The 72089-nt window shown below is 43.8% G+C and overlaps 2 protein-coding genes across 2 annotated transcripts; both read right to left on the reverse strand.

Moving 5' to 3' along the window:
* Nucleotides 1–7528: 7528 nt before the first annotated feature.
* LOC311133661 (monocarboxylate transporter 2-like) lies at nucleotides 7529–36576 on the reverse strand. The gene is made up of 5 exons (XM_084167194.1): nucleotides 36468–36576; nucleotides 23036–23256; nucleotides 15985–16128; nucleotides 11916–12758; nucleotides 7529–8790 (listed from the first exon to the last, which is right to left on the reverse strand). The coding sequence occupies exons 2-5, from the start codon at nucleotides 23250–23252 to the stop codon at nucleotides 8495–8497; spliced, it is 1500 nt and encodes a 499-aa protein (XP_084023320.1). The 5' UTR covers nucleotides 23253–23256; nucleotides 36468–36576; the 3' UTR covers nucleotides 7529–8494.
* A 2833-nt stretch (nucleotides 36577–39409) lies between these two features.
* Nucleotides 39410–43526, reverse strand: LOC311134378 (kelch repeat and BTB domain-containing protein 8). The gene is made up of 5 exons (XM_084168034.1): nucleotides 43489–43526; nucleotides 42150–42357; nucleotides 41520–41826; nucleotides 40434–41247; nucleotides 39410–40248 (listed from the first exon to the last, which is right to left on the reverse strand). The coding sequence occupies exons 1-5, from the start codon at nucleotides 43502–43504 to the stop codon at nucleotides 39785–39787; spliced, it is 1809 nt and encodes a 602-aa protein (XP_084024160.1). The 5' UTR covers nucleotides 43505–43526; the 3' UTR covers nucleotides 39410–39784.
* Between the last annotated feature and the right edge of the window lie 28563 nt (nucleotides 43527–72089).

Genomic DNA, 72089 nt, shown 5'->3' on the forward strand with positions numbered 1-72089 from the left:
TGACGAACTGACTTGTTGGAAAGTGGGCATCCTATGACGGTGCCACTTTTAAAGTCACTGAGCTCTTCAGTAAGGTCATTCTACTGCCAATGTTTGTCAATGGCGATTGCATGGCTATGTGCTCGATTTTATACACCTGTCAGCAACGAATGTGGCTGAAATAGCCGAATCCACTCATTTGAAGGGGTGTCCACATACTTTTGTATATATAGTGCAGTTCTCTCCTTCTCTCCAACTCCCTTTCTCTGTTCCTCTATCGTTCTCTCAACCCCCCACCCCACACCTCTCTCTCTCTCTCTCTCTCTCTCTCTCTCTCTCTCTCTCTCTCTCTCTCTCTCTCTCTCTCTCTCTCTCTCTCTCTCTCTCTCTCTCTCTCTCGCTCTCTCTCGCACTCTCTTCTCTCTCGCCAGCAGCGGGCATGTTGGTTGCTGATGCGTTCCTATGACATATTGAGGTAATAAAAAGCCCTCCTCGGGGACGGCCCTACTGGACTAATTAAACACCTCCTCTGCGACCTTATTGCGGGAGGCAGTTGCCATGGAATCGTAATACATCTTCTGAGCCCTGTGTCAAACTAAATCTCCCATCTCCAATTTATAGGGGGAGAAGAGTTGCAAGGTCATTACCTCAGAAGGCCCAATTACACAAAATAATCTCCTCAGTATAAATTAACTGGATTGACCGCCAGCACAGAGATACTAGTTTGGTAGGAGGGGTACGGGTACACTGTTTGTGTTTGTCGAGCACGAATGGAGAAAGGTTGTCTTATCACTATGAGTAGTGGGCTACAGCCTCCTGAGATATTTGTTTTACATCACGTAAGTGTTTGGGATGAAGAAAGGCTTTTACAAATAAGAAAATAAAAATAAAAATAAAAATATATATATTTTGTTATTGTATGTGTTCTGAATTCACCAAACTATTCCTGAGATATTTACTTACTAGAAGCAATTTGAATATCAAACTCACAAAAATTTACACAAGTACATACACTTAATAAACACCATGAACTGTGCTAATTGGGACAGAAAGTTATCCTGGTCACACCCCCACACATATGATATCATTGAAAAGCCCAGAATGTCCTCTCAAAGGTACAACATTACTTAATATAGTGGCATGTATAGCCTCAGAGATATGGGAAAAAACGAATGTCCATTAGAGTGGACAGAAATGAATTGCTGCTCTCAGGAGGATAGTTCCCCAAACAATAGAATGAATAAACATGGTTGACTGAACTAGATTTTTCCAGCCTCAGGCAAGGGAAATAAATGTACAGACCGTTCATGAATAAGCAATCCGGGGGCCGGTTTATAGTTATTCTCCCTCTGATTAGTTACCAGCGACAACATAAATAACATAATAAATATCCTGAGCCATACGTCTCACTTTGCTCAAAAACATAATTACTCCTATTATAGAAGAACAAGATGTTTCTATAAACGTCTGTGAATGAGTGGGTGTGTGTAGGCTAACACAAGGCAAGCTGAGAGATTCGAGAATCAACTAGAGGAAAGTAAAGAGTGTGAAACTGAGGCAGCAGGTGCTGTGCCATGTGTGGTCAGCCGTGAGACTTCAGCGTGTGCTGTGTGTGTGTGGGTTGAAGGTGTCCTTTGATTTGGCCTGTTGTGCACTGGGGGTCAATGCGACAAACGACTCAACACCTGTCATCACGGGACCCACACTCATCAGTCATCCACTCCATATGCTGCCCATTTAAGCCAGACATGTGGGCACCTACTGACCCACTCCACATCTGTTTACAAAGCCTTAATCACATTGGGTCCTATTCCGAATGTATGCCTTTTCTATAATAATATAATGCCATTTAGCAGACACTTTTATCCAAAGCAACTTACAGTCATGTGCGCATACATTTTTACGTATGGGTGGTCCCGGGGATCGAACCCACTACCCTGGCGTTACAAGCGCCATGCTCTACCAATTGAGCTACAGAGGACCACATCTATGCACGCCTTCTCAGTAGTTGGTATTCAGACTTAGCTTATGCAGGTGCATAACAGGCTTTGCAGGCGTGGTTCCCTTGCGCATGCTGAATACATTTAATTCAACCGCTGAAAACCCTCCTACTTGCTGGCCAACATATTTTCATTCAATAAAGTTTTCAGTACATTTAGCTTAAGCCATCCCTTTAAATACAATGTACCTTTAATTATAATTTTGTCAACAGACTCACTAGAATACATTGAGAGAACGGGTTCAGAATATAGGGATCAATGAAAGAAAGCCATCTAAATATATGCATGTTCGTCTCTGTTTCAGCACCAACTGGTAGTTAAAGAAATATTCTGATTTTGTAGATTTAGGCAAATTTTAGGGTTAGGAAAGTATGTATGCATCATAAAAAAACAGGTTTGGAGAGCCTTTACGCACTAAATATGTTAATGAATCAAAAATACAGTGGTTTGATTCATTCTGAAAGTTGTCATATTCAAGTTCAATCCATAAAATGTTGGAAGGTGGAAGAAAGTGTACAATAAGGGTTGCACAATAGTACTATACATTTACCCTAATCCTCACTAGTCATGGAACTGTATGACAACGGTCCAGTCGTCGTGGACCGTGCGACAGGCTCCAGGTTTAACATGCTACGTGTGGTCTTTGTTCCATAATGATTCAAATACGGTACATGTCCCAAATGAATGCAGAACGTTAGCCAAATATGCTAGCGACCCTTAGGAGCAACTACACAGACGTGACAGCGGAAAGAAAGGTAAACGGAATGTAATGGTATGATGCAAAATGTGAGCTACAAATTGAAGAAAACAAACACTAAAATTACAGCTATAAATGTATGTGGGTATTACTGACGGTGGCTCCCGATAGTGGCTAATATTTAACATGATACAAATTGTAAAATAAAATGGAGGAATGCCCAAGTACATACAATATATAATTAAAACATTCTAAAGCGCATACATCAACACGGTAGGTTCAACCCTACAGAAGCCTATAGCTTGGGTCTCCAAATTGCATCCACGCAAATTATGAGGGCACACAATTTTCTGAATAATGCACAGCTATGTATAACCTACTTCACTGTGGAAAAGGGTCCGCAATACATGTTGATATGATTTTCAGTTTGCTTCCATTTGACTGGTTCCACATTTGTCTCCAGGGATCATAAGGAAAAATCTTCTAAAACGATTGCTATGTGTATTTTCAATCCCCTTCTCCAAACACTTATCAATTGTTAAATTACAGTGCATGGAGAACGTTGTTATTTCTATCGCCCAAAAAAATAAGTAGATGCTTTTTCCACTTGGAACCGTTCGTTCAACCCTTTTCATGGTTTCTTCGTGCGTAAAGGTAGTGGAATTATTAGGGAATTAAGTCAAGGTCAGAATAAGGTATCTGTAGACACACCTCCACCACACCTTCATTTCGTAGATCTCCACCCTGAACGAATAGCATGCTATTCTCATGCTTAAGTTCAAGGTCAGAAAACGCTTAGAGAGTTCCTAAAAAGGGAATTATGTTCCATTTACGAGTGCTTAACTCGAGTCGGAATCGGCCCCATTCAGCAGAGAGATTGAGAGGAAGAAAAGAGAAAGACAGAAAGAAAGGGAAAAAGAGAGAGGGAAAGCAAGATTGAGTGTGTGAGTGCTTGTGTGCGTGCATACGTGAGTCTGGGGTTCTGAGAAAGAGATGCAGAGGGCATTCTCTTCAAAAAGCCAGGATTCAAAGATCAGGGAGTTTCAAAATGAAACAGCACTGAGGGCAGTTTGGTTTGAACTGTGTTTGTGAAAAGGACTGGGTAAGAAAGAAATTCCTGAAAAGCATTAAGTGAGTTTCTGTGTGAGAGAGGAGAGGAAAGTAGGATGAGAAATAGAGGAGGAAGGCATCGGCAGCATAGAGAGAAAACTCTGCACAAGGACTATGGAGGGATAGGACAGGGGAGGTGCAGAAGGAGCAAAGGTGTGTGCTAACATTGAGGGAGGAAGAGAAAGTAAGAAAGAGAGAGAAGAAGACAGAAAGGCAAAGAGATATTGGGACACGTAGTGGTAGAACATTGGCCTCAGGCTGTGGTACGTGCTGTGACTCCCATCTCCTCTGTTTAGGAAGCTGAGTGTGTGTGCGTGTGTATGGCAGGGGCCAGCAGTGGCCTACATACCCTGCTCACACTGGATGGCTACAGATGAACTGTGTCAGTGGCATTGTGCCCCGCCATGCCAGCTCCTTCACACACGTAATAAACACACTCCATCACCTGCTCAAGCTCAGCTGCACAGAGCAATCGCCAGCAGCCGCCCAAAGAGAGCAAATTAATTATAGATGTACGTTAAATTACTTTCATTACCTCCCCTGGTCCATGGATGGGACAGAGAGAGTGACTAATGAAATAGTGTTTCAATACCTCCTCTAGCCGTAAACGCTCTCCCCCCTCTCTCTTTCTCTCTATTGCTCCCACCCTCTCATCCTCCTTCTATTTTTCTACCCCAGCTCCTCCCTGCTCTGCACCTCCCCTCCTTTACTCCCCCTTTCTCTCCCTCTCTCTCTCACTCATTCCCTCCCTCTGTCTATCTCAACATGGCTGACTGCTGAACAGCGGGAAACTGGTGATTATTTTTATTCCATGGAGGGCTGTGCAGAAAAGGCAATGTCAAACGTTGGTGTGAATAGATAATGCATTAAGGAATGTCTGCAGGAGGGAGATAGATAACATGGAGAGAGGGGTGGATTGTGCAAAGAAGACCAAAGTGACCCAGGATCCATCACTGCAGGATCCCTAACAGGGCCAGGCGTGAAATAGGTTCTGTCCCATGTAGGAACTGGCGGGACAGAGGAGGGGAGAGACAGATTATGGACACACTCCACAATAAGGGAAAAGGTCAACCCTGCTGTATACCATTTCTCATACAAATAATACAAAACTCACACATACAGTATGTAAGTAAAACAATAGACCCAACTGTTAAACAACTGGAGATAGCCAAGAGAAGAAACCCTTGCTATAATGTTTAAACTTGTCAATGTTTGTCAACAGGTGATATTGATTTCCTGTTTATTCATCTGGCTCAGTTGATAGTGGCCACTTTCTTCAATCGTAGGAGATTCTGCTGTCCTACATTCAAAGCAGCCTCCAAAAAGGACTAGCACTATTTATTCTAACTATAGTAGCTATTTCTGGTGTCACAAAGAAGTTTCTGCACTCTGTTTTGTAATGCAATCTAAACTGGCATTTCTTGCATGGTAAAAATGTAAAACCGTACACATGGGGACATATTCTGACATTTAAGAAAGTAGTTTATCAAATCTAAGCCGTCTTTGATGAAACTTGCTTTCATATGGTTAATAATGCCAGCGCGCAGGGTACACTCCAAGGGGAATCACACATTACCAAACATCCCTTCTACAACACATAATGAAGAATCCCTGGGCTGCCTAGTATGGAAATAGCACAGGTCTGGCATTAAACTCCAGGGCAAAGGGATATTCTCTCTAAACCAATAACAAGAACATGTCATCGCCACAACAGACAGACAGAAAGACAGACAGGTTTTCCCAGAGTTGTGTCAGTGTGCTATGCTTGATCCTACAGCAGCTCTGCTTGCACATCTATGCCTATCTAATCTGTGAAGCTCGGAGAAACACAACCCATTCAATTTCTACTGCTGATAGATGGTGGTGTTCTTTGAGCCCTGAGAGAATAATAAATCCCTCCATTTCACCACGGTCCTGTCTGTGTTGCTTGTACAAGCCAACTCTAAACACATCAGATGGGCATTATTTTGTACAGAGCATAGACCAGCATTACCAGGTCTCATAAGTCAAGAAAAAAACCTATTAAACTAATATCCATCTAAATACATTTTAGGTTTTTCATCTTAAGTCTAGTTGACACCATCTTAACAAAGACAGAGACTTACATTTTCCTGTTGTATGTTAGTTCTTAACTAGAATTGACACATCAATGTGAAATGTCAATCAGTGTTGTGTGTCTTATATCATCCTCAGTTCATCATGTAAGAGAAGCATGTACATTTCTGCCCATGAAAAAACTTGTCAATGTCTTGTCAAGTACCACTAAAATACGGTACTGAGTGTACAATACATTAGGAACACCTGCTCTTTCCATGACATAGACTGACCAGGTGAATCCAGTTGAAAACTATGATCCCTTATTGATGTCACCTGTTAAATCCACTTCAATCAGTGTAGATGAAGGGGAGGAGACATGCTAAAAAATGATTTTTAAGCCTTGAGACAATTGAGACATGGATTGTGTATGTGTGCCATTCAGAGGGTGAATGGTGCAAGACAAAATATTTAATTGCCTTTGAACGGGGTATGGTAGTACATGCCAGGCGCAACGGTTTGAGTGTGTGAAGAACTGCGACACTGCTGAGTTTTTCACGCTTAACAGTTTCCCGTGTGTATCAAGACTGGTCCACCACCCAAAGGACATTCAGCCAACTTGACACAACTGTGGGAAGCATTGGAGTCAACATGGGCCAGCATCCATGTGGAACGCTTTCGACACCTTGTAGTCCATGCCCCGACGAATTGAGGCTGATCTGTGGACAAAAGGGGGTGCAACTTAATATTAGGAAGGTGTTCCTAATGTTTTGTACACTCAGTGTTCATTGCTCCCTCTCAAGGACCACATGTTCACAACACGTTTATCATGCATTCACACCTTCATCGTGAAGATAAAACCTAATAAAGGGGACAACAAACATTACTTTATGCTTTCCTTGCCATGTCAACATGCCCTAAAAGTCTTCCACCAACCCTGTATGGAGAGGTTGGTCACTCAACCACCCCTGTGGATCCACCAGAGACTAAAGAGTTGTTCTGAGAGACAGCATGAAGGACAATGACCATGGGGCATTATGGAAACACACAGGGGGTAGATGAGGGTTGGGGTAGGGGGTCAACAGGGTGGAGGGAAAAGGGGGTGAAAAAGTTATATAATAATAAAAAGAATCTCAGACTCAGCGACTATCCCATTGTCTCTGGGGCATCCCCCACCTTGCCATGTCCCAGGACCTTGGGCTGGTGAGTGTGCATGCGAGGGTTCTAATTTATTGGCTTAGTGATTTGCTGAGTGTGTCAGAGACTGCATGCGGCTCAGAGCGCTAGTCTGGAACATCCGGGCCTTGCTTCATTAGCTAGTCATGCCCTTAGCGCTGACATTTTCAAACTTGTTACACAGCTTTCTAATTGGTGTGAAAAATTGGCCACAGCTACAAACATTAATGGCTGCATGGTAAATCTGGCTTTGACACCAAGTTCTGGGCCACTGACTGTCATTTTCCTATCCTGCTGTTAATATGCTGCTAAATTGTTTTACACAGACATGGTTTTGTCTTAGCTGAATTGTAGTGGTAAAACTATAAGAAACAACAATATTATGCATTACAATATTTCTTTAAGCTAAATGTGAAGAGTTAACTTAGACACAGGTGAATGACAGTGTATTCTGAATTGTATAATTCACATCTGGTGAACTGTATTTCATATGCTGTTTTGTTATTGAAATAATTCTAATCAAATACTGAATAAGAATGATGTAATTTATTGCGGAGTACTCTACACAATCATATTAACTTCAAATACAGTCCTTCAAATACAGCTTTTAAAAAAGTGAGTTCCAGTTAGTATCTTATAACAATAAATGCATCTTTAAAAGAAAACGTAAAAAAACAGTGCATGCAAAGCTACAGCCTATCTAGACATTAATTACATTGTTGTCATCATAAACTTCATTACAGCTGAATCCGTGTTCATACATTCATTCTATGATCTGTTTTTGAAAATGTAAAAGCAGACACTTCTTTTGGTCATATAAGTGTAAACGGATCCTGAACAAGACAATAAAATGACATCATAATGTCTGTAACAGTGCATGCAACAACACGTGCCATTCTTTATCCACTCATTGTAACATCAATGCAGGCGGAAGAGTAGAATGTTCATGACTACCTCAAGGCTGAAATATTGCATCCTCAGTATGGACGTGAAAAACATTTCAACTGCAAAGGTTTGTTCACAGTTTTATTATTGATATAAAATATGTATTTAACTGTCATAATTCACAGAATAACACTCAATGTAACTTTAAATATAATTATTAGGTGGTTTTTGTTTATAATGTATTACTAGAGCCTGAAGTTGTCCCTGTTCACAGGAAACTGGATACTAGCTGGGACTGCTCAGGGGAGTGGCACACCTGGCTGCTCAAATAAATAAATAAAGTTCCAGAAAGGATTACACTGCTATTTGATCTCATACAGTCAGAAGTACTTTTCTCCAAACAGCCTTTGTCAGCATGGGGAAAACAGCTACAGGAGTAACCTCCTCCAAGGTTAGTAGTAGTGTTAACACATTAACAGGCACCAACATCAACAATATAATAAAATAGGATATGTGTGTGGGTGGGTGGAGGGGATATGAGATAGGCCTATACATTGATATACTGAAATCAATATAGTGTGCTTGTAAACACTGGTGTGATGGATAGTGTGTTTTAGTCTCGTTCGTCTCCCTGGGCATCTTGTTCCTTAGACTCAGGCTCTTCTCCTGCCTCTCCTTGTTCCTCTGAGGAAGGCTCTGCCCTCTCTGTCAGCCACAGACCCTGCTCCTGGTCCTGGCTCTGGCTCTCACAGCCCACCCTCACCTCTCCCTTCTCCTGCCTCCTCTCCCGCTCCAGCATCCTGTAGTTGTAGAAGTTCATAACAAAGAGGAAGAGTCCTGCGAACACCATCACCGCTCCACACATGAGGTACAGGTACTTGTAGTCACCAAAGGTGTCCACCAAGGCTCCTGCAGGGGAGCAGAGATTTTTTTGAAGGTTAAACAAAGTCTCTGTTCCTCTTATCAGATCAAAAGTTCAGTTATAGAAAGTATAGTTAGACAAGATGGCCACACAAATCCCCCCTGCTTATAGTATCTTCCTATCAAGAGGTTGTTATGGGTTTAGGGAAGCCTTTCCCCATCTCACTCCACAAGGTGAATCAGGAGGTGTAACATGGGTATGGTTTAATGTGCTTTTCAAACTCTGTTCTGTAGAGTAGAAGATAGGACGATCCTACTGGAGACACGTAGGAAATAACATGGAGCCATTACACCTGGCCTCGCTCGACACGGCTCTCTGGGAAGGCAATTTGGGCTGCTGCACTAGAACGAATCAGGAGTGTGGCCATGCCCATTCTGAAAACGATCAAAATCTAGCCCGCTTCAGAGGAAAAAAGTGACAAATGTAGTTTATATCAGATTGGAGCCATAAGCTTTTTGAGCCTCTTGCCTCCATCCTCCCCTGGATCGTTCTGCAGTCCTACCCATCTCACTCAGCCTCCACAGTGTGTATCTAATTATCTGTCTGTCCACCTCTCCGTCTGTGTATACTGTATAACAATCTGCAGGGTCATGCATGTCAGATCTGCTAAATTGATTAATGAAGGGGAAGATCATCTGTGACAACAGTGTACTATCCCAGGCTATTGTATGGGGAGTTTATGGTCATTGACTAATTCATTCACAATGAATAACTTGAGAAAGTATAACTTTTACAGCTGAGCACCACAACATGATTTAACCACATACTTTTTATGTATCTTATTTAACTTCCACGTGTTTGTGCAATGAGACATTGCCTTTGATTGCGCTCTGCATTTCAAACTTTTATAGGAGTGTTTACCTGTAATGGACTCATTTCCAGCAAACTTCAGTTACTAATGGTCAATTACTGAGTCTGTCATTATTGAGTCATCTGGGAGACACAATCAACAACACTAAACACCCACTATACATAAACACAAAGTTAGGTTGTTAAATGGAGGGGCAGTTTTCAGGTTAGGTAAACCAATTAAAAGACTGGTCTTAATGAGTACATTTTCAATGAAGCTGATATGACGGGGGCATTAATTTGTCTCTCTCGTGTGTGTGTGTGGGGGGTTACTTTGCTCATGGTCCAGTAAAGGGGGGGGGGGGGGGGGGGGGGGCGGTCACTTTGCCCATGGTCCAGTATAAAGCAGCAACAGGGACATGGTCTGATTGATGGCGTTCTGTCCTGTGGCGTATGCAGATAACCGTCACCCTAATTAAGGCAGCCCTTGATTGGCTGAATGGTAATTAAGTCCATCTGGCGTAGTCACCTCTTTTCTAAATGCATTCATAGCTTCATTATGTTCAAGTTACGGGAGTCTGATGAGTGAAGTGAAGTCTGAACTGAGATTCCATTAAACACAGAAAGCAAAAGGCTAATTACACCAATTACCTCACTTCCTCCTAATTAGGCTGACCCCCAGGTTAGGGCAGAGGCACGGCGCAGCATGACGAGGCTGGCCGTAACGAGGAGACTTGTAAGGGGAAACGTAAAGACTCTGCCCTCTGGAGAAGAATGCTCAACGTGCAGGGAGATGCTTATTTACCTCCATTAAATGAGCACCTCAGAATGGGGTCGGACAAAACAACCAGGAGGCTATACATTTACACCTCATTAAAACTCTGCAGAGGAGAGAGAAGCATAGGAATGACAACAAACGTGATCCTGCTTTTACCCGACAGACAAGACCATAGGATCTCTATGGACTAGGCAGACAACCAGTTTGTCTGGGGAACAGAAGTGTGTTCTGCCATTTCAGAGACTGTGAAATGAGAGGCTCTATGAGGAGAACATTTGTATTATGTCAGAGGAAGCCCACAGGTGGTTCAAAGACCATAAGCAAGTTCACGTCCATGGAAATGTGCTTTTTAACAGTTTGGGCTGAGCAGAGAATGTTAGCATTGTTAGTTCTCCTCTGTGCTAAATAAGATCAAAGTTGACAGTAGGAGATGAAGTTTTGAAACGTTGTGCTATCCCTGGCAATCTCAGGGAAATATGGGGGGAGAACAATACCTTTTTGATTACACACAAAAAAGCATGAAAGGAAATGGTTCTGAGTAAAACACACTGCCTGTGGTAAAAGAAAATAGGCCCCGTCTCAGAATAACCTTACACAATGATTCCTGATGTTCATTTAATCAGTAGTAAGCTATTATGTGGAAAGGCCTCCTCTTAAACCTTAGAACCAGATCTATGACATTGTTTTAATAGTAAAGTGTACTAGATTGTGCTTGCTAATTAGGATTTGGGGTTAAGGTCAATCACTTACAGTATATCTTTAATTCTCCATGAACTTATCGTCAGCTATTCAAATGTAAACTGTAACTCTCCAAGCTTTTGTTTGCAGCCAGTGGCAGTAGAGGTCTATTGGCCGTATACTCTAGGCCGAGGGGACCTGGTAAAGAGAGAAGGGGAAAATAGACAGCGATAGAGTCGCAGAGAGACCTTCATTACCCTTACGGCTTCTTAGCTCCGAAAAATGTTCCATAATTTGTGTGGAGGATGAATCCTCTAGCGGGCGTGCCCTGAAAGCCGGAGCGGCCCGGCTTATTTACAGCAGTAAATAACCGTGACCAATTACTGCTTTTCTCTGGGCGGGCCGTGCGCTCTGGGCCGCCCTGCTCACCGATGATAATCCAATTCTACTGGAATGTCTTACAATAATGACACCCTGGAAAGAAGTTGGGCTCCACTCCACCACCATACAGCATGCAGCGCACGACCATGACAAGGAGCAGAGTGAGGAAGAGAGCAACAACTGACTAGCTGCTTTTTCTGCTTCAAATAAATTCTGTTTTATTTACCAAACGTCTTCTAAAGTAGGACTTTTCCTTCTCTCGAGTGCATGTGTAACGCTGGGATAGTACTGTCAGCCATGTACTGAATGACAATGGAGAGGTGGTTTTAGGGGAACTGGAGGGAGAGTGTTTACCATAGTTAAATAGTGCTTGTCCTTTTGTCAATAGGTTCTGTTGGCTAAAGCTGTTAGTTGTCTATGAGCTGTATGTGTATTGACTTTGGAGAAGGAGAGGGACTGTGGGCTGTGTCCAGTGTGTAGGCTTACCTCCTATAGGTGGTCCCAGGAGCACAGGGCCGCACTCTATGATGGTGGCCAATCCCACTGCACTAGAGAACCGCTGAGGCCCCACCAGGTCCATGAGCGTCTCAAACAGCAGGGCACACACCATGCCAAACGCTATGCCAAAGAACACTGAGTAGGCCACCAGCCCCCAGTACCCACTGGCCAAGGGGCACAGCAGGTGGCACATACCATTATAAATTATGGCAAAGCTGAAGAAGTACTGGATCCTGGGCCTGATCCACTTAGTGTTAGCTATCAGCCCAGTCCCCGGCCTGGCAAACATGTCCACGAAGCCCATGACGGAGAGGAGGAAGGCGGAGGAGTACTCATCAAAGCCATGGCTCCGGGCGTACGGGGCCAGGAACACTACAGGGGCGAAGAAACCAAAGAACATCACTGTGTTCCCTATGATGTAGATCAGAAAGCCCCTGTGCTTGAAGAGCGAGAGGTCCAGAAACTTGTTGAAGTTTTCCATACAGCCTTTCTCCAGTTGTGTGTTGTGTCCATTCAACTGGGCCTCAGACCGGTCCGTGGGAGGTTTCTTTGGGGATCCTTTTGTCTGCGTGAGTTGGCCTCCAGTTGGCTTTGGATAAATGGGCCTCATGAGAGAGCCGGCAACACAGCAGTTGAGCAGTAGAGCTCCCAGGATGAAGAAACTGCCCCTCCAGCCAAAGTGGTTAAACAGGAACTGGTTGATAGGTGCTAAGGTACAGAGGAAGACTGGACTTCCTGCCATGGCCAGCCCATTGGCTAACGGCCTCTTGACCTGGAAGTACTTCCCAATGATGGTGAGGGACGGCTGGAGGTTAAAGGAGAGTCCAAACCCTGCAGAAGATACAAGAGAGGAGAGTAGTCATGTTCACATGTCATATTTTCAGAGGCTACAACTTAAAACGCCTGGTGCTGCAGGATTAAATTAAGACCATTCTACTTTGTGCACATTAAGGTTCCATCTCATTTCACATTGCCAACTAAAATCTCATTAAGGGAAGCTGGAACATTTTCAGAAATTACAGACTCCAGTTAAATCATTCACTACCACCACCTTTCCCAAAAATCCAATTTAGTAACATTTCAGCCCGTAAATGAGCATCTTATTCTCTAAATGAGTCTCCACTTTAAGATGAAGAGCTCCAGTTAGCGACCCTGACTGACCCATTCCATCATTCTAACGACTGCTAAATGTCTGCTGCTCACAATCCCCCACTGAACAATGCCCACTGAGCTACACAACTTCCAAAGCCTTATTTGAGGAAGTTCACAGATATAAATAGTTCTCAGAATGCATTCTTTCTTGATTGAAAAGTACATAATGCTAACACAAGACTTAATGCAAGGTAGATATCCCAGCTCCACAGGAGATTTTGATTAGTTTTCATCTTCATTGTTTTAAGAGTTTTGGTCAACAATTATCTCGGTTTCAACTTGATTGAATTGGGACGCTCTTTAAAGTACACCGATTAGAAATGAATACTCCTTGTATTTGTTATTTGGCTCTTTGAGAGGGTACAGAGGAAGTTCTCTTCAACTTAACTGGTTGCTGCATACAGAAATAATATCTAATTTACATAAGTATTCACACCCCTGAGTCAAAACATGTTAGAATCACCATCGGCAGCGATTACAGCTGTGAGTCTTTCTGGGTAAGTCTCTAAGAGCTTTGCACACCTGGATTGTACAATATTTACACATTATAATTTGTTTAATTCTTCAAGCTCTGTCAAGTTGGTTGTTTATCATTGCTAGACAGCCATTTTCAAGTCTTGCCATAGATTTTTAAGCAGATTTAAGTCAAAACTAACTAGGCCACTCAGGAACATTCAATGTCATCTTGGTAAGCAACTCCAGTGTATATTTGGCCTTGTGTTTTCAGTTATTTTCCTGCGGAAAGGTGAATGTCTCCCAGTGTCTGCTGGAAAGCAGACTGAACCAGGTTTTCCTCTAGGATCTTGCCTGTGCTAAGCTCTATTTCCTTTAGTTTTAATCCTAAAAAACTCCCTCGTCCTTGCTGATGACAAGCATACCCATAACATGATGCAGCCACCACCATGCTTGAAAATATGAAGAGTGGTACTCAGTTATGTGTTGGATTTGCCCCAAACAAAACACTTTGTATTCAGGACAAATAGTTAATTTCTTTGCCACAATTTTTGCAGTTTTACTTTAGTGCCTTATTGTAAACAGGATGCATGTTTTGGAATATTTGTATTCTGTACAGGCTTCCTTCTTTTCACTCTGTCATTGCCTCCTGAGTGGCGCAGTGGTCTAAGGCCACTAGAGATCCTGGTTCGAATCCAGGCTCTGTCGTAGCCGGCCGCGACAGGGAGACCCATGGGGCGGCGCACAAGTTGTCCAGGGTAGGAGAGGGAATGGCTGGCAGGGATGTAGCTCAGTTGGTAGAGCATGGTGTTTGCAACGCCAGGGTTGTGGGTTCGATTCCCACGGGGGGCCAGTATGAAAAAATTAAAATAATAATGTATGCACTCACTAACTGTAAGTCGCTCTGGATAAGAGCGTCTGCTAAATGACTAAAATGTACATTTAGGTTAGTATTGTTGAGTAACTACAATGTTGTTGATCCATCCTCAGTTTTCTCTTATCACAGCGATTAAAATCTCTGTAACTGTTTTAAAGTCACCATTGCCCCATGGTGAAATCCCTGAGCGGTTTCATTCCTCTTCGGCAACTGATTTAGGAAGGACACCTTTATCTTTGTAGTGACTGGGTGTATTGATACACCATCCAAAGTGTACTGAATAACTTCACCATGCTCAAAGGGATATTCAATGTCTGCATATATTTTTTTTTTTACCCATCTACCAATAGGTGCCCTTCTTTGCGAGGCATTGGAAAACCTCCCTGGTCTTTGTGGTTGAATCTGTGTTTGAAATTCACTGCTTGACAGAGGGACCTTACAGATAATTGTATGTGTGGGGTACAGGGATGAGGTAGTCATTCAAAAATCATGTTAAACACTTATTGCACACAGAGTTAGTCCATGCAACTTATTTTGTGACTTGTTAGCACATTTTTACTCCTGAACTTATTTAGGCTTGCCATTTCTTTTTTTTGTAATTTGTAAACATTTCTAAAAACATTATTCCACTTTGACATTATGGGGTATGCCAGTGACACAAAATCTCAATTTAATCCATTTAAAATTCAGGCTGTAACAACAACATTTGGAAAAAGTCAAGGGGTGTAAATACTTTCTGAAGGCACTGTATGTGTATGTGAGAGAGGGATGTGTGTCTTAGCCTAGTATGTCTCAGTGGGCCAGGGCAATGAGGATGAGGAGAAGTTAGGACACAACACAAAGCCCTATAACCACCTCCTCCCTCTATTAATCCTCCAGGCCTACAGCTCTGTGGCTGGTTAATGAGTCTCACTGGGTGGCGGTTGGCAGCCACTACCATGAGGGGACCAGAACGGGAGCCTATGGGAGACAACAGGGGGCCCTGGTAAACCATGCTCTGCGGGAACCGGAATGGCACTGTTCTAATTACACATGCGCTGTCCCCCCAGTGCACCGGCCACAACCCAGAGGCTGAGACTTCCCAGCCTGGACCCAGACAGACAGCATGCCAGCCCAGCCAGGGAGACCAGGGCCACCCAGGGAGGATGTGTACCCCCATAGGAGCACCGCCAGGGCTGGTTGAGGGCTGGGAGAGGGCTGGTCTAGCGGCAGGGTAAACAAGTCTAAGCCCCTGTCGAGACTATTTCATTTACACTTTACTTCACATACACAACACATCCCACCAGTCCGGCTATTGTCCCAGATGTCTTTCCTGAACCCTTATATCTAATGTTGTGTTTTAGGTTTAATGAATCAACTACATTATCTTCAATAGGACCAACAATTATAATTATTTAGTGTTACACATTTAAAGCACACAGTAAGCTTATGGATTAGGCCTACAGAAATGATGATTATAGTTGACTTAGTTAAAAAACAAGTGATTTTTGTTTCTGTTGAGTATGATTTGGCCCACACACAAACATCAAATCACAAAACAAGCCATGTCAATCAAATGTATGAAATGAGGGGTACCTCCAATGACTCCTACGCATATGTACAAATGCGTAATGGTATTGCCGAAAGAAGCAGTTACCATAGCAACGCCACACATCACTCCACCAGCTAGGACCACAGGCCGGCTTCCATAGCGATTGACCAGAATACTGCTGATAGGTCCTGCGAAGGAAAAGAGTGAGAGAGTAGAGAGAAGAAGGGGAGAGAAAGTGTCAGTCTTATGTTCATACAGCATTGAGATAATGGTTAGGCAGTTGACATCTGACCAGTAGATCCCTACCAAAACCTAACCCTTCATCCCCATTCATTACCCCTAACGCACTGTCGGTCAAATATCCATACATAGTAACTTATGTCTAAAAGGGTGTGAAGGGGTAGCTGATGTTCTAAATAGTTATCTTATCTACATAAGCAAAGCAGGCCAGTGACTCACAAGCATTTCTCCTGATAATGTTCCCGCAAAAACAGTGATTGATCAATCAGTAATTAAATATCCTTCTATATTCAGTCTCTATTCTTCATTCATAACCCTGCCACAGAGAACACATAGAACAGTCCTTTAGCATCACACAACGCAACACCCACTTCTGTTCCCTGCTAAAACCAAAGGATTTAAATAGTTGCTCAATCATTCCCCGCAATTCATTAAAGAGAAAAAAAAAGAGGGAGCGTCAATCAAGAAAATATGTAGGCTGCCACGATTATTGGAATCTCAACATGCTGCCTTACTAGTCAGTGCTGGAATGAGACTCTGCAAGGAGGGTGATAATTGAAAATTCATAGTAAAAAATAAGCGGATTAGTTTGGCAGACAGCAGCTATTTCAATCGCAAGTTTATGACTGATGATTAATCTGAATAAAATAACTAATGCCGTTATTTTTACCACTCTAAAAAAAACACATTTTAAATAATTGTTGTTTACTTACATAGCTCGTGATTTATGCAAATGTATTCCAAATATATATATATATTTTTTTTTTTAATCACGTCTAGTATACAGTGCATTCGGAAAGTATTCAGACCCTTTGACTTTTTCCACATTTTGTTACGTTACAGCCTTGTTCTAAAATGGATTAAATTGTATTTTTTCCCTCATCAAGCTACACACAATACCCCATAATGACAAAGCAAAAACAGGTTTTTAGAAATTTTAGCAAATGTATAAAACAAAAAAAATACGTAAATATCACATTTAAATAAGTATTCAGACCCTTTACTCAGTACTTTGTTGAAGCACCTTTGGCAGCGATTACAGCCTTGACTCTTCTTGGGTATGACACTACAAGCTTGGCACATCTGTATTTGGGGAGTTTCTCCCATTCTTCTCTGCAGATCCTCTCAAGCTCTGTCAGGTTGGATGGGGAGCATCGCTGCATAGCTATTTCAGGTCTCTCCTGAGATGTTCGATCGGGTTCAAGTCCGGGCTCTGGCTGAGCCACTAAAGGACATTCAGAGACTTGTCCAGAAGCTACTCCTGCGTTGTCTTGGCTGTGTGCTTAGGGTCGTTGTCTTGTTGGAAGGTGAACCTTCGCCCCAGTCTGAGGTCCTGAGCGCTCTGGAGCAGGTAATCATCAAGGAACTCTCTGTACTTTGCTCTGTTCATCTTTCCCTTGATCCTGACTAATCTCCCAGTCCCTGCTGCTGAAAAACATCCCCACAGCATGATGCTGCCACCACCATGCTTCACCATAGGGATGGTGCCAGGTTTCCTCCAGACGTGATGCTTGGCATTCAGGCCAAAGAGTTCAATCATGGTTTCATCAGACCAGATAATCTTGTTTCTCATGGCCTGAGTCCTTTAGGTGCCTTTTGGCAAACTCCAAGCGGGCTGTCATGTGCCTTTTACTGAGAAGTGGCTTCCGTCTGGCCACTCTACCATAAAGACCTGATTGGTGGAATGCTGCAGAGATGGTTGTCCTTCTGAACGGTTCTCACATCTCCACAGAGGAACTCTGGAGCTCTGTCAGAGTGACCATCGGGTTCTTGGTCACCTCCCTGACCAAGGACCTTCTCCCCCGATTGCTCAATTTGGCCGGTCGGACAGCTCTAGGAAGTCTTGGTGGTTCCAAACTTATTCCATTTAAGAATGATGGAGGCCACTGTTCTTGGGGACCTTCAATGCCGCAGAAATATTTTGGTACCCTTCCCCAGATCTGTGCCAGGACACAATCCTGTCTCGGAGCTCTACGGACAATTCCTTCAACCTCATGGCTTGGTTTTTGCTCTGATATGCACTGTCAACTGTGGGACCTTATATAGACAGGTGTGTCCCTTTCCAAATCATGTCCAATCAATTGAATTTACCACAGGTGGACTCATCTCAAGGATGATCAATGGAAACAGGATGCACCTGAGCTCAATTTCAAGTTTCATAGCAAATGGTTTGAATACTTACAGTACCAGTCAAAAGTTTGGACACGCTTACTCAGTCCATGGTTTTTCTTAATTGTTTACTATTTTCTACATTGTAGAATAATAGTGAATATATCAAAACTATGAAAAAACACATATGGAATCATGTAGTAACCAACAACTTGTTAATCAAATCAAAATATATTTTATATTTGAGATTCTTCAAAGTAGCCACCCTTTGCCTTGATGACAGCTTTGCACATTCTTGGCATTCTCTCAACCAGCTTCATGATGTAGTCACCTGGAATGCATTTCAATTAACAGGTGTGCCTTGTTAAAAGTTAATTTGTGGAATTTATTTCCTTCTTAATGCGTTTGAGCCAATCAGTTGTGTTGTGACAAGGTAGGGGGGTATACAGAAGATAGCCCTATTTGGTAAAAGACCAAGTCCATATTATGGCAAGAACAGCTCAAATAAGCAAAAAGAAACGACAGCCCATCATTACTTTAAAACATGAAGGTCAGTCAATACGGAACATTTCAAGAACTTTGAAAGTTTCTTAAAGTGCAGTCACAAAAACCATCAAGCGCTATGATGAAACTGGCTCTCATGAGGACGCCACAGGAATGGAACACCCAGAGTTACCTCTGCTGCAGAGGATAAGTTCATTAGAGTTACCAGCCTCAGAAATTGCAGCCCAAATAAATGCTTCACAGAGTTCAAGTCACAGACACATCTCAACATCAACTGTTCAGAGGAGACTGTGTGAATCAGATCTTCATGGTCAAATTGCTGCAAAGAAACCACTACTAAAGGACACCAATAAGAAGAAGAGACTTGCTTGGGCCAAGAAACACGAGCAATGGACATTAGACCGGTGGAAATTTGTCCTTTGGTCTGGAGTACGAATTGGAGATTTTTGGTTCCAACCGCCGTGTCTTTGTGAGACAAGGTGTGGGTGAAGGAATGATCTCTGCATGTGTATTTCCCACTGTAAAGCATGGAGGAGGAGGTGTTATGGTGTGGGGGTGCTCTGCTGGTGACACTGTCTGTGATTTATTGAGATTTCAAGGCACACTTAACTAGCATGGCTACTACAGCATTCTGCAGCGATACACCATCCCATCTGGTTTGGGCTTAGTGGGACTATCATTTGTTTTTCAACAGGACAATGACCCAACACACCTCCAGGCTGTGTAAGGGCTATTTTACCAAGAAGGAGAGTGATGGAGTGTTGCATCAGATGACCTGGCCTCCACAAACCCCCGACCTCAACCAAATTGAGATGGTTTGGGATGAGTCGTACCGCAGAGTGAAGGAAAAGCAGCCAACAAGTGCTCAGCATATATGGGAACTCCTTCAAGACAGTTGGAAAAGCATTCCAGGTGAAGCTGGTTGAGAGAATGCCAAGAGTGTGCAAAGCTTTCATCAAGGCAAAGGGTGGCTATTTGAATAATCTCATATATATTTTGATTTGTTTAACACTTTTTTGGTTACTACATGATTACAAATGTGTTTTTTCATAGTTTTGATGTCTTCACTATTATTCTACCCTTGAATTAGTAGGTGTTCTAAAACTTTTGACCGGTAGTGTAGATAAAAAAAGATACACTTGTTCATGTACCCATCTACAAGATATCGCAACAATTTCTGGATTATTCAATAAAAAATGTAATCTGAGCAGTGCCCTTGCTTGAACAGTTTAGCAAACTTCAGTCAAGATAGGGACTATGGGTACAGTGAGGGAAAAAAGTATTTGATCCCCTGCTGATTTTGTACGTTTGCCCACTGACAAAGACATGATCAGTCTATAATTTTAATGGTAGGTTTATTTGAACAGTGAGAGACAGAATAACAACAACAAAATCCAGAAGAACGCATGTCAAAATTTTTATAAATGTATTTGCATTTTAATGAGGGAAATAAGTATTTGACCCCTCTGCAAAACATGACTTAGTACTTGGTGGCAAAAACCCTTGTTGGCAATCACAGAGGTCAGACGTTTCTTGTAGTTGGCCACCAGGTTTGCACACATCTCAGGAGGGATTTTATCCCACTCCTCTTTGCAGATCTTCTCCAAGTCATTATGGTTTCGAGGCTGACGTTTGGCAACTCGAACCTTCAGCTCCCTCCACAGATTTTCTATGGGATTAAGGTCTGGAGACTGGCTAGCCCACTCCAGGACCTTAATGTGCTTCTTCTTGACCCACTCCTTTGTTGCCTTGGCCATGTGTTTTGGGTCATTGTCATGCTGGAATACCCATCCACAACCCATTTTCAATGCCCTGGCTGAGGGAAGGAGGTTCTCACCCAAGATTTGACGGTACATGGCCCCGTCCATCGTCCCTTTGATGCGGTGAAGTTGTCCTGTCCCCTTAGCAGAAAAACACCCCCAAAGCATAATGTTTCCACCTCCATGTTTGACGGTGGGGATGGTGTTCGTGGGGTCATAGGCAGCATTCCTCCTCCTCCAAACACGGCAAGTTGAGTTGATGCCAAAGAGCTCGATTTTGGTCTCATCTGACCACAACACTTTCACCCAGTTCTCCTCTGAATCATTCAGATGTTCATTCAGACGGGCCTGTATATGTGCTTTCTTGAGCAGGGGGACCTTGTGGGTGCTGCATGATTTCAGTCCTTCACGGCGTAGTGTGTTACAATTGTTTTCTTGGTGACTATGGTCCCAGCTGCCTTGAGATCATTGACAAGATCCTCCCGTGTAGTTCTGGGCTGATTCCTCACCGTTCTCATGATCATTGCAACTCCACGAGATGAGATCTTGCATGGAGCCCCAGGCCGAGGGAGATTGACAGTTCTTTTGTGTTTCTTCCATTTGCAAATAATCGCACCAACTGTTGTCAGATGCTTGGCGATGGTCTTGTAGCCCATTCCAGCCTTGTGTAGGTCTACAATCTTCTCCCTGACATCCTTGGAGAGCTCTTTGGTCTTGGCCATGGTGGAGAGTTTGGAATCTGATTGATTGATTGCTTCTGTGGACAGGTGTCTTTTATACAGGTAGCAAGCTGAGATTAGGAGCACTCCCTTTAAGAGTGTGCTCCTAATCTCAGCTCGTTACCTGTATAAAAGACACCTGGGAGCCAGAAATCTTTCTGATTGAGAGGGGGTCAAATACTTATTTCCCTCATTAAAATGCAAATCAATTTATAACATATTTGACATGCGTTTTTCTGGATTTTTTTGTTGTTATTCTGTCTCTCACTGTTCAAATAAACCTACCATTAAAATTATAGACTGATAATTTCTTTGTCAGTGGGCAAACGTACACAAAATCAGCAGGGGATCAAATACTTTTTTCCCTCACTGTATGTATTGCATAGATCACATCCTCCCAGTTCCTGTGTTACTTTGGGGTGGCATCCCAGACATCACCATTTTCCCTCCCATTATAACTTTATCACTCTGGCTCCCTAAGTCATAGGTCCCCTGAAATGATGTCACGTCTGTCCCATTGGGACTTGGTGCGAGGCCCAAATGTGCTGAACCCATGACTGATATATTCCCCCTGTCTTTTTTCAACTGGGTGACATTGCAAAAGCTGAGCCAAGGACAATATGATAAAGCCATGTGCCTCTGCCACTGAGAACGGGAATATTTCACAGGATTCTCTGTGCTGGTGACTGCAGGCGAGTCAGGCGCCCTTTCATCTTTTAACCTTGCAGCCACTGATGGATACCACAAACTTCAATTGGATCATTCTATTATAATATCTCAGTGTCATCTAATGAGTCATGTAAGACGCCTTATAACATATCATTAATAAATTCAGGCCCAGGTGTTGAGGAACAACAGTGATTTCTAAGACGGTTGTTCTTTCCTATTGTGACATGGACCACTCATGTTGGTCATTCATCACACCAGGTCCCATCAAGGCTTGCGGCACAGACTGACAATTATCAATACAAATGCTCATGCAAACAGAGCAAGGGTAAACAAAACAAAAAACAATGTTTGCAACTGACAGACAGTCTAGATATTTGTGCCCTGGATCAACACTCCATGTTGGCCAACTGAACACGCCCCAGGGTGAATCCCCTACTGCCTCAGGGCCCCATTGATAAGTGAAAGAGTGGCTTTGTTTAAATACCCAAATTCGTGTCAGGTGTAAAATCACATGAATAACCTATTTCAAACCCTTCCATATAAAGCCTAACACTAGGCAGCAAGATGCAGCCACTGGTCAATGAGTTTCTTTAATTCTATTTATTTACAGGTTTCCAAAATGAGAGGTTGCTTTGTCAAAGCTCATTAGAGTAAAGCAAGAGACAGCAAGCTTCTTATTCTATGCTTATTCTATCAGCATGATGAAGTCGGTTGCAATTGCTTGGCTTTCATCTCAAATAGCCTACTACTGTATTTTCTTCAACTAGTAGACTTACTAAATAAACTACAAACATAGATGTTATTATCCCTGAATAATACATATGATTTTAGGGAAGAGATGACTGCACAAAGACTTCACTTCTTAGGCTGTCATAGTCATTTGAACACAGTAGTACTCATTCTTCTTGATTAGTTACAGCTACTACACTCAGTCCTCACATGGAAGATACAGGCCTACATTTTGGGGATGAAAAAAACAAGCAACTGCAACGCTCCATACAAGACATACATCCCTTAATACAATCTGTGCATTGTGGTCCTCATGTGACTCAATGCTGGCTCAGAGCTGCTTGACTACATGCATGCCTACTCACCACCGGCATACATGGCTGCCAGCATAATGGAGGAGATCCATGCTATCTGGCTGTAGGAGGCACCGAAGATCAGCTGGATGTCTTTGAAGAAGACTGTGAGGGCTTTGGGGAAGGCATACGAGAAGCCAATGGAGATGAAGGCCCCAAACACCACGGCCCAGCCCCAGCCCCCGTCCGGAGGGACGTACCCCAGAGTAGATGCTGGTGCAGGGGACATGTTTCTGTCGATAGAGGAGAAGATGATGATGAAGTTTACACTCCGGATCAAAGTGTTTCATGACAACAAAAAACATGATCTTGAATGTACCTTTTTTCAGTAAACCGACAAAATCACCACAGGAAAAACAGTCAAATCATCACTTTGTTTTCCCAAACCATAATTGTTTGACCCAGGTATTGTCTCTGTTTGGTATTTACACACATGTAAAGTGAAAAGTTACTGCTGTCACAGAGAGGAGCATGTAGGCCTAACCTCTTTAGTGATTTGATTAGTTTCAAGTCATTCGGGATATCAACTTAATGCTGTTGAGTGTATGGGCAGTTTTCCCTTTTGTTATGTCATTAAATGAGACCTTTGAGAGCTATTTATAACCTGTCAGAAATGTACAGTTGATCAACTAGCCCATATTAGCTAGGTAGGTAAGTTAGGCTAACCTTTTGAACTCTTGTAGACTAGTTATCATGGCCTGATTACGTGCCTAGGGGCCTCAACCCCCAGGGAACCTATATTGATTTTGTTGAGACACTCAGCTATCATATAAACACATAAGACATGTCAAGAACTGCAGGAAATTAGCTTTAAAATGGCAAAATGTTCTCTATGCCCCATGGCAAAATGGGTAGAATTTTAGTAAATTAGCTTTTCATTTTTTTATTCTCTGAAAACATCAGGGGTGTGAACAGTTTAGGGTTGCATGAGTTGCGAGGTGGGGTTTTGTTAGTACGCCAGAAATGACAAATCCATCCGGAATTTTGCAACGTAGGGCATTTGTGTGACCGGACCTTCTCAAATAGTATTTGAGTACCCCTGGGCTATACAATAAAACCTTTGATGCATAGGCTTATGCTACACATATTTTTATTCCTTGTTCCTCACCCTCCAATCCAACAGGTCCCAGACGTGTTCAATGGGATTGAAATCCGGGCTCTTCGCTGGCCATGGCAGAACACTGACATTCCTGTCTTGCAGGAAATCACGCACAGAACGAGCAGTATGGCTGGTGGCATTGTCATGCTGGAGGGTCATGTCAGGATGTGCCTGCAGGAAGGGTACCACGAGGGAGGAGGATGTCTTCCCTGTAACGCACAGCGTTGAGATTGCCTGCAATGACAACAAGCTCAGTCCGATGATGCTGTGACACACCGCCCCAGACCATGACGGACCCTCCACCTCCAAATCGATCCAGCTCCAGAGTACAGGCCTCGGGTGTAACGCTCATTCCTTCGACGATAAACACGAATCCGACCATCACCCCTGGTGAGACAAAACCGTAACTCGTCAGTGAAGAGCACTTTTTGCCAGTCCTGTCTGGTCCAGCGACGGTGGGTTTGTGCCCATAGGCAACGTTGTTTCCGGTGATGTCTGGTGAGGACCTGCCTTACAACAGGCCTACAAGCCCTCAGTCCAGCCTCTCTCAGCCTAATGCGGACAGTCTGAGCACTGATGGAGGGATTGTACATTCCTGGTGTAACTCGGGCAGTTGTTGTTGCCATCCTGTACCTGTCCCGCAGGTGTGATGTTCGGATGTACCGATCCTGTGCAGGTGTTGTTACACGTGGTCTGCCACTGCGAGGACGATCAGCTGTCCGTCCTGTCTCTCTGTAGCGCTGTCTTCAAATCAAATCAAATCAAATTTTATTGGTCACATGCGCCGAATACAACAGGTGCAGACATTACAGTGAAATGCTTACTTACAGCCCTTAACCAACAGTGCATTTATTTTAAACAAAAAAAGTAAGAATAAAACAACAACAAAAAAAGTGTTGAGAAAAAAAGAGCAGAAGTAAAATAAAGTGACAGTAGGGAGGCTATATATACAGTAAAATAAAGTGACAGTAGGGAGGCTATATATACAGGGGGGTACCGTTGCAGAGTCAATGTGCGGGGGCACCGGCTAGTTGAGGTAGTTGAGGTAATATGTACATGTGGGTAGAGTTAAAGTGACTATGCATAAATACTTAACAGAGTAGCAGCAGCGTAAAAAGGATGGGGTGGGGGGGCAGTGCAAATAGTCCGGGTAGCCATGATTAGCTGTTCAGGAGTCTTATGGCTTGGGGGTAGAAGCTGTTGAGAAGTCTTTTGGACCTAGACTTGGCACTCCGGTACCGCTTGCCGTGCGGTAGCAGAGAGAACAGTCTATGACTAGGGTGGCTGGAGTCTTTGACAATTTTGAGGGCCTTCCTCTGACACCGCCTGGTATAGAGGTCCTGAATGGCAGGGAGCTTTGCCCCAGTGATGTACTGGGCCGTACGCACTACCCTCTGTAGTGCCTTGCGGTCAGAGGCCAAGCAGTTGCCATACCAGGCGGTGATGCAACCAGTCAGGATGCTCTCGATGGTGCAGCTGTAGAATTTTTTGAGGATCTGAGGACCCATGCCAAATATTTTTAGGTGTCTCACAGCACGGACATTGCAATTTATTGCCCTGGCCACATCTGCAGTCCTCATGCCTCCTTGCAGCATGCCTAAGGCACGTTCACACAGATGAGCAAGGACCCTGGGCATCTTTCTTTTGGTGTTTTTCAGAGTCAGTAGAAAGGCCTCTTCAGTCTCCTAAGTTTTCATAACATTGACCTTAATTGCCTACCGTCTGTAAGCTGTTAGTGTCTTAACGATCGTTCCACAGGTGCATGTTCATTAATTGTTTATGGTTCATTGAACAAGCATGGGAAACAGTGTTTAAACCCTTTACAATGAAGATCTGTGAAGTTATTTGGATTTTTACGAATTATCTTTGAAAGACAGGGTCCAGAAAAAGGGACGTTTCTTTTTTTGCTGAGTTTATATAATAATAATAACAATAATAAAACACACACACAGTGTACAAAACATTAGGAACACCTGCTTTTTCCATGACAGACTGACCAGATGAATACAGGTAAAATCTATGATCCCTTATTGATGTCACTTGTTAAATCCACTTCAATCAGTGTAGATGAAGGGGAGGAGACAGGTTAAAGAAGGATTTTGAAGCCTTGAGACAATTGAGACATGGATTGTGTATGTGTGCCATTCAGAGGGTGAATGGGCAATACAAAATATTTAAGTGCCTTTGAACGGGGTATGGTAGTAGGTGCCAGGCGCACTGGTTTGAGTGTGTCAAGAACTGCAACGCTGCTGGGTTTTTCATGCTCAACAGTTTCCCATGTGTATCAAAAATGTTCCACCACCCAAAGGACATCCAGCCAACTTGACACAACTGTGGGAAGCATTGGAGTCAACATTGGCCAGTATTCCTGTGGAACGCTTTCGACACCTTGTAGAGTCCATGACCCGATGAATTGAGGCTGTTTTGAGGGCAAAAAGGGGGGAAGGGGGGTTGCAACTCAATATTAGGAAGGTGTTCCTCATTATTTGTACACTCATATACATACACAAACTATATATACAAATGTGGACACCCCTTCAAATTAGTGGATTCGGCTATTTCAGCCACACCTGTTGCTGACAGGTGTATAAAATCGGGCACACAACATTCATAGACAAAAATTGGCAGTAGAATGCCCTTCCTGAAGCGCTCAGTGACTTTCAACGTGGCACGGTCATAGGATGCCACCTTTCTAACATGGGCGGTGTGTTCAATAGGGCGATATGGGCGACGCACTGCCAAACGGGAAAAGGAAGGGATTTTTTTTCTAATCAATTATATCATGGCAACAGTAGTTCAGTGTTCACGTCTGATCTGCCAGCCACTAAATGTCCAATCAGGCTAAAGTCGTGCTTCAAATGTCCCCGCCCGTTTTGGGGCGATTTCAGTCAGGTTGAAAATCGCCCAGAAGTCTCTCATAGCCTCTAATGTAAAATATTTTTTTTTCAAATTTCTGAGCTTTCAATACATTCTCTATGGGTGTCTGAGGGCTTGCGTCATACGTAACGTAACGTAACCATGAACGGCAGACAGCAACGCTTGGACAGCGACTGGTGTAACCGACATGCACCATCTTTCAGAAAAGATTAAGAAAAATGAGCTGTCAAAGACCCACATTGATAGCTGTTTGAGATTGTCTGCTTTGGTGAGAGTGAATATTGCCACTCAACTGGATGAGGGATACAGGCTAGCTGTCCGCCGCCACAACGATGAGGTTAGCAACAGCAGAGTCGTGAACACTGTCTACGAGAATCGAGACGACCTCATAGAATGTTTTGAAGCCATCCGGACGGGTTCATTGGGTTCATTTGACCAGCCCACCGTACCAGAAGCTACAGAATAAGGACATCGATGCTGTCTTTATCAAACGTGCCCTCGACAGCTTCGCAAGCAGTGTGCAGGCCATAAGGTAAGATAAAGATTAAACAATATCATTCGATCTTTCTCAAAGCAGAGCTTTATTTGAAAATGTATGCATGAAAGGAGACTGCATTTGTGTTTGAAATTACATTATTGTCATTATATATGGCCAGTGGTGTAATCTATCTTATTTTATATACTATGTGTACTGTACAGTGGTGCTCATAAGTGTATGAACACATTCTAAAGCTGACTAAAAAGAGGAATAAAAAAATCATCTTTTGGAAATTGATCTTAATGACTTAATTAAAAAAGTTGGAAAATCCAACCTTTAAGGACACCAATTTTCTTTTCTTTTTTATTCCTCTTTTTAGTCAACTTTAGCATGGGATCATAAGCTTATGAGCACCACTGTATACTGTGCTGAACATCCAGGCTATGTGAGACACAAAGGCTAACTTAAACACTAAAGACTTTATGCATCCCTGCCCATTTTAAGTGGAACTGAAGTATTTGTACTATACATGGATACATTGCATATACCTGTGCATCACATAGACAACAATACTGTACAAAGCCAACAAACACATTGGTCTGTTTGCCTTCAGGGACTCCTCTCAACAGCAGCTGCAAGAAGCAACAGGAGCCAAAAGACCCAGAACAGCTTTGAGAGAAGAGGAGAAGCAGAGGATGTCTGAAGAGGTCTGCAACACCATCCTGGATCACACCAAAGAAAGGTTCTCTTTCTCTGGCCACCTTGTGAGTGCTACCTTAGTGCAAGCAGACATGTTTGAAAGGTACTGCCATTCAAAAAAATAAAAAATCTGTTCATGTTCATTTTTACAAATCTATACAATTGGCCAGAATATGGTTGTTCATATTTACAAATCTATACAATTGGCCAGAATATGGTTGTTCATTTTTACAAAGCCATACATATTGTTTATGCAGTGTTGAGGAATGTGAAAGAACACCCTTGATTATTTTTACTGTGATAACTTATTTTGCTTTTGTAAGCCAACACTTTTGAGATCAGTCAATAAATGCTTCTGGTATTGACTTATATGCTGCCCCTGTCTTCATGTTGTTGCTGGACATATCTTTTTAAAAATGTGTGTAGGTCACCTAAATCATCAGAAAAATTGCCCCTCCTGAGAATTTTTTCAGGAGCCGCCACTGCTTTCTAACAGGTCAGCTTGTCAAATTTCTGCTCTGCTAGAGCTGCCCCGGTCAACTGTAAGTGATGTTACTGTGAAGTGGAAACGTTTAGGAGCAACAACGACTCAGCCACGAAGTGGTAGGCCACACAAGCTCACAGAATGGGACTGCCGAGTGCTGAAGCACATAGCGCGAAAAAATAATCTGTCCTCGGTTGCAACACTCACTACCGAGATCCAAACTGCCTATGAAAGCAACGTCAGCACAATAACTGTTCGTCGGGAGCTTCATGAAATGGGTTTCCATGGCCGAGCAGCCACAAACAAGACTAAGATCACCATGCGCAATGCCAAGCGTCGGCTGGAGTGGTGTAAAGCTTGCTGCCATTGGACTGGAGCAGTGGAAACGCGTTCTCTGGAGTGATGAATCACGCTTCACCATCTGGCAGTCAGAAGGACAAATCTGGGTTTGGCGGCTACCAGGAGAAAGCTACCTGCCGAATGCATAGTGCCAACTGTAAAGTTTGGTGGAGGAGTTTTTTTTTTTCATGGTTTGGGCTAGGCCCCTTAGTTCCAGTGAAGGGAAATCTTAACACTACAGCATACAATGACATTCTAGACGATTCTGTGCTTCCAACATTGTGGCAACAGTATGGGAAAGGCCCTTTCCTGTTTCAGCATGACAATGCCCCGTGCAAAAAGCTAGGTCCATACAGAAATGGTTTGTTGAGATCGGTGTGGAAGAACTTGACTGGCCTGCACAGAGCCCTGACCTCAACCCCATTGAACACCTTTGGAATGAATTGGAACGCCGACTGTGACCCAGGCCTAATCGCCCAACATCAGTGCCCGACCTCACTAATGCTCTTGTGGCGCAATGTTCCAACATCTAGTGGAAAGCCTTCCCAGAAGAGTCGAGGCTGTTATAGCAGCAAATGGGGGGACCAACTCCATATTAACGCCCATGATTTTGGAATGAGATGTTCGACGAGCAGGTGTCCACATACTTTTGGTCATGAAGTGTACATCCACTGCATTCGGAAAGTATTCAGACCCCTTGACTTTATCCACATTTTGTTACGTTACAGCCTTATTCTAAAATTGTTCCCCCCCTCCCCCCTCATCAATCTACACACAATACCCCATACTGACAAAGCAAAAAAAGGTTTTCAGAAATTTTTGCAAACGTATAAAAACAAAACGCTGAAATATCACATTTACATAAGTGTTCAGACCCTTTACTCAGTACTTTGTTGAAGCACCTTTGGCAGCAATTACAGCCTCGAGTCTTCTTGGGTATGACGCTACAAGCTTGGCACATCTGTATTTCTCCCATTCTTCTCTGCAGATCCTCTCAAGCTCTGTCAGGTTGGATGGGGAGCGTTGCTGCAGAGCGATTTTGAGGTCTCTTCAGAGATGTTCGATCGGGTTCAACCCCGGGCTCTGGCTGGGCCACTCAAGGACATTCAGAGACTTGTCCCGAAGCCACTCCTGCATTGTCTTGGCTTTGTGCTTAGGTTCGTTGTCCTGTTGGAAGGTGAACCTTTGCCCCAGTCTGAGGTCCTGAGCGCTCTGGAGCAGGTAATCATCAAGGATCTCTCTGTACTTTGCTCTGTTCATCTTTCCCTTGATCCTGACTAGTCTCCCAGTCCCTGCCGCTGTAAAACATCCCCACAGCATGATGCTGCCACCACAATGCTTCACCGTAGGGATGGTTCCAGGTTTCCTCTAGACGTGACACTAGCATTCAGGCCAAAGAGTTCAAACTTGGTTTCGTCAGTCCAGAGTATCTTGTTTCTCATGGTCTCAGTCCTTTAGGTGCCTTTTGGCAAACTCAAAGCAGGCTGTCATGTCCCTTTTACTGAGGAGTGGCTTCCGTCTGGCCCCTCTACCATAAAGGCCTGATTGGTGGAGTGCTGCAGAGATGATTGTCCTTCTGGAAGGTTCTCCCATATCCACAGAGGAACTCTTGAGCTCTGTCAGAACCTCCCTGACCAAGGCCCTTCTCCCCCGATTTCTCAGTTTTGCCGGGCGGCCAGCTCTAGGAAGAATCTTGTGGAAAAAGTCAAGGGATCTGAATACTTTCCGAAGGGACTCTGACATTGCTCGTTATGATATTGCTCGTTCTTTTTTTACTTTTCGGATTATGTGTGTATTATTGCTAGATATTACTGCACTGTTGGAGCTAGGAACAAAGCATTTCACTGCACCTGCGATAACATCTGCAAAACTGTGTACATGACCAATCAACTTTGATTTGTAACCCAGGGAGAGCAGAAGCCTGTAGTCTGTCAAGTTGTGGCTTTACTTATTAGGCTACTTGTGTTGGTGTATAAGCCTACGTAACGTTGACATTGTTTACATTGAGTGAGGATCTACAACAAGGAGTAGTGTAAGAAATTACTTTTCCCAGGGAGTATTAAGTAAAGTAATTTGTTATTATTGAAAGTAGTAACGAGTAATAGGTAATTACTTTTTTGAGAAACATCCCACTTTGTGACTATTATGATTTCCCATTTTAGCCAATTCCATAGCAGTAATTCCGTTGCTGATTTTTCTGAAATTCTGTTATCAATTTGGTACTAAAATGTCGAGTTTTAATCACTTTATAATTCATAAACCAAACAGATATCAGTAAAAACACTAACTAATTGGTAGGTCTACCTTTAATTTTTACAGTGCCTTCAGAAAGTATTCACACACCTTGACCCCTCCACATTTTGTTGTGTTCCAGCCTGAATTTAAAATGGATTAAATTGAGATGTTTTGTCACTGGCCTAGCCACAATACCCCATAATGTCAAAGTGGAATTATGTTTTTCTAAAATGTACAAATTAATTAAAAAGTAAAAGCTGAAATGTCTTGAGTCAATAATAATAATAATATGCCATTTAGCAGACGCTTTTATCCAAAGCGACTTACAGTCATGTGCGCATACATTTTTACATATGGGTGGTCCCGGGGATCGAACCCACTACCCTGGCGTTACAAGCGCCATGCTCTATCAATTGAGCTACAGAGGACCTTATTTATGGCAAGCCTAAATAAGTTCAGGAGTAAACATTTGCTTAACAAGTCACATAAGTTGCATGTTAAAATAGTGTTTCACATATTTTTTTTATGACTACCTCATTTCTGTACCCCACACATACAATTATCTGTCGAGCAGTGAATTTCAAACACAGATTCAACCACAAAGACCAGGGAGGTTTTCCAATGCCTCTCAAAGAAGGGCACCTATTGGTAGAGGGGTAAAAACAAACAGAAAGCAGACACTGAATATCCCTTTGAACGTGGTGAAGTTATGAATTACACTTTGGATGGTGTATCAATACACCCAGTCACTACAAAGATACAGGCATCCTTCCTAACTCAGTTGCCAGAGAGGAAGGAACCACTCAGAAATTTCACCATGAGGCCAATAGTAACTTTAAAAAAGATGCAGAGTTTAATGGCTGTGATGGGAGAAAACTGAAGATGGATCAACAACATTATCGTTATTCCACAATACTAACCTAATTGACAGAGTGAAGAGTAGGAAGCCTGTGCAGAATAAAACATATTTCTAAACACGCATCCTGTTTGCAACAAGGCACTAAAGTAATACAGCAAAAAAATGTGGCAAAGCAATTCACTTTTTGTTCTGAATAAAAAGTGTTTCATTTGGGGCAAATCCAATACAACCCATTACTGAGTACGACTATCCATATTTTCAAGCATAGTGGTGGCTGCATCATGTTATGGGTATGCTTGTAATCATTAAGGACTGGGGAGTTTTTCAGAATGAAAACTCAGTCTGCTTTCCACCAGGCACTGGGAGATTAATTCACCTTTCAGCAGGACAATAACCCAAAACAAGGCGAAATCTACACTGGAGTTGCTTACCAAATAGACAGTGAATGTTCCTGAATGGCCGAGTTATAGTTTTGACTTAAACCTACTTGAAAATCTAAGGCACGACCTGAAAATGGTTGTCTAGCAATGATCAACAACCAATTTGACAGAGCTTGAGGAATTTTGAAAAGAATAATGGGCAAATGTTGCACAATCCTGGTGTGGAAAGCTCTTAGAGTCTTATCCAGAATGTTTGACTCACAGCTGTAATCGCACCAAAGGTGCTTCTAGAGTATATTGATTCAGGGGTGTGATTACTTATGACATACAGTTGAAGTCGGAAGTTTACATACACCTTAGCCAAATACATTTAAACTCAATTTTTCACAATTCCTGACATTTAATCCTAGTAAAAATTCCCTGTGTTAGGTCAGTTAGGACCACCACTTTATGTGAAATGTGAAATGTCAGAATAATAGTAGAGAGAATGATTTATTTCAGTTTTTATTTCTTTCATCACATTCCCAGTGGGTCAGAAGTTTACATACTCTCAATTAGTATTTGGTAGCATTGCCTTTAAATTGTTTAACTTGGGTCAAACGTTTCGGGTAGCCTTCCACAAGCTTCCCACATTAAGTTGAGTGAATTTTGGCCCATTCCTCCTGACAGAGCTGGTGTAACTGAGTCAGGTTTGTAGGCATCCTTGCTCGCACACGCTTTTTCAGTTCTGCCCACACATTTTCTATAGGATTAATGTCAGGGCTTTGTGATGGCCACTCCAATACCTTGACTTTGTTGTCCTTAAGCCATTTTGCCACAACTTTGGAAGTATGCTTGGGGTCATTGTCCATTTGGAAGACCCATTTGCGACCATGTTTTAACTTCCTGACTTATGTCTTGAGATGATGCTTCAATATATCCACATAATTTTCCTTCCTCATGATGCCATCTATTTTGTGAAGTGCACCAGTTCCTCCTGCAGCAAAGCACCCCCACAGCATGATGCTGCCACCCCCGTGCTTCACGGTTGGGATGGTGTCCTTTTTCCTCCAAACATAACAATGGTCATTATGGCAAAACTGTTCTATTTTTGTTTCATCAGACCAGAGGACATTTCTCCAAAAAGTATGATCTTTGTCCCCATGTGCAGTTGCAAACCGTAGTCTGGCTTTTCTATGGAGGTTTTGGAGCAGTGGCTTCTTCCTTGCTGTGTGGCCTTTCAGGTTATGTCGATATAGGACTCGTTTTACTGTGGATATAGATACTTTTGTACCTGTTTCCTCCAGCAGCTTCACAAGGTCCTTTGCTGTTGTTCTGGGATTGATTTGCACTTTTCTCACCAAAGTACGTTCATCTCTAGGAGACAGAACGCGTCTCCTTCCTGAGCGGTATGACGGCTGCGTGGTCCCATGGTGTTTATACTTGCGTACTATTGTTTGTACAGATGAACGTGGCACCTTCAGGCGTTTGGAAATTGCACCCAAGGATGAACCAGACTTGTGGAGGTCTACATTTTTTCTGAGGTCTTGGCTGATTTCTTTAGATTTTCCCATGATGTCAAGCAAAGAGGCACTGAGTTTGAAGGTAGGCCTTAATTTACATCCACAGGTACACCTCCCATTGACTAAAATGATGTCAATTAGCCTATCAGAAGCTTAAAGCCATTACATAATTTTCTGGAATTTTCCAAGCTGTTTAAAGGCACAGTCAACTTAGTGTACAGTGAGGGAAAAAAGTATTTGAACCCCTGCTGATTTTGTACGTTTGCCCACTGACAAAGACATGATCAGTCTATAATTTTAATGGTAGGTTTAATTGAACAGTGAGAGACAGAATAACAACAAAAAAATCAGTGTCAAAAATGTTATCAATTGATTTGCATTTTAATGAGGGAAATAAACCTACCATTAAAATTATAGACTGATCATTTCTTTGTCAGTGGGCAAACGTACAAAATCAGCAGGGGATCAAATACTTTTTTCCCTCACTGTATGTAAACTTCTGACCCACTGGAATTGTGATACAGTGAATTATAAGTGAAATAATCTGTCTGTAAACAATTGTTGGAAAAATTACTTGTGTCATTGACAAAGTAGATGTCCTAACCGACTTGCCAAAACGATAGTTTGTTAACAAGAAATTTGTGGAGTGGTTGAAAAACGAGTTGTAATGACTCCAACCTAAGTGTATGTAAACTTTTCTTTTTTCTTTTTAACTTTTTTTTTGTCATTTAGCAGACACTAACTGTAAGTCGCTCTGGATAAGAGTGAGTACATACATTATTTTTTATTTTTTTTATTTTTTCATACTGGCTCCCCGTGGGAATCGAACCCACAACCCTGGCGTTGCAAACGCCATGCTCTACCAACATCCCTGCCGGCCATTCCCTCCCCTACCCTGGACAACGCTGGGCCAATTGTGCGCCGCCCCATGGGTCTCCCGGTCGCGGCCGGCTACGACAGGGCCGACTTCAACTGTATTTCTGCATTGAATTTAAGTAAAATATGCTAAAAACATGTTTTCACTGTCATTACGGGGTTTTGTGTGTAGATGGGTGAGGTAAAAAAAAACTAATTTAATCAATTTTGAATTCAGGCTGTAACAAAATGTGGAATAAGTAAAGGGGTATTAATACTTTCTGAAGACACTGTACTTTTGTGAACTTTCCTTATCCTTCCTCCTCATGAGGGAGAGATTAGAAAATATCTTAAAGATATGTGGGTTTTTGGTAACAGAATTTCAAGGCACAGGGCAATGTTTCTTAAACTTACACAAGGCACATAATTTCTCCAAAACTAAATATAGTTTTTTTGTACATGTTTTTCTAATACCTTAAGATTTCTTCTGGCAAATGTTTTCTAAGTGCCTTTTGCTTATTCCTAACACTAAGATATAAAATAGTTGAAAATGTATATATGCCTTACATTCTAAGATATATAGACTCTTAGCTTTCATTTGAAACCACATTTAACATGCTCCTATGAACTTCACATGTTGGTGCTCATGGGTCCTTTTACATGGAAATGCCATAAGTAAATAGACTCAATATATGCTGTATTGTTGTAGATGGTGTAATTCCAACTGAAGTGTTTATTTACTCTTCTTTTTAGACAATTACTCATAGGTTGCATGTTTTTATGTTTCTGTCAATCATGGCAACCTGGTCTCAGAGCATTTCGTATTATTCTTTACGTAAATCTGTGACCCTCCATTTAGAATTATTTGTTATGTTTTGTAAGGCATGTATTAATTTGTGGATGTCCATCACTCATTTCGTATGATATGTTACGAATTTGCTAAACATATGTTATGAATTCTAGCTAGTTGGCTAACGTTATCTGGGTTAGGGTTACATTTAGGAATTAAGTTAAAGGGTTAAGGCTAGGGGAAGGGTTAGCTAACATAGTAAGTACTTGAACATTTGCTAACTAGCTAACATTTTTAAGTTGCTGTGATGAGAATCGAAGTCACAACCTTTGGGTTGCTAGATGTTTGCACTATACACCCACGCCTATTTTGCCTTATGTAACCATCTGTCCTATGTAACCATACCAAATACACCCACGCCTATTTTGCCTTATGTAACCATCTGTCCTATGTAACCATACCAAACTTAACATAACATACTAATAGTTTTAAGGCGGATTTACGTTACGTCTAGTCTATGAGACCAGGCTGATCATGGCAAAAAATGTCAGCTTAAGTAAATCAAACTGGAAGAAACGCACAGAACGTCAAAGAAAGCAAGCCGTTTTAGCTGTTTGCTTGTGAAGTTGCTTCATCGCCCTCCAGATCCTAACATACATTTTTTTAAACAAGAACGTGTTTTCATTATAAGTAGCTAGCGTAATGACCATTTGCGTTACACCCAACAAACTCAGAACGCCTCAAATTTGGTTGGTACACGTGGATATCCGACTCGGAGTACACACATACAACACAAGTTGAAGCGTTGAACATTATTCGGTGCGAGACATAAGTAAAACGATCTTACCTTGACCACGAAAAGGCAAAGCCCAGCACTTAAACTCCAAGGACACCCCCGAAAGTTTCTGAAACAAATTGATTGTACTTTTCAGACACGTGTTACCTCATTTCCCCCTGGTGGTTCATTGCATTAGAAGAGTCTTCTACTCGCAAAAGGCTACGAATTTGCATTAATAGGCAATCTATTCTGATCGGTTTATCTTTTAGGCAAACATAAATTAATTTCACATTGATTGTCCCATCTTTCACTACACAGGTCACAGGAATGTCCCTACTCAGTGATGTCATGTCAACTAGCTAGGTATATTTGTTACAAAAGTTGCAACTTTAACTATTGAAAGTTATCAAATCAAATTGTAATTATCACATGTTCCGAATACAACTGATGTAGACTTCTCAGTGAAATGCTTGCTTGCGAACCTTTCCCAACGATGCAGTTAAAAAAATAAAACATACAATTGTACAATATTACATGAAATATCTAGCTATACAGGGGTACTACAAGGTTCGCAATTTCGCAAATAATAATTCAGCACCAAATAATCATAGGGTGGCAATAAGTCACCAATAGGGTTTCACTTTGTCATTTTATTCTCAAATTATGTGCAATGTGAATTTCACAGTTTAGCTCAACCACCACTATTACCCAAACCCTACACAGACAAACCAGTAACAAAAAGAAAACAAATACAGGAAGATTCCACTGCTAATTGCCATCCATGGACAATGCTTACATACAGGTCTTTAATGAGCTTCGATATTGCTGCACAAGGCCAACTATGGCTGTTGCACAGAAATCACATTGATTGGCTGATTCGTTGTAAGCTTTGAATCTTTCACAAGACTGGTGTGTTGGAGATATTAATGTAACATTGAAGTTACATATCTGTAATGCTTATTGAGAAGTTATCGTAAAGCAAAACTACTGAGAAACTAAAAAAAGAAAATCAAATAATGTGCAGATATTCATGTGTGGGATACAGAACAATCACTCTACCATAACTAAATATAGAAAATAGAAATACAGCCATTGAAAATAAAAGAAATCACATCTATTTTTCAAGTTATAAAAGGAAAAAGTTTGTAAAAACTGTGCAAGTACAGCAAACGTATAGTTCAGTATATTACACATAAGACATTTAAATACAGTACTCTGTATCAATAGAGATCCTGAGAGTTTTCCATTCCTGGTTCCCAAGTGACTGAGTTTTTAGGCAAACCCCCTTTCTCACCTGAGGGCTTCAGGAGGGCACTGCTCTGACCAGATCAAATGAGCACCAAATGATCTGCAGTCCTTTTTCTTTACAAAAGTGTATCATGTCCACACCTCCTCCACACATAGAATGTGGGTTTTCATATTATTCTCCATTTCAAATTCTGTGCAGACAGACATGTATTTCCCAAGATTGCTTTGTTGTTGATTGATTTTGGGGAAAGCTTTAAATATGAGATAAAATAAATGATCATATGTAGTGCAAAGATGACACAGGAACCTGCATATGAGAAAATTATTGACGTCATTGAAAATGTTGCAGTTCCATAGGGAACCATCCCTCAATGGCTGTGTTACCCCAATTATTACATACAAGATTGTCAAAAAAAAGCAGCACCAAGTTCTCTTGTTTTTCTCTACATGACAGCATGTACAGATGGATTAATGTGTAAAAGATGAGTGTTAGCACTGAAGTTGGGCCCCACACTCTGGTAGTTCGCTGTCCAGGGGGGGTGCTTGGTAAAGTTTGCAGTGACGGGACTATTGGAGAGTGATTCAGTGCAACGAGAAGACTTGAGACACTGCCTCGCCAGGCTTAACACACAGGACTACTATCCGATGCCCCCACCCACCCATAGGCACAATGACAGCCCTTGGGATCTGCGCTAAGTTACACACCAACGACCTCTACTTTACTCCTCCTCAGACTACTACTGTACATCAGCCAGCCACACAGCCAATATTGAGCTGTTTTACCTAGTAAAGTACCCAAATTAAGCTTGAAAACACTTCATGCACTTCCACTAGGGTAAACCTAATTGTATCAATGTTTCCTTAGTTATTGCTACTAGAAACGTTATCAACCTTTCAGATAAACCAAACCAAGTTCTTAAATGCATTTTGGCATTTAAAAAGCTTGTAATCAATATCAGACATGCTGGGAGGAGAAAAAAAAATTATATCCACAGAAAACACTATGCTGCAGCGAGCTGCCCACACTTTGGACAAATCAATGCATCAGCCTGAACCACGTCCCTTCGCTCCTTATCTGACTTCTGTTGAGTTGCTATCAAAGCAAACTGTTGCCTGGTTCGAAATGTCTCACTTATCTTGGCCAGCCACACACACATCTGACACCATGCTTGTTTCTCCAATGTGGAGAGTGAATAGTCTAACTTCTCTTAAGTTGTCTTGGCATGTGACACTCGCTACAACAATATGGATGCCGGCTCCGAGTGGGAAGCTAATCTACGAATGCAAAAAGTATAAATCCAACTGCAACGAAGCCAAATAGCACATTGGTTGACACAACTAAGGCCTTCTCTTGAAAGCAAAGTACACGTTTCACAAAATATCCATCATACCAGCCTTCTACCACACATGGAAATAAAACTAAATCACTAGCACACTTCACACACACAACTAATAAACACTTCCAAAGACGAGCTTGCTGTAGGGCGCAATGAGCATGTAAAATCCATACACTAGTCAAAGACACAAAACCTCATCAATCTGAGCTAACAACCTACCAATGAGCAACACTGCTTATCTTACCCGTATTAATATAGTCTATATAGTTATTTATATATATATAAATATATATAGTTATTTATATATATATATCATTCTCACTTTATGCTTTCATGTAGCATGTCCATAACTAGAGGGCACTTCATATTCTGATCCCTCAACTGCATGCATTTCAATTGTAAAAACTCTAACCTATATATGCTTTTAAAATTGGTATTTTATTAGGATCCCCATCAGCTGCTTTGCGAAAGCCGCAGCTTCTCTTCCTGGGGTCCACACAATAAAATGGAACAAAATGGCTCAACAAAAATAAGCAAACAAGATAATTGCACTTATGATTCATTGTACTATACTGTAAAACAAGTATCAGTGTGAGTATTTGGTTCCGACTGGAGAAAAAAAAACGTAAATACTGCAATCTTTTAAAACCACCCCCATTTGATTGTGTTGAACCTTTAACGCTTTAAGACTAAACTCAACGGTCCTTGTGGTGCAAACACAGGACAGTACCAGGCACAAGGCAAGCAGGACCACACACCCTCCCTCTTCCTTGAGGGGGGAACCCGTCCCCTATGGCCCTCTCAGAGCACTTTCTGAAGACACTGTGGGTACAGTTTGGCCACCACACACTCAAAATGGCGGCCCAGGTCCCAGAGGCGGTCGGGCGTCTCGTAGACTTTGGTCCATGTGTCCGCCTCGTCGTCGTACTGGTAGAGGGAGTTCTTCCTGCTGGTACGGAACACGTGTTCCTCCACCATGACCTGCGTGGCTCGGATAAACAGGTGCAGCTTGCCGTGGAGGAGCAGAGCCTTGATGTAGGGGCTGGTGGCCTGGTCGAAAGGAAGGTCCCTCTTGCGGGCCCAGGTGTTCTGCTCGATGTCGTAGACCTCCATAGTGAAGGTGCGCTGGTGGTTCCTGCAGATGCCAGCGATGTAGTAGATGCAATTATTGTGTAAGGCAGCCAGGCCCTGGCTCCGGGGGACACTCATGGGGGCCAGGTGGCCCCAGTAGTCCTTACGAGGGTCAAAACAGAAGAAGTATTCATCTGGGAAACAGAGAAAATAAGCACCACTGACTGTTAAGACAAACATTGAAAAAGGAATAAAATGTAGTTTTCAACAACACCTTTTATGTATTAAGATTATCCTACACCACGCTTATCTTTTTCCCACTGCATTTCTCTTCAGTCTATTTTCAAGGTTGAATAGTGGCTCCACTATTCCGCCTCACCTTGGAGGATGTAGATGCGGTCTCTGTACTCCACAGCGCTGTGGAACTCCATGGCTACAGGCATCTGGCTGACGGCGGTCCAGCAGTTGTCCCTGGCGTCGTAGCACTCCACTGACTTCAGTGCGTTCCTCCCGTCCCCCTCGTACACACGGCCCCCAAGGGCGTACAGCTTCCCGCAGCAGTGGACCAGCCTGCAGCCGATCCGGGCCCGCAGCATGGGCGAACGCACAAGCCAACGGTTCCCTGCGTGCTCGTACTGCCAGAAGTCACTCTCCGCCCGGTGGTCGATGGACACCTCGCTGTTGCTAGGGCGGTAGCCCCCGGCGATGAAGATGTCGTTCTCCGATGACACCAGGATGCCCACCTCCCGCAGGTCGTTGGGGGGCTTGCAGAGCTTGAACACCTTCCCAGCAGTGGTATCCAGGCAAAGTACGGTCTGCTTCTTCCCTGAGTGTTTGTGTGCCGCGTCAAAACAGATGACCATCTCAGAGGCGGTCATGCCCAGGCGCTGGGGGCAGCCGTTGGTGCCGTTGAGACGGGCCGTGGACTCAGCAGGGTCCCTGGAGAGGGCGCAGGCGAAGGGGGGTGGGATGCGGCTGAGGAAGGAGTCGTCCAGGAGGGGCAGGCGGATGCATTGAGAGAACACCTCAGCCAGGTGGGCCTCCCTGTGGGAGCGGTCGTGCTCCAGCCAGCGCACGATGCTCTCATACACATGCTCCTCCTTCTCCACATTCAGGTCATCGTTGTTCAGGATGCTCACCAGCTGCTCCTTGGTAAGCTGGAGGAACTCCTGCTCCCTCGCCACACACAGGAACTACAACAGCACAACACCACATGTCACATTTCATCTAAACTGGACCTCACTGTCATTTGTCACAGAATATTCAACTAACAGACGCAGACCTGGAATGCCATCTTAAAATCTTAGTGTGTCAACTACTTTATGTACAGTACTTATGTGTTCTCACATTACTGTAATTATAAGGTCATTTTAACAACATATTGATACATTAATCCTTCCCAAAAGGCGAGCCAAGTGAAGCACAACAGTGGAATAGAACAGCTTGTTCTTAGAATAAAACCCACCTTCTTGCGTATGTAGTCCTGGGAGCGCTCCCTCAGCTCCTGATGGCCGTAGGCGTCTGCGAACATGTAGACCCCGGTGCAGTTCTGGGGGTCCAAGCGGCTGATCATGAACTGGGCACACTGATCCTGCAGGGCTGGGATCTGGAAGATGCTGGCTGCCGTGAACAGGGCCTGGACGTTAGACTCCGACAGCGTGACTCTGGACGTGTAGGCATAGTCAAGGACCAGGTGCATGGACTCAGACTCCACTCCGACGATCCGCACCTCCCTCTGGCTGCTCTCTGTAAGGCCACTGGTGAACATGGACCTGGTAGGAAAAGGAAATACAACAAAAAGTGAAGAAAGCTTGAATGGTGTTGCAGCATAGCCTGGTCCCAGATCTGTTTGTGGTCTTGCCTACTCCATTGCTGTCATTGACATGACAATGAGTGACAAGAAGTTGCCATGATGGCACAAACAGACTGGCACTCAGACTAGTTGCAGCATTGTTTGTCATCTAAAAATGTTGATGCTTCAAAAAACGGAGCATACCTCAACTGGAATATACCTCAACTGGAGCATACCTCAACTGAAAGTGATATCTAGAAAGTGATAGACTAGAAACAAGCAAGCGACTCACATCAGACCTACCTAAAGTAAGGGCTAATTGCTGCAAGGACATTTCGGTGACACGAAAATGTCTTGCCATGGTCCACTTCAACGACAATGTCTGTGAGCTGTGCTTCATCATACAAGACTTTGAGCTGCTGGAGGATGTTACAGGCATGAACAGCATCTACCCCACTGTAGGTTGTGTTTGCAGGAGTCCCATTCTGTACTTGTAACAGCTTGCCTATGTCTACGGAAGAAACATAAGAGAGAAACATAACATTTTTACATGATGATGGATATTAAACAACACAGACACGAGACAGACAATGGGCCATATATTATGAAATTATGTGGGTAACGTTACTAAATAATATTATTTAGTGGCATATGCAGCACAACAATTGAGCCAAGCGTACTAGCTACAATGAGTGGAGAGAAAATATTCTAAAACACGTGGAGATTAGTAATCTGACTAGCTATGGCTGAACTAAATTACCATTCGACACTACTGTTAGATAGTTCTTGTTTGTAGAAAAGTAGCTAGCTTGCAATCAGTGTGCCATGGAAATCACCCACTCAGCACAACTTGTGTGCACGATTTATTGACAGAACAAAGACCCGTTTCGAAACAACGAGGTTTTCCATAAACTAGCTATCTTAATTAGCTAGCTAACTCTGGGGATTAGAAACTCACAGCTGGGTAGCATCACAGGAAGCCGTCCGCGGCATTATTAGCCGGCTATAGTAGCTAGCAATCATTTAGCCATTTACCTGACTAGTCAAACTGTCACGCCTAACGTTAGTCATGAATCTTACTACATTAGTTAGCTAATTTGGATTGTCAAGTGGTTAACGTTCTCGTACTCCTGTTGACATGGAGCTAGTCAGTTAGCTCACTACTAACTATTAGTTAGCCACGTAACGTTAAACTGGCCAACAACTATGTTTCATCAGGACGAGACGTTGGCAAGTTACGTAAGCTAGCTTGTTACATACTTTATTGACAGCTATTAATAAAAGCTAAGATAGTAAACATGAAAGGTCTAACAGTACCATTGGCATACAAAGACATGCAATTGTTTAGACTGTACTAAGACAGACAAAATGTGGTTCTAACGTTAGCTAGCCATCTGATAGAGCTAACGTTATAGCTAGCAAAGCTAGCTAGCAAGCCAATTTAAATAACCAGCACACACTTTTTGAGAAGCCATTCGCTTACAGCTTCACTTGTAAAACGAAGAGAAATAATCGTCATAGTCTATTACTTTTGTCAGGGTGTAATCTTGGTGGTTATATATCATTCAATATGAATTAGGGAACTTTAAAAATTGGTTAAATAAGTCTGCCTCGTTAACACAAACAATCAAGAAACGCTAACCTCCACTGGCAGCCATTCTCCTCAGTCTTTTCTCAAAGCACACCGTGAAACGGAAACAGACGACAACCAATCAAAGTAGAGCCAATGGAATTATTCATCAAATAGATCACCAAAGGAACCTCTCTAGGCAAAAATGAATATATTATCTTTTAATCTGGAATAAATAGACTATAGATATAAAGGCCCAGGGCATTTTATTTAGAATAAATGGCTCTGTATAGGTCTACACTTCAGTGTACTGTGTTATATTTAATTATATGATTTACACACACTATCTTGTCATGTATCCAAAGTTCAGTGTAGGACAACCCTTACAATAACACTAATTCTTAGCATCCAAGTAACTCCAAGGTCTGTCTAGCCATTACCTTGCATCTATGAAAGTACTGTACTTTGATGTTCTCCATGCTGCTAAAGAGCCCATACCAAGCTTGTTATCAACATTAGCATTAGTGAATGCTTTTCCGTAATTAATAAGAATGTATGAAAGGCAATTCATTTCAATTTGAGCTCTCAATCACAAGAGAGTTGTGAGCATTTTGATGTGGGCCTCTTGAAGTTCAGCACATGCAGCCTGGTCTCATAGACTAGACATAACATAGTAAATGTAAATTAGTATCATATGTTAAGTTTAGTATGGTTACATAAAACAGAAGGTTGCTTAAGGCAAAAGTATTGTGGTGTCACCAGCAGGGACTGGGGAGTGTGTCAGGATCAAAAATAAATATGAAAGGAGCAAAGCCCAGGTAAAAATTTAGAGAAAAACCCGCCATAGTGTTCTGAAAACCTAACCCTGCTATAGTTTTATTTTTCAGTGGGACAATTACACAAATTGTAATGCCAAAGACAAAGTACCAATTGCTTGTGTGCGTGTTAATGAATATCGTACAGATTGGTTTCCCACACCTTCGGGTGTAAAACAAGGAGACGCCTTATCACCGACTTTGTTTGCTATGTTTATAAATTATTTGGCAAAAGAAATTAAACAGTTTAATATTGGAGTAAGATATGATGATGAAATGCTAAGTATCCTTTTATATCCTGATGATATTATTTTGATGGCAGAAACTGAACAAGACTTGCAGAACATGTTATTATGTGCAGTCAATTGGAGTAAAAGATGGAGACTCATGATCAACCAGACAAAAACACAGATCAAGCATTTTAGAAAACCAGGTACTAAGAGAAGTGTTGTTCAGTTTTGTTTTGGTGAACACATTCTTGAGTTTACTAGCAATTATAAATATTTGGGTATTTTTATTGATGAACATATTACCTTATGGTAATATGGCGCATCTGCCCTGGCCAACTCAGCAAGTAGAGCTCTTGGGGGAGTTATAGATAAAACAAAAACACTCTAAGATATTGGTTATGCTACGTATTCCAAACTGTATCAGACATGCGTGTGTCCTGTTCTGGACTGTTAAGCAGGAGTGTGGGGTGCTAAGAGGTATCTAAAAAAACGAACATGTCCATAACAGAGCAGTACGTTACTTTTTAGGTGTCCACAAGTTTGCACCTATACTTGCAATAACTGGGGACATGGGCTGGGAACCCTGTGAGGTGAGATGGAAGGCGTGTATGGTGAGACTTTGGAATAGACTGTTGGATATGCCAACTGCCAGAATAGCTAGAAAAGTTTTTCAATGGGATCTATCCATAGGGGGAGCCTGGGCAACTGAAATGTCTGACCTTTTCAAATCAAATCAAATCAAATTGTATTGGTCACATGCGCCGAATACAACAGGTGCAGACATTACAGTGAAATGCTTACTTACAGCCCTTAACCAACAGTGCATTTATTTTTAACAAAAAAAGTAAAAATAAAACAACAACAAAAAAAGTGTTGAGAAAAAAAAGAGCAGAAGTAAAATAAAATAACAGTAGGGAGGCTATATATACAGGGGGGTACCGTTACAGAGTCAATGTGCGGGGGCACCGGCTAGTTGAGGTAGTTGAGGTAATATGTACATGTGGGTAGAGTTAAAGTGACTATGCATAAATAATTAACAGAGTAGCAGCAGCGTAAAAAGGATGGGGTGGGGGGGCAGTGCAAATAGTCCGGGTAGCCATGATTAGCTGTTCAGGAGTCTTATGACTTGGGGGTAGAAGCTGTTGAGAAGTCTTTTGGACCTAGACTTGGCACTCCGGTACCGCTTGGCGTGCGGTAGCAGAGAGAACAGTCTATGACTAGGGTGGCTGGAGTCTTTGACAATTTTGAGGGCCTTCCTCTGACACCGCCTGGTATAGAGGTCCTGGATGGCAGGAAGCTTGGCCCCAGTGATGTACTGGGCCGTACGCACTACCCTCTGTAGTGCCTTGCGGTCGGAGGCCAAGCAGTTGCCATACCAGGCGGTGATGCAACCAGTAAGGATTCTCTCGATGGTGCAGCTGTAGAATATTTTGAGGATCTGAGGACCCATGCCAAATATTTTCAGTCTCCTGAGGGGGAATAGGCTTTGTCGTGCCCTCTTCACGACTGTCTTGGTGTGTTTGGACCATGATAGTTCATTGGTGATGTGGACACCAAGGAACTTGAAGCTCTCAACCTGTTCCACTACAGCCCCGTCGATGAGAATGGGGGCGTGCTCAGTCCTCTTTTTTTCCCTGTAGTCCACAATCATCTCCTTTGTCTTGGTCACGTTGAGGGAGAGGTTGTTGTCCTGGCACCACACGGCCAGGTCTCTGACCTCCTCCCTATAGGCTGTCTCATCGTTGTCGGTGATCAGGCCTACCACTGTTGTGTCGTCAGCAAACTTAATGATGGTGTTGGAGTCGTGCCTGGCCATGCAGTCATGGGTGAACAGAGAGTACAGGAGGGGACTGAGCACGCACCCCTGAGGGGCCCCCGTGTTGAGGATCAGTGTGGCAGATGTGTTGTTACCTACCCTTACCACCTGGGGGGCGGCCCGTCAGGAAGTCCATGATCCAGTTGCAGAGGGAGGTGTTTAGTCCCAGGATCCTTAGCTTAGTGATGAGCTTAGAGGGCACTATGGTGTTGAATGCTGAGCTGTAGTCAATGAATAGCATTCTCACGTAGGTGTTCCTCTTGTCCAGGTGGGAAAGGGCAGTGTGGAGTGCAATAGAGATTGCATCATCTGTGGATCTGTTGGGGCGGTATGCAAATTGGAGTGGGTCTAGGGTTTCTGGGATAATGCTGTTGATGTGAGCCATGACCAGCCTTTCAAAGCACTTCATGGCTACAGACGTCAGTGCTACGGGTCGGTAGTCATTTAGGCAGGTTATCTTAGAGTCCTTGGGCACGGGGACTATGGTGGTCTGCTTGAAACATGTTGGTATTACAGACTCAGTCAGGGACATGTTGAAAATGTCAGTGAAGACACTTGCCAGTTGGTCAGCACATGCTCGGAGTACACGTCCTGGTAATCCGTCTGGGCCTGCGGCCTTGTGAATGTTGACCTGCTTAAAAGTCTTACTCACATCAGCTACGGAGAGCGTGATCACATAGTCATCCGGAACAGCTGGTGCTCTCATGCATGCTTCAGTGTTGCTTGCCTCGAAGCGAGCATAGAAGTGGTTTAGCTTGTCTGGTTTAGCTCGTCTTTTTCAACAGTCTGACTGTGAACATCTGTACGAAAACCAAAGTAAGGGAGACAGAGATATTATTAAAAAACAACTTTTGATGCAATATGAAAAAAAATGGGTGGAGGAGACTAATCATAAACCCAAATTGAGGAGCTTTTGTTTGATTAAGGGCAAATTCGTGTGTGAGAGATATATTGTGTATAACCTACCTAAAAGCAAGTGATCGCTATGTGCACAGGTAAGACCAGGGATATTGCCTCTGCGTATTGAAACAGGTTGGTATTGTGGTGAAATGGAAGAGGAAAGACTATGTAACTATTGTGACCTCGAAGAAATACAGAATGAAACTCATTTTATCCTCTACTAGCCTTTCTACCATGATATATGCTTACTCTTATTCCAGAAAGCACACCAGATATACCCTGGCATTATGTGGCTGAGCGATGAGGAGAACTGAAATTGTTTTTTGTCCATTGTGTATTTCCGCTTAAAGAATATTTAGATAAAGCCTGGAATAACATAAAAAGGGCTACCTATAATAAAAATTTGAAGATATTTAGCTTCTATGTGGTAAATGGTACGTGTGTATATAGATTGTGTATAGTCTCCCACATTAATCTTCTCTTTGTGCCAGACTGGGTTCAAATGCCTTCTGTTTCATTTTTCTGTATTTATTTATCTGTATATGTTATGTACAGTATGTATGCATGTATGTATGTATGTATGTGTATATATACAGTGTGTATGTGTGTATATATGTATGTATGTATGTATATTATTTTACTGCTCTAGGGATATAATTATTGTTTGGATAACCTTATTTACTATTATATATTGATTTTTTGTCACGATCGTCGAAAGGAGGAGACCAAAGCGCAGCGTGTTGAGCGAACATCGTAGACTTTATTAATAAGAAACCACGATCAAAAACAACAAACCAAATATGACGAAAGTGAAGTCCAATACTGATATAGACTAACAGCAACAAGGAAACAAAAACCCACAAAACCAAGGTGAAACCACACAGTATAAATATGGCTCCCAATCAGAGATAACGAGCCGACAGCTGACACTCGTTACCTCCGATTGGGAGTCATATGACTAAATCAACATGAAAACCAAACATAGAAATGAAACAACTAGATCCCACATAGAACTACACCCAAACGAAAATGACAACCCTGGCTCACTACTAAGAGTCCCGGAGCCAGAACGTCACAGTACCCCCCCCTAAAGGCGCGGACTGCGACCGCGCCTCACAACCCCACAATAGGGGAGGGCTGAGTGGGTGTTGCTCCCCGGAGGCGGTTCCGGCTCCGGGCTTGACCACCACCCCACTATAGTTACTACCCGCTTTCTTAACCTCCTCCCAATGACCACCCTCCACTTAAACCCACCTGGATTAAGGGGCAGCACCGGACTAAGAGGCAGCACCAGGCTGAGGGACAGCACCGGACTACGGGGCAGCACTGGACTAAGGGGCAGCACTGGACTAAGGGGCAGCACCTGACTAAATGGCGGATCCTGGCTGGACGGCTCTGGCGGATCCTGGCTGGACGGCTCATGGCTGGCTGACGGATCTGGCTGCTCATGGCTGGCTGACGGATCTGGCTGCTCATGGCTGGCTGACGGATCTGGCTGCTCATGGCAGGCGGAAGGCTCTGGCTGATCCCGTCTGGCGGAAGGCTCTGGCTGATCCCGTCTGGCGGAAGGCTCTGGCTGATCCCGTCTGGCGGAAGGCTCTGGCTGATCCGGTCTGGCGGAAGGCTCTGGCTGATCCTGTCTGGCGGAAGGCTCTGGCTGATCCTGTCTGGCGGAAGGCTCTGGCTGATCCTGTCTGGCGGAAGGCTCTGGCTGATCCTGTCTGGCGGACGGCTCTGAAGGCTCATGGCAGACGGGCGCCTTTGCAGGCTCAGTACAGACGGGCAGTTCAGACGGCGTTGGGCAGACGGACAGTTCAGACGGCGTTGGGCAGCCGGGCAGTTCAGGCGCCGTTGGGCAGACGGGCAGTTCAGACGGCGTTGGGCAGACGGACAGTTCAGGCCCCGTTGGGCAGACGGCAGACTCTGGCCGTCTGAGGCGCACCGTAGGCCTGGTGCGTGGTGCCGGAACTGGAGGTACCGGGCTGAGGACACGCATCTCAGGGCTAGTGCGGGGAGAAGCAACAGGGCATGCTTGGCCCTGGGGACGCACCGTAGGCCTGATGCGTGGTGCCGGAACTGGAGGTACCGGGCTGAGGACACGCATCTCAGGGCTAGTGCGGGAAGCAGCAACAGGGCATGCTTGGCCCTGGGGACGCACATAAGGCCTAGTGCGGAGAGCAGCAACAGGGCATGCTGGACCCTGGGGACGCACATAAGGCCTAGTGCGGAGAGCAGGAACAGGCCGGGCTGGGCTGGCGACGCGCACCGTATCTCTGGTGCGAGAGGCCGGAACAGGCCGGGCCGGGCTGGCGAAGCGCACCGTATCCCTGGTGCGTGGAGTAGGAACAGGCCGGGCTGGGCTGGCGACGCGCACCGTATCCCTGGTGCGAGTGGCCGGAACAGGCCGGGCCGGGCTGGCGAAGCGCACCGTATCCCTGGTGCGTGGAGTAGGAACAGGCCGGGCTGAGCTGGCGACGCGCACCGTATCCCTGGTGCGAGTGGCCGGAACAGGCCGGGCCGGGCTGGCGAAGCGCACCGTATCCCTGGTGCGAGTGGCCGGAACAGGCCGGGCTGGGCTGGCGACGCGCACCGTAGGCTTCGTATGAGGCTCAGGAACAGGCCGGGCTGGGCTGGCGACGCGCACCGTACACTTAGTGCGAGGGGCCGGAACAGGCCGTACCGTACTGGGGACACACACTACTGACTGTACCTCGGGATTAGGAACGGGCCGGACCGGACTGGTTACACACCCCAGTACCTCTCGCTGTGCCTCTACACCTTCCTTCCCTGCTTTTCCCAGTAGCCCCCTTAACCTGGTAGCCTCCTGAATCCGTCCCTTCTCTGCCTCCGTCAGCCCCCTTAACCTGGTAGCCTTCTGAATCTGCCTTGTGGCAGCCTCCTGCTGCTCAGTCGCCCAAGCCATGTACCCCCCCCAAAAAACTTTTTGGGGTTGCCTCTCGTCCTTCCGACGATGGCCCTGCCGATGCCGTTGCTCCTCTCGCCGTCGCCTCTCCACCGTCTCGTTCCATGGTCGGCGATCCATACCATCCAGGATCTCCTCCCAAGTCCAGGACCCTTTACCGTCCAACAGTTCCATCCATGTCCAGACCCTTTGCTCCTGGACGCGCTGCTTGGTCCTTTTATGGTGGGTTTTTCTGTCACGATCGTCGAAAGGAGGAGACCAAAGCGCAGCGTGTTGAGCGAACATCGTAGACTTTATTAATAAGAAACCACGATCAAAAACAACAAACCAAATATGACGAAAGTGAAGTCCAATACTGATATAGACTAACAGCAACAAGGAAACAAAAACCCACAAAACCAAGGTGAAACCACACAGTATAAATATGGCTCCCAATCAGAGATAACGAGCCGACAGCTGACACTCGTTACCTCCGATTGGGAGTCATATGACTAAATCAACATGAAAACCAAACATAGAAATGAAACAACTAGATCCCACATAGAACTACACCCAAACGAAAATGACAACCCTGGCTCACTACTAAGAGTCCCGGAGCCAGAACGTCACATTTTTACCTTTCATTTTTTCACTGTTTATGCGATGCGCAATGCAGAGAACACTGGAAGAAGAATTGTCACTGAATTACCACAGTGAATTATTGTAATGTTGTTTATGTGTCAATTAATCCCATAAGGGATGGGTTGCCAATTAGCGATTTGACACGAAAATAAAATGTAATTCATTCATTCATTCATTCATTCATTCATTCATTCATTCATTCAAGACACAGCGGAATGGCTTTCCAAGAGGTGTTGAGTGTTCCTGAAAGGTCTAGTCTTAGTCCTGGCTTAAATCTGCTTGAAAATCAGTGACAAGGTTTGAATAATGCTGTCCATCAATAATTTCCAACCAAATTTACTTGGATTGAGTAATTTTGACAGAAACAATGGATACGTGTTGCCCTAAGAGTTGTGCAAGGTTGGTAGAATCCTACAACAAAATATTCACAGCTGTAATGACTGCCAAAGTATTAACTCTGGGGTGTGAAGACATACGCAAACAATACATTTTCATTTATTTTCTATAATTTTTCTTTCACTTTGAAAATATGGAGTAGGTTGTGTATATCGATAGGAAATAAATCAAATGTAATCACTTTTAGATTACATTTTAAGGCAGTAAAATGTGAAGTCTGTGCAAGGGGTGTGTGGACTTTCACTATTGACTGTTTATTTCCTGCTCAGAATGTCTGTCTTGCAATACTACAGTAGAAGCAACAGCTGAACATTATTTTTGCCATTATCAGCACAGTGCAGCCTGGAAAATGACTAACGCTGCATAACATTGTAAAACGATAGGAGGAGAGTCAAATAAAAGAACTGCAATCCGCGCAAACGATTTCATATATATATTTTTTTTCATTCAGCAGGCTGTTAAATTGGGCCTAGCTGCTCTGGAATGAAGGAACGAGGCTTCGTGGGGTTTCTGTTATTTAATGATACCTTTAGCTTATGTTTACCTCTCTGCAGAATGCCCCCTTTTTGATACATTGAAACCGATCTCCTGATATATTGGCTCTTTATAATGTAATACTTTTTTACTTTTTGCACGTAGAACTGCATTTTCAGGTCACAGAAACAATGAAAAAAGGATTCCTTATTTTTCGTGCACTTTCAAAATGTATAGGCTACTCTGTCTCAACTTTAAAAACAGTGTGATTTGCTACAATCCATGACATGTGGGGAAATGTTGACTGAGAGAAATTGGGAATAGATGGGGTCATCCTTTGTGGTTTATCCTCAGATTGCAGTCTAAAATTGTAGGCCAGTGTTTTTCTCCTAAGGGAAAATGTTTGGATGAACTATATCATGTAGTTATAGTCTTACAGAATGATACTATATGGTTTAAAGACTGTAATCCTTTGATACACTGTCACATTGTATAATGATTAGAAGACAGGCGCAGGAATACGTATTAGGGTTTTATTTACTCCACCCAACTGAAACATGTATATATATATACAAAAGGGATGTAACCCAAACAAAGAGCGAGGTGTAACCTCTGCACAATACACGGGACGAGACCTGTAAATAACAAGAGCACAGTACTCACAAGACCAATGGACATGGGACAATAATCTACAAGGACAATGGGGAACAGAGGCCATCTATAAATCACTGCTAGGCAAATCCCCGCCTTATCTTAGCTCATTGGTCACCATAGCAGCACCCACCCGTAGTCTGCGCTCCAGCAGGTATATCTCACTGGTCATTCCCAAAGCCAACACCTCCTTTGGCCGCCATTCCTTCCAGTTCTCTGCTGCCAATGACTGGAACGAATTGCAAAAATCTCTGAAGCTGGAGACTCTTATCTCCCTCAATAACTTTAAGCATCAGTTGTCAGAGCACCTTACCGATCACTGCACCTGTACACAGCCCATCTGAAATTAGCCCACCCAACTACCTCATCCCTATATTGTTATTTAATTTGCTCTTTTGCACCCCAGTATCTCTATTTGCACATAATCTCTTGCACATCTAGCATTCCAGTGTTAATACTATTGTAATTATTCTGCACTATAGCCTATTTATTGCCTTACCTCCATAACTTGCTACATTTGCACACACTGTATATATATTTTCTGTTGTATTTCTGACTTTATGTTTTTTTTTTTTTTTTACCCCATATGTAACTCTGTGTTGTTTTTGTTGCACTACTTTGCTTTGTCTTGGCCAGGTCGCAGTTGTAAATGAGAACCTGTTCTCAACTGGCTTACCTGGTTAAATAAAGGTGAAAAAAAAATAATAATAATAATAATAATAAAAATATATATATATATACACATACTAATCAGGGGGAATGGGAACCAGGTGTGCGTAATGAGACAAGACAGTCCAGGGTTGGTGGTAATGATCCATGTCAGTGACGCCTAGAAAGCCGGTGACGTAGACCTCCGGAACTGTTGAACGGAATGAGCAGCAGTACCGGGGGGATCCGTGACAGTATCCCCCGCATAGCAGTGGGACGATACCGGCCTCGGGACAACCACAGGTACGCGGTGCGGGTCGGTCAGGGCGCCGACGGTGAAAATCCCATGTCAGCGAAGCGTCCAGGATGTCCACTGCAGGAACCCAGCACCGCTCCTCTGGGCCGTACCCCTCCCAGTCGATGAGGTACTGGAGACGCCCCGCCCGATGCCCCGAATCCAGGACTTAACGGACCGAGTATGACGGACCTCCCTCGATGTCCAGAGGAGGAGGCGGGGCGTCACTGGGTCCAGCCCCAGTGAGGGGACCAGACACCACTGGCCTGAGGAGAGACACATGAAAAGTCGGGTTAATGCGGTAATCAACAGGGAGTTGCAAACGGTACATTACCTCATTAACCCTCCTCAGGACTTTAAACGGCCCCACAAACCGCGGGCTCAGTTTCTGGCAGGGCAAGCGGAGGGGCAGGTTCCAGGTGGAGAGCAAAACCTGGTCGCCTGGAGAGAAAAAAGGCGCCTCACTGCGGTGGAGGTCGGCCTGTTCCTTGTGCCGATGCACGTCCCGCTGGAGACGAGTGTGTGCAGCGTTCCAGATCTCCTCTGTGTGCCGAAACCACTCGTCCACCACAGGGGCCTCGGTCTGGCTCGGATGCCAAGGTGCCAGGGCCAGCTGATACCCCAACACGCACTGGAAAGGAGTGAGGTTAGTGGCGGAGGGAATTCTGCGCGTACTCAGCCCAAGGTAGAAAATCCGCCCACTCCACCGGCCGGTCCTGACAGTAACACCTCAGGAACCTGCCCACTTCCTGATTGACCCTCTTCACCTGTCCATTAGCTTGAGGACGGTACCCGGAGGTGAGACTGACCGTGACCCCCAGGCATTCCATGAATGCTTTCCATGCGCATGAGGTGAACTGAGGACCACAGTCTGACACAATGGCCTCCGGGAACCCGTAGTGCCGGAAGACGTGTGTAAAAAGAGCCTCCGCAGTTTGCATGGCCGACGGGTGCCCAGGCAGAGAAGGAGGTGACAAGTTTTGGAAAACTGGTCCACAACAACGAGAACGGTGGTGTTCCCCTGGGAGGGGGGAAGGTCAGTGACAAAGTCCACCGAGAGGTGTGACCAGGGTCATTGGGGAACTGGCAGGGGAAGGAGCTTTCCATAAGGGAGGTGTCTGGGTGTCTTAGACTGGGCACAGATGGAGCAGGAAGACACGTAAACCCGGACGTCCCTATCCAAGGTGGGCCACAAGTACTTCTCAGTCAGGCGATGTTACGGCCTATCCCAGGATGACCCGACACAGGAGCCATGTGCGCCCAGGAAAGGAGGCGGTCCCGAACACCCGTGGGCACGTAGGCGCGGTTCTCCGGGCACTGTGCAGGTGCGGGTTCCGTACACAGGGCCTGCCGTATGTCGGCATCCACGTCCCACACCACTGGCGCGATGATACGGAACAGAGGGACGATGGGGGTCTTCTCTCCCTGCCTCTTCTCTGCATCATAGAGGCAAGACAGGGCGTCCGCCTTCACGTTCTTTGAGCCTTGCCTATAGGAAAGTATGAATTGGAACCTGGCGAAGAATAGAGCCCACCTGGCCTGTCTCGGGTTTAGCCTCTTCGCTGCCCTGATGTACTCCAGTTGGTGGTGGTCCGTCCACACCAGAAAAGGGTGTTTAGACCACTCCAGCCAGTGCCTCCATGCCTTCAGAGCCTTCTTGACCGCCAAGAGTTCCCGGTCGCCTACATCGTAGCTCCTCTGGGCGGGGCTCAGCTGCTTGGAGTAGAAGGCGCAGGGCCGCAGTTTTGGAGGGGTTCTGGTGCGCTGGGACAGCACTACCCCAACTCCTACTTCGGAGGCATCCACCTCGATGATGAAGGGGAGTGAGGGGTCAGGATGTGCCAGCACGGGAGCAGTGGTGAAGACTGCCTTCAGCTTCTCTCAATGGCACAGTCCCAGGGGCGATGAGGAGGCAGGCGTGTAGCCTGGGTCTTAGAGAAAACCCGTCCCAGATCCTGGTATTCCTCCAGTAAAACCACTTGAGTGGCGTGGTCCGGACTTTCCACCGTAGTGGTGTTGACAGACACCGCGAGACACCTCCCCTGACACTCCTGCGACCAACCCAGATTCCTCCTATGCTCTGCCTCAGGCAAACGTGCAGAGCCCACCTCCATCGGCTCTGACCACAGAGCAGATGTAGCCATGTGCTGTGGATTCCGCACCGGTCTTCGTCGGAACCGCAGGATGATCAAACACAGAGCAGAAGAGGAGGGTGAAGCGCTCGTAGGACTCGACCTAGGGTCCGCTCGTTTCCCAGACCGCGGCACCCCAGTCCAGGGCCCTTCCGGTCAGTGCCGAGATGACTGTGGCAACCCTGTCTCTCCCGGAGACAGCCTCAGCGTAGCGAGCGAGGTACAGGTCGCATTGCAGAAGGAATCCCTTGCATCTCGCTGGCGCGCCGTCAAAACGCTCTGGCAGGGGTATTCCGCGGACCGGCTCAGATGGGACGGAGGCAGGTAGTGGTCGGGTTGGGGCTGGTGCCGGAACCGGTAGTGGAGACTGGAGGGACTGCACTTTCCCCTCCAACCGCAGGATGGTTGCCAGCAGGCTGTCCATCGCGCTGCCGAGTCTGGAGAGACAGTCCTCGTGATGCTGGACTGTGTCTGCGATGGTCGTCAGCTCGGCCTTTCCCGCTGTCGCCATTTTATTGGGTCGATTATTCTGTCACGTTGTATAATGATTTGAAGACAGGTGTAGGAATAGGTATTAGGGTTTTATTTACTCCACCCAACAGAAACACGTATATAAATACAAAAGGGATGAAACCCAAACAAAGAGCGAGGTGTAAACCTCTACACAATATACGGGACGAGACCCGTAAACAACAAGAGCACAATACACGGTACTCACGAGACCAACGGACATGGGACAATAATCGACAAGGACAATGGGGAACAGAGGGCACATATATACACATACTAATCAGGGGGAATGGGAACAGGTGTGCGTAATGAGACAAAACAGTCCGGGGTTGGTGGTAATGATCCATGTCAGTGACGCCTAGAAAGCCGGTGACGTAGACCTCCTGAACTGGTGAACAGAATGAGCAGCAGTACCGGGGGATCCGTGACATACACATTGTTAAGATACAATTATTTTATGAATAAAATAGCCCCAGAGCTTCTTTTGAATGGGGAGCAACAGAGATGCTGTAAAATACTCCTCTGGAAGAAATTGCAACGTTGTCATTTAGCCCAGCCTGTTTCTCAGATTATTTCATCCTTAGCACCAGGAACCTGCTGAGAAAATGTGCGCTATTGTCCTGTGGAATGCAAATGTAATATTTGGTACGTACTGCACGCTGATTGAATTGCACACCTGATGTTCGCTTCCAAAAAATGACCAAGGTGTACGTGAATGTGAGATTTCATATTCAATGTGTTTTAATGTATGTGTGTGTGTGTGTGTGTGTGTGTGTGTGTGTGTGTGTGTGTATGCCCTCGTGCGAGTGCCATAGAGGGATTGCACTTCATGTCTCCCGAGTGGCGCAGTGGTCTAAGGCATGGCATCGCAGTGCTAGCTGTGCCACTAGAGATCCTGGTTCGAATCCAGGCTCTGTCGTAGCCGGCCGCGACCGGGAGACCCATGGGGCGGCGCACAAATGGCCCAGCGTCGTCCAGGGTAGGGGAGGGAATGGCCGGCAGGGGATGTAGCTCAGTTGGTAGAGCATGGCGTTTGCAACGCCAGGGTTGTGGGTTCGATAAAAATAATGTATGTGCTAACTGTAAGTCGCTCTGGATAAGAGCGTCTGCTAAATGACTAAAATGTAAATGTAAATGTATGATGAATTTCTCCATCCTGCCTAAAAGGCCCCTCTTCAGTTGTGAGACAATTTTGCACCGTCTGCCGGGCGGAGGAGAGAGAGGGATAAGCGGAGGAGCCTTGGGTCGGGAGCGATTGTATTGCGGAACAGAAGAGAGGATGAGATGGAACGCATGAGGGAGAGGAGGCAGGGGGTGTAATTGTACTTTAAATGTGTGTTTTGGTCAGAGATGGAGGTAATGGGTTATAAAATGCCTCTGGGGACCTGTGGGAGAACGCCTGCAGATGTTGTGAAGAGCCTCTCTGTCTGTCTGTGTCTCCTCTGCCACCCAGGAGGAGACAAATAGGAGCACGATGGGAGGCTGCTGTAAATACAGACCTGGAGTCTGTGCTTCATGTTTAAAAAGTGCCTTTCTAACCCCATCTGTGGGGCTGGGTGAATACCCCATCATATGCTCTGAGCCTACCTGCCTAGTCTCAGAACAACCCCATGATGCCACTTGGAAACTGCTCATGATGTTTCTTAATGACTACAATGGCTAATGTTTGTGAGTTGAATTACAGCAGAATTGGAAAACACCAGTGGTGGAAAAAGTACCCAATTGTCATAATTGAGTAAAAGTAAAGATACCTTAATAGAAAATGACTCAAGTAAAAGTGAAAGTCATCCAGTAAAATACAACTTGAGTAAAAGTCTAAAAGTACTTGGTTTTAAATATACTTAAGTATCAAAAGTAAAAGTATAAATAATTTCAAATGTCTTATATTAAGCAAACCAGACAGCACAGTTTTTTATTTGTTTTATTTAGGGATAGCCAGGGGCGCACTCCAACACACTTACAAACGAAACATGTGTATTTAGTGAGTCCGCCAGATAAGAGGCTGTAGGGATGACCATGAATGTTCTCTTGATAAGTGTGTGAATTGGACCATTTTCCTGTTCTACTTTTGGGTGTCAGCGAAAATGTATGGAGTAAAAAGTACATTATTTTCTTTAGTGAAGTAAAAGTAAAAGTTGTCAAAAATATAAATCGTAAAGTATAGATACCCCAAAAAACAACTTAAGTAGTACTTTAAAGTATTTTTACTTAAGTACTTTACACTACTGGAAAACACTTTAGTTCATTGAAGGCCCATGGTCAATGAGTTAAAAACAATCCTCTTCAGTTCTCTTCAGGAAAGAAGAAGAAGAATCCAGATGGTGATCTTTATTATCTGCTGTTTGTTGGATACTGCACAAATATTGTTCTGTTTGTAGCTAGCATAGTTGGTGGTCTCCCCTCTTTGGTGTAATTAGCCATTCATCCTTTCATGGTCTAAGGTTACAACATCAATTTAGCAAAAGAGTTGCCCACAGAAATGCCATATTGTCATCTCTACAGAATTTGAGATTATAGAACAATGGATCAAAGCACTTCTGTACTGTAGGCCTATGAATACATATTTTCTGGGTAGTATCCCAAAGTGACTGAATTGGAGTAAGCAGGAGTCCAGTTTTCCTTTATAACTTTGGGGACAGTTCATTGGGCCTGGTGACCGTGCATTGTCTGCCCTTCAAAAGCAAACAAATAAGGCTGCAGCTCCCCACTGTGAGGTCGAGTCATTTGTTCCACTTGTCCGGCTGATGGATTCTGTTTGATAAAATCAGCCTTTTTTTAGCCCCTCTCTAATTACTGAAGAAAAAAATATACATATTTCGGCAATTTTTTTGGTCGTCACAGGCGGTGCGTTGAGGCACGGTTGAGCTCTCTCGGTGTGAGGGGAAGCGGGCTGGGAGACACCCAGCTGGGAGGTCTGAGGCTCTAATAGCAGAATCGGATTAGAGGACTCCCCCGGCGTGTGCGGCTCACCTGTGTGTGAAAGCTCTGCCCATCATCAATATTGAGGTGCTGGCGCGGGGAGATCCATCAGCAAATCCGATTGCACACCCAGAATTCTGAGGTCAGGGCTTTTTTCCCCCTTTTACATTATTCCGGGAGAGTATCCATTAATGTAATGTAGCACACAGAGGCAATCATGCAGCCTTCCAGCCCCAGGCTGGCTACTCTGAGGAGAAAATGCAACATTAGCACTTAATCATCTCACCCATACAGACCACAACAGTCTATCTGATCGTTCTCCTAACAATATGTTACCACATTCCTCATCGGGTGCGCTGTTGTAATCCCCAGCTCGTTTTAGGGCTTCTGCCCCTCCATTTTCCCTCTCTCATTTAAAGTACCAGCAACCAATGCACCAGCTGATAAAAATAAATGAAAATGCACCAGCTGAAACCTTGCCTTATAGTGCAAGTTAAGTTATGCCATTCAGAACATAGCTCAGTAGGGTGTGATGTTATACAGTACCAGCTGCAGAATTTACACTCATGAATCTAATTGAGTACTGAGCATTTTCAGTTCAAAACGTTTGCATTATGGATACCAAAGAAAATGAAACACCCTAGCAGTGTACAAAATACCATTTGTTTGCCAAAAACATTTGGCTATGGTAATCCCTAGAGGAGCAGTTAATGACAATTACCTGCTGGTCTGAAAAGATAGGTAGATGGATGGATATACTGTATTGTTGCATCCCCATGGGGTGTGGTCTGAGAGTGGCCCTGTTCCCAACTAAGTGTACAACGCCCTCTGGCCTGCTACATTATGATAGCAAGGAGAGGGACCAGCCATGTACTAGGGGTAGTGCTGTGTGCCTGGTGAGGTCATGAATAGTGGGGTGTGTATTATCATGTGATTGATTCACTGCATGCATGGCTCCAGGGGAAGACGCAATGAGAGGTCAAACAAGACTGTTCCAAATAGACCTGTCTGAATCAGCCTTAGGGGGGCCTAACTGGTTAGACAAGGGCAATACCTTTTACTGAGAGTGCCCTTGGTTTACTGTGGTTGGGCTGGACAACCGCATGTTTTATTCACTTGCCTTAGAAGGTGACAAATGGTGGACCCTACTATTCAAGACTACCAGTATGCGTCCCCACTTTCTTAGTCTTTCTAATCTCATGACCAGAATCTAAGGACTAGCCAGTAACATGAATTAGTTAACAAGGTATTCACACTAAGATACTCCTATATAACTGTGTTGCAAGGCCATTATTATTGAACAAGTTCTTATAAATCAATATATCCAATTTGACTTAATATAGGCAGTATAAGCAGACAACCTAGTGAATTTACAATTCTGCTGAAAGTCCCTCCTGTTATGCATGTAAAAACAACAATAGGTGTTTTGGGGATTGGACCCATGTGGCCTCTTGTACATTTCCTTGTGCATAACCCCAACCAATATAACCATATACATATTTGGCTTCTTTCTTTAACGAGATAAATAAAGTGTGCACATATCATTTGAGATGTGAGAGGAAAATAGATGAATACATGTTTTTTTCCTCTTATTGTCTCTGAATTAAATGATGGAACATTTAAATGATTTTTCATAGTGTGTGTGTCTAATGGCTAATCTACAAAATGTTCCTGAAATATACATCTCAATAATGCCCTTAAGTGCCTAAATGTATGTAGCTCATGCTATTCAGCAGTAATTTGTTTTCATTTAGCATCTATTCACTGTAAACACATTCCCTGTTCCATTTTAGCAAAATATTTATTTATCTAAAAAGCCAAACCCCACTGAGATATTTGCATATCTAAAAAACAGGGTTTATGCGAATTTTCAAAAGCATAACATACAGTGATTACTTAGTGTTCCTGCAAACATTAATCCTTCAATGTGGAGATTTTCTTTCATGTAGAGACTGGTAATGTTAATTTAGCTAAATGTCATTCCGTTGACATCATGACAGCTCAGTGTGTCTGTAAATGTGTGTGTGCGTGCACATGCATGCGCATGTGTCATCAGTGCCTCCGAACAACATAAAAGGGGCTAAAACACCTGTTTCTGGCAGTTTTACCTAGATTATTTTACTAAAATGTCTGAGAGTATCTCACTTTCTCTTCAAACCTTAGTGTTGATATCTGGAATATTACGGCACATGGGAAGTGAATCCTACAATGTCACAAGCCTTTGTTTTTTTATCCAGAAACAGGGTGTCTACTGTGGAGCTTCTTGGAATACTAATGAAGGTGCGTAGTGAGTCAAAGTCACTGACCTGAGGTGGTGAGTTAGAGCAGAGACACAGGAGCAGCAGGGGCTGGGGACGGGACCAACGTCTGCCTGCCTGCCATGTAGACAGAGGAAATGTCACTGAGTATCTCCTCCATCACTCCACTCCCTCATCAACTCAGCCTAATCACAATGCACACCCACACCACATCCCAACACTGTGTGAGAGTGTGTGGAGGCAGACATGACGGTGAAATATACACTCCAATGCACTCCAATACACACTCTGATATGGTACATGTGAAGTGACACATACAAAAGTGACATGAAAACACACTTTGATTCATCTTGAATAAATCTTTACATTAGAATTGAGATGGAACACCTGTCTGCTTGACATATCCTAGCCAGGTGTGTGTGGTAATTAAGTGTTCAGTCTCAGAACACTCAGAAGCAGCCACCACATAGAGGAGCAGCGCTGGAGCCTCCTCAGTGGCACTCAGTGGAAAGAGGAGATTTGAACAGCATCTGGAGCTCTGTACTGAGATCATATTTTCTCTCTGTCGTACTGTGTTTCTCCCTCCCTTCCTCCCTCCATCGCCCCTCCTCTCTATTAGCTCTTTCTTCATCCCCTCCTGCCCTCTCTCCAACTTTCCTCATTTTATTTAACTCTTTCCCTCTCTCACTTTCTTTCTCTCACTTTTTCTCTCTCTCCCTCTCTTCATTTGTCTTTCTTGCACTCTCTTCTCTTCCATTCTCACCATGGGTAAGGTGGGGTACAAACAAATAAAGGACTGTGAATCATTGGCTCCTCTCCTCTCTCTGGTCGCCCACCCTCATCCCACTCTATGGACCTGGTCAGCGCTAAGCTGTCAGCCGATTAGTGCAGCAGTCTATGGACTCCACGGCTTAGTAAAACAAAGCCTATTCACTGCCACAGATATGAGGCCAGACATTCATTTGCAGCAGGGAGAGAATAAATTACCCAGTGGAATGAATCTCTCTTCCCCATTGATTCATTTTATATGTGAGATGATAAGGCAATCTGTTTAAAAGACGCTCATTCTATTTTTTTGCTCACATATGGATGTTCCTTTATGGATTATAGTAAGATACATAGGCCCCCTGCGAGCAATGCAAATTCTTCCCCTTCCCCAAAATCAGCAGTAGTCTGGCTTTTTCATCATCTATGAATCTCACAGTGTTATGAATTGTGCAATAATTCACAATGAACTAATCAAAGTGAAGAATGTCATGGTTAGGATGGAAGGAAATGTCTGGGCAGGGATTAAAATTATGTTATCCATGATGACAGCTATGGCGAAACAAAATATGTTTTTTACTTTTATGATTATGTATGCCTACTGTTGAGCCATCAAACTCAATGTTGCTCACAAAATGTATGTATTTCTTTTTATGCTTTGCTATAAACACATAGTTGAAAAAAAGTTACCTGTGGATTTAGTTGTAACGTTGAGTGTAGTAAAGTCAGATGTGTTGCATTATGGTGTTGTATTGTACCTAAACTCATTGTTCTCTCACAAGAGCAGTCATTTACATTAGCAAAGAGACATAGAGGGAAGAGCTAGTCACATTACTTGACTGGATGAGATTCTTAGGAAGAGCAACATTGCCATCTATCATCTAGAAAGGGAATAACATGCTTTATCAACAGGATAGTTTTTGAGGATAGGCTACACCAGGGGTAGGCAACCCTGGTCCTGGAGTGCCGCAGTCACTTCATGTTTTTGATTTAATCGACCAGAACAGGTGTGTTGAAATTAGGCAATCACTGAACTGATCAATTAGCTCAGTTGGTCAGGTATAGTGCCTAGTTGGAACAAAATCCTGCAGTACCTGTGGCACACCAGGAAAATGGTTGCCTACCTCTGGGCTACACAGTGTTAATGGGAGGAAAAACAGCAGGCATAATCACTGATAGGCTGTATTACTCCAATATTAGGCAACAAAGCAAATCAAATCGTATTGGTCACATACACGTGTTTAGCAGATGTTATTGTGGGTGTAGCGAAATGCTTGTGTTTCTAGCTCCGACAGTGCAGTAATATCTAACAAGTAATATCTAACAATTTCACAACATATACCAAATACACACAAATCTAAGTAAAGCAATGGAATTAAGAATATATAAATAAATATATGGACAAGCAATGTCAGAGCGGCATAGACTAAGATACAGTAGAATAGTATAGAATACAGTATATACATATGAGATGAGTAATGCAAGATATGTAAACATAATTAAAGTGACTAGTGTTCAATTTAATAAAGTGGCCAGTGATTTCTAATCTATGTATATAGGCAGCAGCATCTAATGTGCTAGTGAAGGCTATTTAACAGTTGATGGCCTTGAGATAGAAGCTATTTTTCAGTCTCTCTGTCCCAGCTTTGATGCACCTGTACTGACCTCACCTTCTGGATGATAGCAGGGTGAATAGGCAGTGGCTCGGGTGGTTGTTGTCCTTGATTATCTTTTTGGCCTTCCTGTGACATCGGGTGCTGTAGGTGTCCTGGAGGGCTATTAGTTTGCCCCCGGTGATGCGTTGGGCAGACCGTACCACCCTCTGGAGAGCCCTGCGGTTGCGGGCGGTGCAGTTGCCGTACTAGGCGGTGATACAGCCCGACAGGATGCTCTCAATTGTACATCTGTAAAAGTTTGTGAGGGTTTTAGGTGCCAAGCCAAATTTCTTCAGCATCCTGAGGTTGAAGAGGCGCTGTTGCGCCTTCTTCACCACACTGTCTGTGTGGGTGGACCATTTCAGTTTGTCAGTGATGTGTACGCGAGGAACTTGAAGCTTTCCACCTTCTCCACTGCGGTCCCGTTGATGTGGATAGGGGGGTGTTCCCTCTGCTGTTTCCTGAAGTCCACGATCATCTCCTTTGTTTTGTTGACGTTGAGTGAGAGGTTATTTTCCTGGCACCACACTCCCAGAGTCCTCACCTCCTCCCTGTAGGCTGTCTCGTCATTGTTGGTAATCAAGCCTACTACTGTTGTGTCGTCTGCAAACTTGATGATTGAGTTGGAGGCGCCACGCAGCCATGGGTGAACAGCAAGTACAGGAGGGGGCTGAGCACACACCCTTGTGGGGCCCAAGTTTTGAGGATCAGCGAAGTGGAGGTGTTGTTTCCTACCTTCACCACCTGGGGGCGCCCCATCAGGAAGTCCAGGAACCAGTGCACAGGGCGGGGTTCACACCCAGGGCCTCGAGCTTAATGATGAGCTTGGAGGGTGCTATGGTCTTGAATGCTGAGCTATAGTCAATGAACAGCATTCTGACATAGGTATTCCTCTTGGGATAGGGCAGTGTGCAGTGTGATGGCGATTGCATCGTCTGTGGATCTATTGGGGCGATAAGCAAATTGAAGTGGGTCTAGGGTGGCAGGTAAGGTAGAGGTGATATGATCCTTGACTAGTCTCTCAAAGCACTTCATGATGACAGAAGTGTGCTACGGGGTGATAGTTCAGTTACCTTTGCTTTCTTGAGTACAGGGATAATGGTGGCCATCTTGAAGCATGTGGGGACAGCAGACTGGGATAGGGAGAGATTGAATATGTCCGTAAACACACCAGCCAGCTGGTCTGCGCATGCTCTGAGGACGAGGGATGCCATCTGGGTCGGCAGCCTTGTGAGGGTTAACACGCTTAAATGTCTTACTCACGTCGGCCACAGAGAAGGAGAGCCCACAGTCCTTGGTAGCGGGCCGCGTCGGTGGCACTGTATTATCTTCAAAGCGGGCAAAGAAGGTGTTTCGCTTGTCCGGAAGCAAGACGTTGGTGTCTGCGACGTGGCTGGTTTTCCTTTTGTAGTCTGTGATTGTCTGTTGACCCTGCCACATACATCTCGTGTCTGAGCCGTTGAATTGCGATTCCACTTTGTCCCTATACTGACGTTTTACTTGGGCATAAGGAGAGAGAGATCTGAACTATGCAGGTTCTGACACCCTAGTCTCTCTGTGCTACCACAGTTAAAAGACGAGTGCCTCATGTCAGAGTTTGGACAGTCAATCCAAAGACATCCGGGCTAATCAGACAGACAGGGGACTAAATATTAGGACCCTGAACAGGAGATATCTCAGAATGCTGCCTATTTGACTCTCTGTGCCATCCATTTTGCTCTGACTGACATACTGTGACACTTATCATGCACGTAATAATACAACCATGGCCTTGGCTACGTGTAGCAGTGCTGAGATTTATTCCTATGGCCTGCATTGAGCAGACATATCTGAGGTGGTAGATTTACATGGCGCTTCCATAAAGTGAAATAATAATCCTTTGCTATGTGTCCCACTGGTGCCTGCCATGAATCTTATTGAAATTCTGCAGGCTAATATGGTGGCAGTACATCACACAGACAGAGTGGCCAGACTCAGTGATATATTATGGAGATAATGTAAAACACCACTGGTGGTGCAAGTAATTACACATGTCTGACATGGCTGTGTGTTTGTTCAGCTACCGCATGTCTCCATAGCCCACCTGGCTCAAATAGGCCCCGTCTTGCATATTCTCTCTCTAAAACACACACACACACACACACACACACACACACACACATACACACACACACACACACACACACACACACACACACACACACACACACACACACACAGGTGGGAGGGATGGTTTATTTTTTGTAAATAATTTAATGCATAATGTCACATATCTGGATGTTTCCTGGCCTCGCTGTTCTCTGATGAATCCTAATTTCACATTCAGATTGGTAGATTGGTATATTTCTGAGGCGCAGCAGCAAATCATGCCCCTAATTAATCGGAATGATGCATCGATTCAAACTACCATCCTCCTTTCCTTTCCAATCATCTGTGGCTCATGAGGAATACATGGGGAAATAATAACAATGCCATTTGAGGTAAGGGGCCAGTAAACCCAGATGAGGCATTTTATTAAACTTATAATAGCTGTTCAGTATCATTTTTGCTATCAAAGTTTTACTGTGTGAAGTGTGTAGGGTAATGTTTGAGTGTCTGTGTATCCGTTTGTGTGTGTATTTGTGAGTGTAGGTGCATGTCCAAAGCTGAATCTAACATTCACATTGAGCTGGGTTAGGATTTTGAGGAGCAAGTAGATATTCTCAAAGTCCAATTGGTTTACCATTACAGGAATAATCTGGTAATCTGCATTCAGATTCACAGTACCAAACTGTCTTCCTCAAACTAACCATTTGCAAAATGCAAACACATCCCGATAACAAAAAGAAACACTGAGCAAATGACAAGCTATTTAGCTTCTCTTCTCGGAGTACACTGAATACACATAGCTCTCCTCCTCTCTCTCTCTCTCTCTCTCTCTCTCTCTCTCTCTCTCTCTCTCTCTCTCTCTCTCACCCTCTCTCTCTCTCTCCTAACATACCCTGACAGCTGGAGATGAAATATACATTTCTATATCAAACACCTACACAAAGGAGAGCTGACCTTTGATCAGATGAGTGTTTGAGGTTGTGACATGAAATTTGCATCAGAGGAACTGGGGTGCGGACGCCACCGCGAGGGGCTAATGCTTCACCCTGTCAGGGAGCCACAGAGGTCAGGGGCCTTTTAGGAAATAACAAGCACTCTAATCCCAGAACAGGGTGCAGCACTGCCGTTACTGATGTTAAACAGACAGAGAAAAAACACATTAGGCTGCATTCAATCAAACATGGGTTACGGGATAACTAAATAAATATTAAGCCACTTGCTGCAATAATGATCATATGGATTTATGTACACAACTGAATAATGTTTACAAGAGGGAAACTGCAGTAATGGAATATATTGGCTATAAGAGACATACCAGTACAAGCCCTGGCTGATGTAAAGAGCTACCAGTCATTCAATTGAATGGTAGTGAATGAAGCCCAGTCTGGGTACTGTACCTTTTAGTTATTGGTTGTTTGGATATGTTTGGTTAACTAATATTAATCGAATCCGCGTAGTTGTGATGTCGAGTTTTAGAGGATATATGGCTCGATCCTTCTGAATGGTGTCTATTGACGGAGCTGCTGAATTATTCAGCTTGGGACGTCATTTTTCAAGCCTACTCCTGTTGAGCCCCAAAATAAACCTGTCACTCTCACTGACTATCTTTCATCTCACCATCAGCACACAGCCTCATTCATTAACCCCAACCATGTGAGGAGAGGAGAGCGTGTTGTGTGTCGGCAATATCATCGTCTTTTCTTTTGTGAAATCAATATTTCAGTTAGGTTTGGTGATGATTATAAAGTGGTGCCTGATGTGGCATTATTATTAAAAAATGTGCCATGATGTGTTGAAACAGGCTGTTGTATTGATGTCCTTATTTCTTCATTTTGAATTGATAAATTGAGTGTGATATGTTAAGAGTATGGACAGGGTAGAAGTGTTGAGAAGTTACTCCTTGAGATCATACTAAGGTCTCAGTGAGTATGTTGGACTATTGTTTATTCTATTCTGCTAGCCCATTTTGGTTCATTGATCGTGTCCAGTGTGTGATTCCATTTCATCAGTCAAATAGGAAACACTGGCCGTTTGTTATGCAGGACCAATAGAGGTCACCAAGGAGTCTTTCACAAGTTCCCAGTCACCTCACACATGAAACTTCACCAACAGCTTTACTGTAAACTTTAATGCTCTTTTAAGAATGACTCAGCCATTTCAAGACAAGACTGACATCTACTATGATTGCTGGATGTCGTATGGTACTTTAGCAGTATAATAAGGTAACTTGCTCAGCACAGCAATACAGCAATCATTCTCCCCAGTTCAGATACTTTCTCATAAATCGAAAGAAGCGGGAGTTCAACTAAGAACCTGTCTCTTCTCTGATTGAGTGTTCTTTATCCATCTCAATAATGCTTTATTGCAATGAAATAGTCAGAGGTATAGCATGACCTCATGCCATATTTCCTGAAACATGGATGAGGAAACTGCTGAGTGTGCACTCCATTTTTGTAAGACTCAGGAGTTCATGGCCCTGATCAATATTTTTGTTCCCCATAATTATCTCACCATTACACTCATGAATTACACTTTCAAGGGTCTTTCCAGTTTTGTTTGCAGCTGTCCAATCTGAGAGGGAATCTGAGGGGCTGCTGAGGAGGGATGGAGGAAGAGGAGGAGGAAAGCCTGATTAATAAGTTGTCTGTCTGAGGCTGCCACTAGCTGGGGGAAAAGGCAGTGTCCAGTCATCTGAGAGGCCTGTGAGCGGGAGACAAATGAGGTCAAAGCTCTGGCTGGATCAATAACTTCCTCTGACTATCCAAATGTAGAGAGTTTCATTCGCTTTGAATAATCCTCTAACATGCAAACCTCACCAGCCACGTTGCGTGCGCAAGCGTTGCAATATAATTTTTATTGAGACGCTCCACGCACTGCAAGTTCCCTCGTTATTGGATATCAGGAAGATAAAAACCCACGTGGATGCTTGAAAGACAAACTAGGAGAGATTCATTATACAGAGATGACGCACAAAGCATGCCCAGTCCAGCACACTCTAGATGTTAAACAATTCAATGATCTGCTCAGCTGTCTCCGTCCCCACCCTCACAGCTCACAGTGGCACCTTCCCACGGCGACAACACCTGGCCAGGGCACAAGAGTGACCTCACTACAATGTACAATACTAGGAGTAGAGATGACATCACAGTACAAGCCTGGATGAGAAAGCATGTTTGATGGCTGCCATTCGACATAGCGATTATGTAAAATGGTCATGAATGATGGGGGAAATGCCTATTGTCTGTCATTGAGTTAGCTGCAGAATGTTTTGAGGTAAATCTACTAGGGGGAAGAAACATGTAATTAGTAGTATTGGTTTTGGGTGGAGAGCCTGGTATAATGCATTAAAGTGTCCTATGAAAAAAGCAAAATATATCCATGCCAACCAAATATAAATATGACAGTTGTCTGAAACATATTATACAGTGATGGCTGGCTCATTTGCCAGATTCTAATATCTTCTCAAGACCTGACACCTTTATTGTCCTCTTCACAATACCACACAAACCCCACATTGACTAGTCCAATGCTTTCAAGATAAATACATTACAAGCAAGTTATGGCACACTGATGCCATCTACTGGTTTTGGTTTTCTATGGTTTTGTATGTTTTTTTATGATTTTGTATGGTTTTGCATGGTTTTGTATGATTTTGTATGGTTTTGTATAATTTTGTATGGTTTTGTATGGTTTTGTATGGTTTTGTATGGTTTTGTATGGTTTTACCAATATTGTCAACCATAACTACCCATATTGCTATTATAGTATCTGCTCAACAAAGACTAACATGTCCCTCTGTGCAAGTCATGTTTAACATATGAAATGGAGGAAGATTAATTTACATTTTTTTCATTTAGCAGACGCTCTTATCCAAAGCGACTTACAGGAGCAATTAGGGTTAAGTGCCTTGCTCAAGGGCACATCATCCGATTTTTCAACTAGTCAGCTCGGGGATTCAATTTAGCAAGCTTTCGGCTACTGGCCCAACGCTCTTAACCGCTAGGCTACCTTAAATTCCTTAGCATAGGAATACATATGGATGCACTCTTGTCCGTGTAATGGTTTTACAGAGGGGGTGAGAGAGAGAGAGAGAGAGAGAGAGAGAGAGAGAGAGAGAGAGAGAGAGAGAGAGAGAGAGAGAGAGAGAGAGAGAGAGAGAGAGAGAGAGAGAGAGAATGAGAACTAGAAGGGGTAAGTGCTTTAGCATGTTACAAACCAAGGAGAGAGAAAATAAGGGACAGCCAGGAGAAGGGGAGGAGGGATAAGGAGTAAGAGTTTCAGCTTGAGTCAGTGTGCAGCTGCGACATGGCCTTAAACACAGAGCAGTTTCACGCCTCAGCTGCAGAGAACTCAACTGGGAAACAGGGGGCTAATAAAGAGGCTGGGAGAAAATGATTTTCTCCTCTTTTACTGAGACCCTTCCCAACACAAACCTGCCTTAAGGGTGTGCACACAGCATTATACAAGACCATATGGTAAAGGCAACAACCAAACAGCCTGACCATGACAACACAAAACACATGGGTTTATATCAGTTTGCACAAGCAAACAGGTAGAATACCTCAAAATAAGACCCTTACAGAAGGAACCTATAGCCTATAATGTATTACTTGTCCCAAATGTCAATTAACATAGTCTATTTCAATGAGCCTACCAGTAGTAGGCGTAATGAAGGAATAAAAATCCACGAGAAAATTGTTTTGGGGGCCTAACGCTTTTTTTTTTTATAGCTTTTTATAATAATAAGGTGGGTGCTTATATACACTGAGTGTACAAAACGTTAAGAACACCTTCCTAATATTGAGTTGCACAGAAAGTGTTCCACAGGGATGCTGGCCCATGTTGACTCCAATGCTTCCCACTGTTGTGTCAAGTTGGCTGGATGTCCTTTGGGTGGTGGACCATTCTTGATACACACGGAAAACTGTTGAGCGTGAAAAAACCCAGCAGCGTTGCAGTTCTTGACACAAACCGTTGCGCCTGGCACCTACTACCATACCCTGTTCAAAGGTACTTAAATATGTTGTCTTGCCCATTCACCCTCTGAATGGCACACATACACAATCCATGTCTCAATTGTCTCAAGGCTTAAAAATCCTTCTTTAACCTGTCTCCTCCCCTTCATCTACACTGATTGAAGTGGATTTAACAAGTGACATCAATAAGGGATCATAGCTTTCACCTGGTCAGTCTATGTCAGGGAAAGAGCATGTTTTGTACAGTCAGTTTATGTCCTATTTCAAACATGTACAATGTGTGAATTGAAAATGTGTTCTTTGCATATCCAGCTGAGACACCCTCAGAGAGTGGGGTCACAGCCAGGGGCTGCCCTTATCAACAGCAACTCTGGAGCAATTAGGGCACATCAACAGATTGTTCACCTCAGGGATTCAACCTCCCGAGTGGCGCAGCGGTCTAAGGCACTGCATCTCAGTGCTTGAGGTGTCACTACAGACCCCCTGGTTCGATTCCAGGCTGTATCACAACCGGCTGTGATTGGGAGTCCCATAGGGCGGCGCACAATTGGTCCAGCGTCATCCGGGTTTGGCCGGTTTAGGCCGTCATTGTAAATAAGAATATGTTCTTAACTGACTTGCCTGGTAAAGTAAAAAAAAACTACTGCCTGCCGCCATTACTTTAACACGTTTGTTGTGTGGGCAACTTCATATTGCCTACAATTGGCTCTCGTTTGCGAGGTTGACAACAAGAACAAAACATATTAGCGATACAAATACTGAAAATTGAAGATAGGCTATTTCAGGCGTTTCTAAGAAGTCCTCCAAAAAAACAAGAAGAAATTGAATTTATGGCTAAAATGTTAGGCCGACTACAACAACGTTGCACTTGCTCCTTTATTAAAACACTGCCTTTCATCCATCTGCATGAAATAAATATGATTTATAAGGTGCAACTTTGATTGGACTGTACACTTATCTGACTTATAGCCTGCCTAACAGACCATGATCCTGTCTAATGTGAGGCAAGCTGTTTGAATTTGTGTGGAGATGTGCTTAGCGGCCTACTACTTACTCTCTGTTGGCACAAGAGCAACTCAAAACTGTTCCCAGCTCCCACAAGAGGGCAATCTGTCTTCATTCACATTTCTAGTAATTGGGCTATAGTCTTTCTTTAGGCCCTAACAGATGCTCACACAAAAATTCATTAAATTGTACATGGAGCTCAAACCAGAATACGTTTCAAAGAGTGCATTTCCAATAGATATATGCCTTTCATTTCAATTTGGGAATTTATTTCTCATTCTAAATTACAACTGTTGACATTGTATCCCTTCTTTTTATTGTAGGCTATTTAGGAAAGAAACACCAGGGTATTTGAGCCAGAGTGGGTGGGGGTTAGAACTCCTGCAGAGACTCAACTTGATGTTGGAGATGAGACGGGAAACAGGTGTCACCCATGACCTTCAGTGTTCTGTTCAAACATTCAACTGGCCTCACAATAGATTGGCCTGCCCCACCTGTACCTCCCCCTGCACCCTTCACTACTGCCAAGGCCTTGAATAATATTATTAAACAGGTAACCGCCCTCAGATGTTTGTCATCGCAGATTATATCCATCA

This window comes from Coregonus lavaretus (genome assembly GCF_964263955.1).
Source record: "Coregonus lavaretus genome assembly, chromosome: 8".
Classification (NCBI taxonomy): Eukaryota; Metazoa; Chordata; class Actinopteri; order Salmoniformes; family Salmonidae; genus Coregonus; species Coregonus lavaretus.

Excerpts from the sequence above, each read along its gene's own strand:
- LOC311133661 (XM_084167194.1), bottom strand. The coding sequence starts at position 23,252 with ATGTCCCCTGCACCAGCATCTACTCTGGGGTACGTCCCTCCGGACGGG. Across the intron at positions 16,129-23,035 it reads GGCAGCCATGTATGCCGGTG|GACCTATCAGCAGTATTCTG; the intron begins GTGAGTAGGCAT and ends TTTCCTTCGCAG. Across the intron at positions 8,791-11,915 it reads CCTGGGACCACCTATAGGAG|GAGCCTTGGTGGACACCTTT; the intron begins GTAAGCCTACAC and ends GCTCCCCTGCAG.
- LOC311134378 (XM_084168034.1), bottom strand. Across the intron at positions 41,827-42,149 it reads GCAATTAGCCCTTACTTTAG|GTCCATGTTCACCAGTGGCC; the intron begins GTAGGTCTGATG and ends TTTTCCTACCAG. Across the intron at positions 41,248-41,519 it reads AGGACTACATACGCAAGAAG|TTCCTGTGTGTGGCGAGGGA; the intron begins GTGGGTTTTATT and ends GTGCTGTTGTAG.